Below are 62,810 nucleotides of genomic sequence, written 5' to 3'. Positions count from 1 at the left end.
GATACAACATTGATAGGAGAGTGCTAATGGTGCAAAGAAGTGTTCAACCTACAATTATATAGTCCATGACTATATAGTATGGAATAAAAAAAAGAAGGCTTTATGTTAGACAGAAGACATGTTATTTTCAGGGCATAGCAGGAAAAAGCCTTTTTCTTTAATTTAGGGGCTTTTTGTGTGAATTCACCTCAGGTGAACAGATGTAGTATGTTAATGATTCAGAACTGGACACAGAACTTGCGGTGGGGTCTTGCAAGAGTGGAGTAGAGAGGACGAATCACCTCCCTTGTCCTGCTTGCCACACTTCTTTTGATGCAGCCCAGGGTATTGGTGGCTTTCTGGACTGGAAATGCACATACTCGAGGCCTCTGATATAGTTCTTACTGCTTGCTGTGTAAACTCTTCCTTTAGCATTTGGTTTTTCCCTTGTCTTTTCGGAAAGTCTGATTTGATTCATCACAGGATGAGTTACTTTTTTTCTTCTGTCCATATGTGTTGTTTTTTGTTTTGCAAACTGCAGAAGGGCATTTCAAGAACTTTTCCCGATCTATGGAATACTACAGGGACCACACCAAGGCCTCACTCTGGCAGCAATTCATCTTCCATACTGGTGGTGCTAGTGCGGATCTGCTAACACGGAAGATTGCTTTGTCCAGGAAGCTTATGAAAGCCATATGCAAATTCAAAAGTCGAGAAGTCAGGATTCTGGAAAAAAACCCTCAAAAACCCAATTCCCAGCCCCTGCCAATAGCTTCATGCGTGATTTTAGCTAAATCTTAAAATCTCACTTCAAGTTCTCATGGAATGAATGAATTGCTGTGCAAAACATCACTTGTGTACCTCTGCAGAAGCCTGAACTGTGCAAAAACCCAGATGTGTGCTTTGAAGTTTGCAGGGAGCTTGGAGTCCATAATGGAAACTTTCAAGGATACAGTTTAACTTGTAACTTACTTACAGGGAAAAAGACACATTCCATATTCTAATAACTGCAAAGGAAAGGATTGGATTTAACTTCAGATTGCAGCATTTGCAATTCTAAATTAATTTTCCTCTGTCTTAAGCCTACACAGTAATACAAATGTTATTTTATTAGTAGGTGAAAAAAACCCTTTCAAATACACTTCCTCAGTAGCAGATCAGTTCATCAGAGAGCTGCTGGTCTTTGACTTGATGAATAACGGAATCAGAGAACTTGTAAATTCAGGAAGCTTCCAACCCGAGGGAGTGAAAAAGCACTCCTGGCAGCTGCAATGAAGCAGCAAAACAGTATAGGCTAGGTACTCCAGTCTAAATTTTACAGTTATGTACTATTTTGGTGTTTGTTTATTTGATTAGGGTTTTTTAAAATTGAAATAGTGAACATATTTTTATGTTCTGGTGATGTTTTTGTTCTGGTCTATCCAAGACACTTTTTTATTATTTGTTCTCTTTTTCTGTTCCCTCTGACTAGGCCTCCCCTGTCCCACCATATAATACACAATCTTGCTTCTGTTCACCTGCCATTTCTTTTGATCTATCTCTTCCTCTGTAAAAACAGTACTATCAGTTAAATAATTCAGATGGTTAAAGCATGGACTTGTGACTTTCTATTATCCTTTTGTACTTCTGTCCACTCTGTCCCATCTATTTGTACATCAAGAACAAAATTTTGTGCACACTTTGCCAGGCTTGGGAACGATCCAAGTACTTTGCGATATTATATTCCTTCTAATGTGCCTTCACTCTTGTAGTATTGAGTCCTCTTTGGCTACACTACTTGCAGCAACAGATGTGGGATATGACACCTTGAGCTACTGTTTATTGAAGATGGGGTTGTTTATCCGTCCTTAGTAGGACAGGCAAGTCAGGGGCTGCACTAAGGGTTCTCAGTCATAGAATCATTACAGTTGGAAAAGACCTTTAAGATCAAGTCCAACCACAAAAAGAGATCATTACCTTTAGCATACCCATGTTCCTCAGAAACTTCCCATCAAAATACTATTTCAATTTCAAGCTTTGTGCTTGAAAGATTCAGAGTGTAAAGATGCCAATAGCTCGCGGAATAGCCTTTTAAAAAAGCCCTATACTGTAGCAAAGAGGTTGTATATAAAGCATAGATAAACCCTTTCTTTATGCTATATTGAGTGCAGCTATTTGGAAGGATGGCTAACGGAAAGCAGTTAGGAATTCTACCAGATCGAAAGAGTTCTTCACTTCAGTAGTGATTACCTGGGTTCTGTTGTGTGGGACTTAATAAAGAATAGTAACAGGAAAGGTATCAAACAGGCATGATGGACAAGCCTCCACTTTTCATTGATTTCAATTCCCTTAACAAATAAATCCAGCTGAGTTGGGATAAACAGCATTCCACCTGCACAGAAGAGACAGGCCTTTTAAAGACATGGTCTTAGGACATCACAGCTCATGACGTGGCAGAGCTGTATGAAACCAGACCAGTCCTTTGGATATTATTTTTCTCAGTTTTGATTTTCAATTAGTGTGTATTAATTCTGTAATATCAGCTATAAGACTAACCTCATCTCCCTTTTGAGCTTTTTTTTTTCTTTTAAGGTTCTTACACGTTAATATTTACCATGAAAATTAGTCGCCATAAAGAGTACTTCTAGCACTGACAGAAATAACGAGAAAAGCTCGTTATGCTTTTGTAAATCATGCATCTGAAAAATAACGTGTGATCTCCCATCGAATCTAAGCAACTGTTACACTTATGCCTCTGACATCTGCCCTTTAGGAAGCGGTGCTCTCACGTTCTCAAGTCCCGCCTCGGAATTGGCTTCAGCAACTCAGAAATCCTCCGAGGTTCTGGCAGGCCTGTCGAACACTCCGCAAACGGCTAATTATCTCCAAGCCGTACTGCTGAAATCGCGCACTGTTACAGCGCTTGATTTCCCCAGGCTTACGGGCTCTTTAGTGCCGCTCCCAACTCCGGTCGCACGGGCTGCCCCTGCCCCGCGTGGAAGCGCAGCAGCCGCAGGGGGTCCCGCGGGGCTCCCCGCCCCCACCGCCTCGGAACGTACCAACGGCTGCGGAGCGGGGGACGGGGATGTTTGTGTGTGTATGTGTGCGCGCACACACCACTTCCCGCCCGGCCACCGTCGCTTCTCCCTCATCGCCCGCTTCCGCCTGTGCGCTCCCCGCCCCGGCACCGCCCCTTTCGGCCAATCACATGAGCGAGCGCGGGGGCCGCCGGGAGCGGGCGCTACCCGAGGGGCTCGGCTGAGGTGCAATATGGCGGCGCTGGCTTGGTGCTGAGCAGTCGGCGGCCGCGGCGTCGGAGCAGGCGGCCGGAGCAGGAGCCACGGGGAGGCGGCGGCAGCGGGCGGACAAGGGCACGGGGAGCCGGCGGGGTCGGGTAGAGGGGAGCGGAAGAAGGTGGCGGGGCCGGTTGGGGCCCCCGGGCGACGGCGGCGATGGCCCAGTGCGTGCAGTCGGTGCAGGAGTTCATCCAGGACTCATTCGTACCCTTGGTGGCCACGCTGTGCAGTGAGGAGGCGGAGAGGCTCACCCGCAAGAACAACCTGAGCTTCGCCGAGCTGGTGAAGCCCTTCTGCCGCCTTACCTCGGAAGGTGGGTGCCGGCAGCGGGGCGGGACGCGCGGTTTGTTGACACGGTGTGGGGAAGGCGGCGCCACTCGTTTCCATCCGGCGGCCTCTCGGTGTCGAGGGGTCCTGTCCGGCCAGACGGAGCAGCGCTGCCCGGCGAGCTCGAGCGAGCCGGAGACGGGAGGCGAGACTCCTTCCCCGGGGTCGTGTCTACGGTCGGCTGGCCGGGAGTTAGGAGCTGTGCCGTGCTTTGCGAGGGCACGCGCTTGCCCGGATTACCCCGGGTGCTGCTATTGAATCCATTGAATTTCTTTCGAACCAGTCTTTTCTGTGGATCCTTGGAAATTAGACTTCTCCTGGAGATATCACAGAGCACTCTGCCACTGCTGAAGGTAAAGGTGTCTGTCAATCTAGCTCTCCCAAACGGACTCTTTATTTCTTTAAAATGACTGTACTGTTATCTGGCTATTACTTGTAGCTGACTCTTGCTGTAGAGTTTGCATGTCACATTTGTGATGAGGTTAGTAAAGTGGCCAGTTGTTGAAAGTATGGTCAGTCTTTCACAAACATTAGTTCTAATTTCAGTTGCATGTCTTTGCTTTCTGTCACCTGTAGTCTTAACATATACACTTTTTTATTGATATTTTTGTAAGATCTGTGCAAAGAGAAGGTGGAAATTGATCTGCTAATGTGCCATAAGTGAAGTGACTCTGTAAAATATCATCAAAACTAGAAACTGACCACTTAAGAAATACAATAGGATTTTTTACTGTAATGCTTTAACTCACCTTTTTTGTAGATTTTTTTTTGTTTGTTTTTATGTTTTACTAAGCTATGCTTTTCAAGCTGTTGCTTGTCAGAATAGTGTGCAGGACAGTAACTGGACTAGAACTGTTCATCAGAATAGCAATGCAGTGGTATTTGTCAGATTTGGTTTCTGACAGATACTTAGCTCATGCTTCAGTCACATCATGTTATATGTTGAGGAAACAGTGCAAGAAATGAAGCTTGCACTGTTGCTTGAGATTTTTTTTCATTGCTATTTAAAGTAATGATACCAGATTAAAAGCTAGCATGTGTTAAAAGTCAGACTTAATTCTGTAGCAAATCTGAATAACTTAACTGTAACTTGTTTATAAATGTTTTTCCCTTTGTTTTGAAACACTTATTAACTGTGTGACAATGCAGCAAAGATAGGAATAAGTGCAGATGTTCACATCCTTAGAGTTCTCAAGTTAATTAAATATCTCTTCAGATTTTTTGGTGACTGACTTTTTTAAGTAGATCCAACAAACAAAACCAAGTAGACTATTCAAAATGAAGCGTTCACTCTGAAGAATAGTTAATTCTGGTTTTGTTTAGTTGTAAACTTTTTTTCTTCCAGCTATTGTAACAGTTCAGGAACTTGCAAACCTGAACTATCCTCAGTGTTCCCTGTGTAATGCAGACCTCAATAGTATGTCAATGCTTAAAAAACAAACTAGTCTCCACTCCTTTTTTATCAAGTTAGTTGTTGCTAAAGATTAGACTCCCTCCCTTGATGTAAAATTTTGAGCTTATTACTTGAGAGACTGATACTTGTTTTTTGTATTCTTTTAAAAACTCTTGAAGGAAAACTCCACTGATTGATATGTATAACTTCATAGTAATTTTGTAAATGGTCTTCTGCAAGCCTCATTATGTATATATACATAGTATAAATGAACACTTTTCATAAACTGCGTCTAAATCCTTGTGATACAGTTTTCATATCCTAATTTTGCAGCTCTGGTCACTGTGAGAAATCTTTGAGAAGGAATATCCTTCCTGTTGGGTGTAAGCTGCCTAACTTCAACAGTCTGAACCACTGTGTTCAAAACCTGACCCAAAGGTCAAGGAACCAAGAAACCAAAGCTTGGTACAGTGGATTTTGTTGTCGTACTACTGTATATGTTCTGATTCAACAGGCTGCGAGCCTGTGTGACTTCCTTTTCTAGCCACATGGAAATAAAAACATTACTGTTTGCTATATGTAATTTTTTAAGGGGCAAGCAAGCATGCCTGAGGGTTAGGAAAGCAGTACTAGGCATTTTATTCAGGCAGAAGAATAGTTCAGTGCAACAAATTTTTTCATGAGTTTGTATAGCAGAGAGCAATTTCTCCAGCTCCAGAGTTTGTGGAGCTCTGTGACAGGAAAACATGCTTACTGGAGTCTGCACAAGTGCTGTTGTATAGTCCTGCTGTTAACTGTATCCTGTGCACAAGACCTGGAGACATGGGATGAGTTTTTAAATTGGTCTACTGTTACAGATTTGACCAAAATTTGTAACAAAAGTAAATTTTTCAATGGTGCTTTTCATCTCTGGTTAAGATAGAAGTGTGACTAATGATCTGATTGTGCTGCAGCACCATGTCTGTATATGCACATGCCTGCACAACTGTATGTTTCATTGCTTAATATTGTTTTGATGTCTTAGCTTTCAAGCAGGTTTTCTTAAGGGAGCATGAATTGCTGTCCTTTCTTTTTAATTATTACTTGGATCTTATTGGCCATTTCATTGAGTTTGTAATGTAAAATTGAGTTGATTAGCATTTTTTCTATTCAGAAATAAGCTGTCCCTTGTATTTTTGAAAACTTTGAAGTATGTGTGTGGCTTCTGAAACTCTTCCATAATTTGAAGACCTCGGTCACTGATTGGCTGCTACATTTTTAGTACAGTTACAATACAGATTTTTTCTCTGTATCTTAGGATTTACATAGCTTATAAGTCTACTGAAGGCTACAAGTTCATCAGTGTTCCTGCTTGGAGAAGCAGTGCAGTTATGAAATGAATCTCCTGATTTATATACAGACCAGTTCTGATGCACAGAAACTAAGCTGAGCTTTCCACTGTGCGTGTATCAATTGCTCTGCATATGTTAAGAGATGTGAAGGCCTGGAACCACTGCTTGATTCTTCATGTAGTGTTAAACCACATCGTGCTTGTGCTTTCTCAGTTTGAGGAGACAGGATTATATCTAATTTCAATTAGAACCTCACAAATATACATATTGTAGATGGGGGAGGGAGACGCTCTGCATTAATCAGTATTAATCTACTACTGCATAGCAGTAACTTGCTTATGTTGGTGTAGCCAAAAACACCCTTGCAATATAGCAAATTGTGATGGTAGGAAATCCTGAGCACAGGTTCAAAGTGCTCCATGCTGTAATATTTCACTTCTTGACTTTCACAAGTCACTTTTTGTTGAAAGAGAAAGGGTTACAGGGGGATGATACTATCACAGTAAGCCTTGACTGTAGAGGAAAACAAAATGAAAACCTTTCCCAAACTTCTGTTTTTCTTTAATAAAGGAAATCAAAAGTATATTGTGCATATTATACCTTCACATTTATTCTCAAAGGGGCAGTCATTTTGAGCTATTGTGTTGGATAGTAATAATTGATGCCTAATTTAACAAATTAAGTATTATATGGGTGGGTTTACTTTAAAATAGCATCGCATTTTTAAGAATCTTTAAAAATGCTGTCTGTACTAATACTGTCTTGGTACAAGGGAGAATTACAGTGTAGACTTCAATGTGTGTCACTTTAAGATAGCCTTGGTTACTCTTAGACCAAATTATTTTATACCTTAAAAAAAAGTGGAAGAGCTCCTGATAATCTTATTACAATGTGCCAGAAGTGAGGAGATAGAATGAGAACACTGCGTTTATTTGATGAGCTTAGTTTGTTATTAAGAATTTCTTGTTCATGAGTATTGTAGTTCATATCTAAATATTTTCAACTTCTGATAAGAAAGATCTTGTGCTGTTACATGTTACTAGTCCCACTTCTTGCAAAATACTTCCTGAAATGATCTTGGGACACTTGAAGGAAACTTACAGCATTAGAATTTTTTTTATTAGGAATTAAGGCAAGAGCTTTGTGGGGTTCCAAGTATGTCCTTTGTGTCAGTCCTTAGCATTGCACATATACCAGAAATGTCATCTATGTCCTGTATGGAAATATGTTTGTTCTTCATTATAATCACTATTATATTTTATCAGGGACAACAAGGATGTGTTTTAGTGTTTTGGATGTACCGGTAAAGGCAAACTGGTTTCTTAGTTGATAGTCCTTCCTGCTTGCTTTAAATCTGATCTTTTCAATAATGATGTGGCAGTAAGGTTGACAATTTACCTAACAAATAAGTTTTCTTTTAAAAAAATTCCTCCTCTTCAGCTTTCCGATAGAAATACTGAACTGTTTTGACAGCAGAACAGCCCTCTTTGTTGTTACAGCCTTATGATGAACCAGTTCAATCTGAACTGTACAGCTGAAGAAAACCAACAAGTTTTTAGATTGTTTTGGACAGGGTCAGGTCTCTAAACTGCTTCACTGTGTTTTTCTGTGAGCCTCTGGGCTGACTAAAGGTTGGGAGTGAGTGTATGACCAAGGGTAGAACTATGCTTGTCCAGACTTTAGCTGTGATAGAAATCTGCTTTAACAACCAAGAGGGACTGTAAATGCAGTAGTATAACCTGTCTCTGTCTGCGTAGTTTTTACTTGTCAGAGGACTTATGGAAAAGGTGTGGAGTGCTCTCCAGACCCAAAGGGACTCAAGGCTCAGTTTCAAACCTTCACAATGTGAGTTTTCTGGTTCATTGCAAGACAAGGAGAAGAAAATTATTTTCCTTTGTCCTGGTCTCTGTGTGCTATACAGTGATTTGTGAAAATAAAATGTGCCAGTGCCAGATGACTTGCTGGTACTTGTGGTTTGAAATAGAGAAAATTACATGAAAAGTTAGAGCATACCCAGAGTTGTAGTATCTGTTAAAAATTTTACGAATGCTTTTGTAAAAACAGATGGCTTGAGGGAGCAAGTTTCACAAAGATTCTACAGAGTATTGCATTTGAGTCATTTGAGGCTCAAATTATTGGTTATAGTAAAATGTAACTTTGTAAGATACAAAGGAGATTGCACAGAATCACAAGATCTTGAGGGTTCAAAGGAACTTTGAAAGATCATCTAGTCCAACCCCCTTACCAGAGCAGGACCTCCTAGAGTAGATCACACAGGAACTCATCCAGGTGGGTTTTGAATGTCTCCAGAGAAGGAGACTCCACAACCCACCTGGGCAGCCTGTGCCAGTGCTCTGTCACCCTCACAGTGAAGAAGTTTTTCCTTGTGTTTCTTTGGAACCTCTTATGTTCCAGCTTATACCCATTGCCCCTTATCCTATCATTGGACATCACTGAGAAGAGCCTGGCTCCATCCTCCTGACACTCACCCATTACATATTTCTCAACATTAATGAGATCACCCCCCAGTCTCCTCCTCCTCCATGCTAAAGAGCCTCAGCTCCCCCAGTCTGTCATCATAAGGAGGATGCATCACTCTATCATCTGTGGCCCTGTGCTGAACTCTCTCCAGTAGCTATGTGTACTTCTTGAACTGAGGGGCCCAGAACTGGACACACTATTCCAGATGCAGTTTCATGAGGACGGAGTAGAGGGAGAGGAGAACCTCTCTCAACCCACCAAGACCCTCAGGTCCCTTTCCCCTATACTACTCTTAGAGTAACAGTTTATTCTCCATCCTTTATGTGGGGTAGATGGGGTTATTCTTTCCCAGATGTAATACTCTACACTTGTCCTTGTTGAATTTTACTAGATTTCTCACGACTCAACTCTCCAGCCTGTCCAGGGCACAGCCTTCTGGTATGTCAGCCACTCCCTCCAGTTTGATATCATCAGCAAACTTTCTGACAGTGCCCTCTGCTCCCTCATCAAGGTCATTAGTGAACAGATTGAACAGTACCAGTCCCAGCACTGACCCCCAGGGACTCCACTAGATACAGGCCTCCAACTAGACTCTTCGTCATTGATCATGACTCTGCCTTCTTCCCTTCAACCAGCTAACAATCCACCTTGCTAACTGGTCATCTAGCCTACACCTTCTCAGTTTTGCCATAAGGATGCTGTGGGAGATGGTGTCAAATACTTTACTGAAATGAAAATAAACCACATCCACTGCACTACCACCATCTATCCACCTGGTTACATCTACATAAAAGATGTAGATGTCAGATATCAGGTTGGTAAAACATTACTTCCCTTTGGTAAAACCATGTTGACTGCTCCTAGTGACTGTCTTGTCCTTTAAATGCCTGGAGACAGCCCCCAGGATGAGTCGTTTCATCACCTTTCCAGGGATGAAAGTGAGACTGACTGGTCTGTAGTTACCCAACTCTTCCTGCTTGCCCTTTTTGAAGACTGGAGTGACATTTGCTTTCTTCCAGTCCTCAGGCACCTCTCCTGTTCTCCATGACTTACTGAAGATGATGGAGAGTGATTTAGCAATGACTTCCACCAGCTCCCTCAGCACCTGTGGGTGCATCCCATCGGGGCCTATGGATTTATGTACATCCACATTGCTCAATTGATCCTTAACCGAGTCCTCACCAACCAAACAAAACTCCTCCTTTAACCTGACTTCCTCTGAAGTCTGGGGCTCCTGAGGACAGTCTCCAGCAGTATAGACAGAGGCAAAGAAGGCATTTAGTAACTCTGCCTTCTCTGTAACCTCTGTCAGCAGGGCACTCACCTCATTCAACAGTGGGCCTACATTGCCTCTAGTGTTAGTTTTGTCTGCGATGTATTTGAAGAAGGCTTTCTTGTTATCCTTGACCTCCCTTGCAAGGCACAACTCCAGTGAGGTTTCAGCTTTCCTAGTTGCCTCCCTGCATTCTCTGACAACTATCTTATATTCATCCCAAGTGGCTGTCCCTTCTTTCTGTGAACTATAGACTCTCTTTTTCCACTTGAGTTTGCCCAACAGTTCCCTGTTTAACCATGCAGGTCTCCTGACTCCCTTTCTTGATTTCTTACTCACTGGATCTTTGAATACAGACCAACTATCTTAGGCCCCTTTGCCTTCTGGTACCCTGTCTCCTGTAGAAATTGCTTGAAACGGCGAAAGTTGGCCCTGTTAAAGTGCAGACCAATCAGACTTCAATGAAAACATAGCAGAGCTAGACCTAAAGTAGGAAGGTGAGCCAGTACACCTGTGCAGGGGGGCAAAAAACTAAAACCCTCCAAAACCCAACCAAACAAAAAATCCCCAATCCTAAAACCACCAAACAAAATAATGAAAAATCCATGTAGGGTTTTTTTTTTGTTATGAATTATTTTTTGCCTTTTAGGAGACTGAAACTTTTTTGTTTCAGTATGTGGATGTTTTTTGGTGGGTTTTTTTTTTTTTTAGCAAAACAGGGACATGGAGAAGAAAAGCAATCATGGATCATTAAAGAAAGTTAAATTTTCCTTTTGTTTTTTTTAACATACAGAAAATGAAGGCATTCTACATATGGCTGTCACAGTCATATCGAATTTTGAATTTGGCTTTCAGTTAAATACTGTTTTTTGTTAATCATCTTACTGATCTTTGCTTCTGCCTTGTCCTTTGGGCATGGTATTGATCCCTTTGCATGGGCTTGGGACTCTTTGGTTGTATTTTCTGTCTGACAGCTTTCTTGGAGAAGTTGGCCTTAATGAGAGGAAAATATTTTGTTGGATAAGCAACACAAAGCCAAAACAGTGTAAGTTACTATGTGCTAGTAACATAAGGCTGATTTTGCCCTTTTAAATGCTCATCTTAATAACAAATGTGTTGGGGTTTTTTTTGTTTTTGTTTTTTGGGGTTTTTTTTGAATGTTGTTTTCTTTGGTAACAATCTACTTCACTTATTCTAAATAAGCAACCTCTCTACACCAATAACTTATATGCCAGCTGTTTGGAATGCTGTCATAAGCACTAGATCTGTGGACACTTTCACTGCATTCTTTGGATTTTTTTGTTTGTTTTTGAGGTTGTATGCAATGATCCATTGTTTGTCAGCCAAAACCCTGAAATTCTGAAATAAATTTTGAAATAAATATTTAGTATTCATAAGACTTTTCCTAGCTTTTAAACAGTCACTTCTTTTAAAAGTGACTCAGGAATTCTGGTGTTACTAACATTGACTTTATTTTAGTTGATTAATTTTAACCATAAGTTTGTCGCTCAAGAAATGTAATTTCAATAACATTGTATTAAGATAAATCAGTTGTGTGATGCCATTTGGAGACTAAGGGAGTTGTAAAACCATTTATTTAAAGAAAACTCAAACCCACACCGAACAAACTTAAGATAATCACACTACAGTATTAAAAATAAAGGGTATTTTAATTAATTTTGGATGCGTTAATGCTGTGCTATCCCTGTCAAGTTTCTTGAATTCTAGTATTGTATCTTGAGGTTTTCATGGAAACTGGTGGTTTCTTGGAACATAAGATATTACCTGAAATCCGTATGTGGTCTCTATAGGCTTTCTAAACAAGTTATGTTCTGTAAGGATGGGAGTGCGGTGGTGTAGGGCATGGATTTTGAGGACTTTGTTATTCAAAATGAATATCCTTATAAGATAAGATGCTGTGCTGTGTTTAGGCTCATCTAGGCAGACTGATGAGATGTTGAATATTAAGTAATTTTTTGGTTTTGCCTTCCCCCCACTCCATTATTGGTACTTGGGTATTATGGACTGTGATCTAAACTTGATGGTGGAAAGAAAGGTTTAGTGAAGAAATAATCTTTAAATAAAAATATGTTGGAGAAATACTAATTTATGGTAACTACATTAACTCTGTTATATTCCTGAAAAAAGCCTATTTTTTTCTTTTTTCTTTTTTTTTTAGTTCACATGAGAGATCCTAATAATCAGCTTCACATAATAAAAAATTTGAAGATTGCTGTCAACAACATTATTACTCACCCCCCTCAGCCTGGTGCCATTCGAAAGCTTTTGAATGATGTTGTATCTGTCAGTCAGCCTGCTGAAGGACTAGTAGCTAATGTCATCACAGCTGGAGACTATGATCTCAACATTAGTGGTATGTAATGATACTGTATTTTTTGTAACTGAAACTGGAATTTAAAGTTTCTAACCTTGACTTCAATCTCATGGCATGTATTGAAGTTACTCAGAGTTGATTAGTTTTGAGTCATTGCTTTTATGAAATTTCATATTTATAAAATAATTATAGTTTTATACAATGCTGTAAGAGTGGGTGAGCTTAATTAATAATTCTTAATGTTTCCTTATGTTGCAGTTTTCCTGAACTTGTGTTAAGTCACCATATTATGTTAATATAGAAAATACTCATGCTTTGGTTGTGTTAATAGCTCATCAGATGAGAGATTTTCTTGTTACAAAACTAATACACTGCCTTCTTACACTTGGTTGAACAAATATCAGAACTTATTTATAATGTTGGTACTGAAGTGCAATTTTATGTTGAAGTTAGTCCTCACTGACTTTTGTTTTTAATTTTACTTATTGCTTAATGTATAGAGTTTATAAAGTTGTCATAATTTTTTTAAGGAAAAAAGGTTTTGAGGAAATGTGCATGATTCCGTGTCTCTCTTTTTTCTATGAAATGGAATGCTTCATATTTCACTGTAAAAAATGGCTAGAATTTTCTAAAAATGCCTTTTACAGCTCTCTAAGGGATAGGGCATGGTGAACAATAAAAAATGAGACCTGATCTTGAGAGCTAAGAAGATTAAACTCCTCCCAATTAAGACCCTAATCCATTAAAGCCTTTGAGTACATACTTGAATTCAAAGCATGTATGCATTGCCCTATTTGAGCATGAGTAATTATTGAATCTGAAGTTCAGTGTGCAGTGGGGAATTGGTCTCTGCTATAGCAAAAGACTGACAAAACTTCATGAGGATTAGTAACTGATGCTATAGTATGTTGATTTTTTTTTAATGTTAGTAAAGAAAACCTACATCTTTCTACATCTTTGGTACCTAATTTACAAGCTGTATCTTCAACTTGATGTGAAAAATTGATACAAGTGAAAAAAGGCTTGAGCATGGAAAAGCTATTTTTTGAGAGCTGTTGGAAACTGTACCCTTTTTCAGTCTCCATGCCCTTGTTTATTTGAAATTGGTGAATTACTGTTAGTGATTTTTTTTTTCTTTTTTTTTCTTTTTTTTTTTTCTTTGAGGGGAAAGTCTGCTTCAGTTGTAGAGACTGAAATCATTCTGCTTTCTTAGGATCTTCCAGTGAAGGGAGTTTTCTGTAATATTTCTAATGATCTCAGTTTTTAAGTGAGATATTGGAAGAAGGGAAGAAAAATAGTTACTTTATCAAGCCACGCTTTGTAGTTGTGGAGGGAAATAACTTCTTTGTTTTCCTTATTTGATACTTGAGTCTCAAATGTATAAATGGTTCCACTTGACTATCGCTATTTCTCAATGTTTAGATTCTTACTTCAGTTCAGATTGGGTGTTTGACAAGACGGAGAGATGTATAAGCTGTATATGACCATGCGGAAGGACAAAGTCATATAACAACTTTGTAGTTTTGTGGTATCTCATTTTAGGGCTTCAGTACAAAACACTGGCAGTGTTCTTTATGAAAGTTGGAACTTGTTACTTTGTAGGAGGATGTGAAGAAGTCCCTAGCTTGTCAGATAGAGTTTCTTTTGTGCTTAGAAAACCATGATCTTTTACCAAGAAATGTATTTTTTTCAACTTTAGTAGAGCATTTTATTGGAAACCAATGGAAACATTAATTCTTGACAATAAAACATAGTCTTTTGTCATAGAATGTCAAACTGAAGTAATCTAATCTGTTCTTTAACTTGTTTTTTCTTTTGATGAATTAGTTTTCTAGGATAGCAATATTAAAACATATCTCCTTAATCTTTAATGATAATCAAGTGTAGCTTACTTGGAAGGAAGACACAAACTTTGAGAAAGTCATGTATGAGTGTTTCTGGTGCTGGGATCATACTCCTTCCTGCTCTTGGTTTAGAAAAGTTTTGGAGCTGCAGTGGTGAATTGGTTTAATTGTTTATAATCTTCCTTTGTTTTACTTGTTGTTTAGTAGTATCATAGTTCCATAATCTTGCAATGAGAGACCTGGTCAATTTCTGAAGGGGTGCTTTTGTTCATCCCTGCGTGCTTCTCCCATGTACTGATATATGTGGAGAATGAGGAAAAGTGAACCTGCCAAAGGCTTACATTTTTTTTTCTTCTCTCAAGTAAGTTTTCAGCTGGATCACTTCCCTCACTATGTTTGTTCAAGGCTACATGATATTAATGCTGGCATATAGCAATGCAGGAATATGACAGATAAGGGAGAGTGTTAGGGCAACCACTTTCAGCAGCTAACATCTGTTTTTTTAGCTGTAGTACTATGCACGGAGAAATCTCAGAAATTAATGTCTTACATTTATATTAAAAAATATAGAAAAATATCAATGATGTCTAAATATAACTTAATATAACTTAATTATTTAGTATTTTACAGTAGTTTACTACTTTTATTCAAGCCCAGAGTTTGGTCTGAACCAGACATTAATATTGGTATCTATTGAGTTACACTGTCAAATGTTGAAGAGCCTGAAATGTTCATGATTAAGTTAGTTGGAATAAAATGTCTTCAGTCCCTGATGGACCTGTATGGTATAGATTTCCTACTTCATGCTACCAGAGCATAAAAGCCAATAGTGTGTTTGCACCTGACCCTTTTTAGTATAATGATATCATGTTTTTTCTATCAGATCGCTCAGTTAAAGCTAGTGTTCCTTGGTACAGTAATTGGAAAGAGACTCTGATGGAACTGAACACATCCACGTTTTATTCAGGTATTTTTTTTTTGTGGTTGGTGCCAATTTGCCAAATTGCCCTTTATTCCTTTTCCATGTGCCCCATCCACCTTTCCTTACCATCTGCTACAACTGTTTAGCACTTTTTGGCGTAGATGTGTGTTCCTCCATTTTTTTTTTTTCTCCCCTAAATGAAAAATTGTTGGTGATGGTTGTTTAATTTTTCTTTTAGTCACATTTCTGCTCTTGTTAATCTAAATCATTTGGTCTTTACTTGCAGTCAGTAAGTGCAGAGTGGTGGTGGGAAATGACCTGATGCTGTAAAAGTACTGTCTTGTTTGATCCTATGGAACTGTATACCGTCACTGTGTACTGCACATGTAAATTCTTTCTACTTCTCTATAGAACTTCCTTCTTGGGGGGATGGTAGTGCTTTTCATACTGGAACTGTAGTGCTGCCTATACTTAGAACACAAATACCTCTGCTGTCTTGACATTCTTACTTCTGTATGTCTCTCTTCAAAAATACAGATGCTTTCTAATACTCTTTTACCTAGTTTATAAGACCAATTATTACCAAAATGAAGTGATTATTGACCTCTCAGCTTACAGAAGCTCTGTGGTATGGTATGCAAGAGAAAAATTTTGATGGTTATCAGTTTTAGATTTTGACTAAGTTTATACCTTCAGTTACTAACGGCAGTCCTTCAATAGTGACTGTTGAGATGCTGCTAAATGCCTACTTCTCTGAATGTTCTAGAGTACTGTTATCTGAAATTCATCTTTGTCAGGTAGCTAAAATCATCATGAAGTGGACTTCTCATTCTTAAGATATTATCTATGAGTATTACTTACCAGTACTTTTATCACAAGTTTGCCTAAACTTCAGTTCTGCTTGTTTAGTATACTGGTAACATTACCAGTATACTGGTAACTGAAAAAATGCAAAATATACCCGTCTGTGTACCTAAATGACAAGTGTTGCTATGTACTGCTGTATTGTGTTGTGAGATGTTACAACCATGACAATTTTTTCAAATATTGTTTTTGAACATAGTACATGTTTATTATTTTATGTATCTATTACAAATGAGTACAGCACTGTAAATGCCCTTGAATTAATACTGTTAATGTGTGTTGTAGTTGTGTAGAGAGAGTCCAGTTTGTAGCCACTTTCAAGGTACTTAATAGTCTGAATGAGAAAGGGGAAGGGGGGAAAAAAGCCCCACCCCACAAAACAAACTAGTACTTCCCTGTATATAATTGTGTCAGATATTTTAAAACTTTTTTTGTGATGATTCAGTTGTAAAACAAACAGAAAACAGAGCTTCAAACTAAAACATGGTTGAAGTTTTTGCCTTGAATAGATTAGCGTTTTGGTTTGAGTTGGAGTTACTACTTGTGAAAAATATCCTAATGAGTCACTTTCTCATGGCTTGTTTTCAAAAACAAGCTGTATTTACCGTAGTAGTTGACATATTTACATATAGGACTTTAAAGCCACAAATTTGTTATACCCTAGATGAGTGCTTAGAGAGCAGTTGCTAGAACTTTTGCTGCTGTTGACCTTTTTTGTGATATGTGCTAGACTGAGTTCAGTTATGAAGTGTGACTATCTGACTTTGACCAAAGCTGATGTAAGATGGCCTGACAATGTAGGATTAAACAAAATGCATTAACTTAATGCAGAAGATAATTTCAACATAAAAATGAAACGAAATTTCCTAAAGTCAACTAAGAAATCAAGTTGGGGTTTTTTTTTTGGTGATATTTGTTTTGGTTTGTTTTTTTGTGGGGGAGAAAGGCAGTGGGAGAGGTTTACAAAGGATTAGAAATTCTTATATGAGTTAATGGACTGTATTTTCTTGTGGCCATATATAGAAAATAAATACCTTAAGGATCTTTTTATTAATGCATTTTTTTCTGTACTAGTTACTGTTTTCTAGTTTGCAGGCGAGTTTACACTGGATTCCAGCTAACTTCAGACTGATTTTAGTCTTAAAGCTTTTCTTTTTTTTCCCCCCCTCACTCAAGGGAAGTAGTTGTATAATTGAGATGGTGTAAAACAGGCTTGGAGGAAGAGGTAATATTTTTATTGCTTGACTGATAGTTGGAGTGGAAAGAAACAGACAAGATTTTTAAGTTTATATGTTCTTTGAATGTCCCTGACATACTTGATAACCCTTGATTTATTAGTCTTTGAAAAATAAAGAGCTTTTGAACATGACAGCTTAACATTATAAGGCATTAACAGCACAGATCATATCTGAGCTTCTAGCTTTTAGGATCTCTGCTTTGCAATCTGACAAAGGAACTGTTTATTTTAGCATGGCAGAGGAAGGGGATGACTGTTCAAGTTAAGTCACAACACTTGCAAAAAGCTTTAGAGAAACAGCCTGGTTTGTTTGTCTAAATTCTCAATAATTAATTTCGCTTCTTGGTCTGTTCTTACATCCCTAGCTAAGGCAAATTCTGTGACTGTTAGAGGAAATCTTATTTGTTTGTCATTCCTGAATGTGTGTGGTTAAAGGACTGGTAAAGAGTAGTTACTCCTAACAAGGTCTGAATGCATGTGAGCCTATAGTACTGAGGAAGCTGATGCTTAAGATATTATTCAGTTTCACTGGATTTGATTCAAAGTGTTACTGTTTCTCCCACTTGTATGTATTTTAGATGCTTTCCCTTAGACTGTTCCTCCTTTCCCCTGCCATGCAAACCTTGTCAAGAGTTTGCAAGCTTCACTTTCCTTTTCATAAATGAGTATTTATATTTCACTTGACTATTCTAATGAATCCCATCTTATTGTGTATTCCAGCTACTACTCCTTGGTTTGAGTCTTACAGAGAGTGCTTTCTTCAGTCCATGCCTGCATCAGATCATGAATTCTTAAACCACTATGTTGCATGTATCCTTTTGAAAGTTACAGACCTTTCTAGTGAAGGCTGTTACAGCTGGCTGCAGAAGGATAATGTGGGAGACTTTTAAATTTTGCAATAATGCTCTTTGCCATTATGATTTGAAATATGTCTTATCAATATGTCTTATTATACAGAATAATTTGATGAGAGAGGTAGGATTTTCCTTGTGGTTTCTTTGAATTTCTTTTTAAAAAATTTGTGTCAAACTGAACTCTAAGTTACTATCTGTAAACAAAACTTCCTCATCTGTAATTGCTTTCTACTGCAGCTCTTTAGGTATCTGTTGTGTACAACAGGACTGTCTGTTGTGTACAACAGGCCTGAGTGTTTGGGATATACATCCTGTTTTTTGAAGTTTTTTTCTAGCAGATATGGGGGGAGGTTGAAGGAGAGCCTTCTGGAAAATTGGTAAACCTTGAGCTCTTTTGGACAAAAAGAAGCCTGGAAAGTTGCTTAAATGCTTTCTAGCTCTTTTTTTTAAATGCATTGTAAAAATATGCATAATTTGCTTTTTTTTTTTAATGCATATTGTAAAAAAATGCATGTGAAAATATGCATTGTTTCATGATGTAGCTGGTATTTTACTTTGCAATAATTCTAATGCTGCCAGTTTCATAACACTCTGTCCCTAACTCTTTACTATATTTTACAAGTTCAATATGGAGAAGCAAGTATGATAGTAGCCATCAGAGAGAATCATTTGTGCAGAATTAACTAAGCAAAAACATTGATTCTGGCTTTTGACTCCTGAATTTTTGTAACATTTAAAATAATACCTTGCTTTCTGATTTCTCTGAATGAACCTCTTTGGCTTGCGGAATAGATGTGGCAGAGCAAGATGTTCCTTCTTAATAGCTGTGTAGCTCCATTGAAATAAAAATCTGAATGCTTCTGCTTTTTACTCAGATATTGCTGTGTTCATGAATACTGGCCATTATTGTTGGTCAGGTGATAACTTAAAAGTCTCTTCTTCTTGGAAGTTGAAAACTGAAGTAGTCTGGGAACGAATTTCAGTTATATTTCATATCTGAACAGTTAGTCTGTATCTGAAATCTTAAAAGAACTGTTAGCTATCATGGATTGACTTAAACTTAGATTCAATGTCCGAATTAATGCAAAATATTGTTTTATCTCAGGTTACAAGTATTAGTTAATTGACTATTTAAATGGTGTTTATCAAGACTAAGGTCAGATTCTTATTGCACATATTTTTGGGTAATGTGTTTTACAGGTTTAAACTTGGATTCATCTGATTTATTTTACACTCTGTTTTATTTGATGGCGGTTTCTGGATTCTTTTGGTAAATGTCCTTAACACAAATTTAGGTATGCTTGTAGTTTCTTCTGGTGAACCAGAGCCTCTGGAGCAATTTCTGAAGCTGTCTCAAGAGCAACATCGAATTCAGCATAGTAATGAATACCTATATCCCAAGTGGTTTATACCAAACACACTCAAATACTATGTGTTACTGCATGACGTAGGCACAGGAGAAGAGCAAAGGTGGGTCTTCTGCATTCAATGAACTTAAACATTTCAGTCAGCGTTCATCTCTGTGTTTATAAATTTGGCTATTAGACCCACTAGGATCCACCAACTAGTATGCTGGCTGTTATCAAGAGAGATTTCCTGTAGTATTATTTTTATATCTACTTCTTGTGTTCATATAAAATTAAAAGAACCAGCTTTAGTTTCTTGACATAGCAAAGAAAGCATCTGTCTCACTGAACTAATTCTCAAAGATTCTCAGTTTCACTCAGCGTCAAAAACTGCTTTAAAAACAGGAGATTTTTAATACCTATGGATAATAGTGTAAAACAGCATGTTGCAGTACACAGAATAAAAGTGGTTTAATATCAAGACAGGGTAAATGTGGGGTGTTTTTCGCTTTTTTTTTTTTCTTTTGTTTTTCCAGAGCTGACTCTATTTATGAAGAGATGAAACAGAGGTATGGAACTCAGGGTTGCTATTTGCTGAAAATAAATTCTCGGATGTCAAATAGAGGAATAGATGAACAGATACCAGATCCTTGGAGCCAGTACCTTCAGAAATACACTATCCAGAACCAGGTATTACAGTATTCCAAGAATATTTTGTAAGGTCCATATGAAAGCCCACTTTAATGATGATAAATTTGCCTTAGTATTATATATTTTTTTCTGTACAGTTGGTTAGTAGTCAAGGCAGTTCTAACATAGCTCTGACTTTTTGTGAGGGCATAAGATAAGTCCTCTGTCGAAGAACTATCCTCTGTGCTATTTAAATTGACAGTAAGGAGCACTGAAATACTAGATGGTCTGAAATAAACTGACGGGAGCACTGAAGTTATGAACTTGTGCTTAATGCAGTGACACAAGTAAGTAACATCAAAAGTGTCCTATTCATACTAACTTTTTACCTTATTTTGATTAACATTCTTCACTCTTTAAAGTTGAATTTTTTTCCCCATGCTTCTGTGCTTCACTGAACAGTGTGGGTGTATTGTTTTGTGAGGTTATATGTGGGTTTTTTGGTAACTTCTTGCAGCCCAGTCTGGTCTATCATCTGCTAAAATGGCAAATGATAGTGTGTGCGAGCTCAGACTCTTGAGTGCAACTTGCCATAAATGTCTGTATTTTTGGCTTCAGGATCAAAAATATTCCTTTAGTTTGGCTGACCTGCAGTGTTAACTGATAAAAGGTTTGTTTGTGTCATGGTAGTGTTTATCAAATCTGGCTCACAGAAAATATTACCAAAATATCTCATATTTGGTAAGCTAAGAGGACCAGTAAGCAATGTTCCACCATAAACTTAATTGACCTTTTTTTCTGTCACACATCAACTGTCCAACATAGATTATTTTTTTTATATGAACTTGCTCGGAAATTTCTTTAAGGGGCATATTTTCACTGCTGTAGGTATTGCTGTGTAAGAGTTGGAGTTGTTTTGTTTAATTGACAGTGGAGATATTTGAGCAGGCCAGAAGATACAGTTAACTGTTATTAAAGTGAACTAATGTTGACTGACTTTTGTTGTGGTGCTCCAATATTCTTACAAGTTTTCTGTTTTCTTTTTTTCTAGCAGGATTGCTATGAAGATTGTCCTTATACTGTCACTTCAAACAAGACTGCTGATCACTTGATAGCAGATGGCTTAGACAATGAAATTAAAGGTATTTTGATAACTTTTATCAAAACATTAATGTGATAGCATTTATTGTGGTATCTGTAAAGAAAAATGTTGTGGTGCCCATCTACTGGATTGGTGGCAATTCAAAGATACAGCTTTAATCAGATGACTATTGATGTATTGTGATCATCTTTTCCAAGATAAAGCATATAGTCTGCAAACTCATACAATTACTAAAAAATAATGTAGGATTAAGTGGTTAATTGTCATCATAATAAAAGTTCTGGTTTTCATGCTCTGATGCACCCTGGAAGCTTAGGACTTTTTGTCTTCGTTTTTTGTTTTAAATCTGGAAATGATAAGAGTAGTGGCTTACAAAATAAGTTCACTGGAAGAAGTTGCCTTGCAATTGATCTCATGGATGGTAGAGGACAGTAAATAAAATTGAATGTAAGTTAATGCATGACCTTAATTCTTTTTTAAGGCAGCTGTGTAGAATTTAGATGAGAAGGATCAGCAAACAGGGAAGAAGTGAAAGTACTCCACACTGTTTGGCATGACTCAGCCCAAATCTTTCATACCTGACTGGAAGGATGTGGGGAGACCTAGAGTATGTAGAGGAGCCTGTGGTTGCCTAAAAAAGTGACTTTTTCTAGGGCTTTACAGCCTGGATGTAGTCTGCAGGTTGCAGATTGAACTTTACACCCCCAGCTTTACATTTCAAGAGTAAAATCCATTAAGGATTTTTTTTTTCACAGCCCAACTTTGCTTAGTGTTAGCTAGAGGCAGATAAAGCAATCTGATTTTGTTATCCAGAAAGGAAATAATAAATGAGAGCTATTTAAGTCTTAGCAAACAGTGTCTCAGCCTAGTTTGGATAGTGAGGTAAAATAGTAGTCAGCAGCCTTTCTCAGTGAACTAAAAGGACTTTGGAAGTTGTTTTACATCATGATTGCTCAAAAAGTGTGCAAAATGAGGTGGCTTTTTTTTAACCTTAAAACAGAAAAGAGTGAATGGATCCAATGGAGCTGTTGTAGCAATTGCCACATTTCTGACTTTTTATAAATATTTGACTTTTCTTCAGTGTTGTTGATACTAGTCAGCACGCTTGGGGCTTCTTTGCACTGTAGTGAAGAACCAAATCCATACATTTTTACATACATATTTACCTACGTTTTTAGTTCCTGTGCTTTTTGGTAAATTTTGGCAGTGATATAATGCTTCAGTAGTGCTTTGCGGCTCTTTGCTCAGCATTGGGCTGTAGTGAAGAAAAATTGGTGCATAGATTTGCTTAACAGAGTACTGAGTAAGGAAAACGGTAAACTAGGTTGATAAATATTTTGGAGTTTATGTAATTTCTAAGTAACTTTGTACTTACTAAAGTTTTTATTCTGATCTTTTAATAGATGGCCTGTCAAATAACCTGAAGGCTCACCCCCTTCAACTGGATCATCCCAGTGGCAGTTTGGATAGCACTGACTACATAAAGGCTGCTTCATCATCACAAGACTCAAAGAAATCAAATTCTGGAATGCCTCATGGTGCTTGTTTAACGCTCACAGACCACGATAGAATTAGACAGTTCATACAGGAATTCACATTTAGGGGACTTTTGCCACATATAGAGAAGACAATTCGACAACTTAATGATCAGGTCAGTTTACTCTTTAACACAATTTGTGTTGTAGTGAGAAAAAATAGTTGAGGTACAAATCCAGTTATCCAACAATCTCTTTTGAAATTGTTTCCTTCTGCATCTAATGATTCAATGTTCTTATTGATAACTGTAAGTAAATTTTACAGAAATAATCAAAGTTATATTTTTTTTATTCTGAATTTGTCTTTTGAAACCAACCCCAATTCATATCAATAGAGCTTTAGTGTAAGGTGACTTCTTAGTGAAAGCCTGTCTGAACTACTATCAGGGTTATCTACCTTTACTCATAAAATCTTCATATTTTATGTTTCTGGACAGTTCTGGCACAGGGAGCAAAATGTACCTTTTGTGTTGCAACATTGAAATGCACAACTGAAGCTGAGAAATGTGTTTTCATCAATAATTGTCTGGAAAAAAAAAAAAGCTCCATGCTTCAATTCCTACTTCATGACAGTGGGAGAAATGCATGGATACCTTAAATCATGCAATTCTGTTTTGATATCTGCAATTTTTCCAACGGAATATGCTTCTCTCAAAGTAGGATTTTTGGAAGTGTGGTAGTTAACATCATATGTATGTTAACTTTAATGCATGACCTTGACTTATTTCTGTCACAGTAAGGTCCTTTCTAAGTGTTTCACTTTTATATGGTATTAAACAGCTGGAGTAGGGGATTGACTTGGCATTAGTACATTCAAAAAATTGTATTTAGTGTTAGACTTGGACCCAAATATCAATCTATTATCTGGATTCTATATTTTGATTAAATTGTCAAGTTACATTTCTAAGTATGAGGTGTTTTGCTACTAAGTATCATGTTCTGTAAGGAACAGTCTCTCCTGAATTGACTTGTGGGAGTACCATGTTCAGAGGTGGAAAAAAGTACATACACAAAATGTAGCGACCAGCCTTACCATTACAAATCTATCTTTTACGATTATATTTAAAAAGAAATGTAGTTCACTGGAGATCTTGGGAATGGTGAGTCCCTGAGGAAGTTTCTTTGTTAGTGGAAATTATCTAAAAGAATAAAGTTATGTAGCCTTGCTTGCAGGCATGACTAGGACCCTTTACACGTGAAATCGGTATTCAGAATGTGGTAATGCTTTATATAGGTGGTGACGAGAAAAATGTTCACTCTTGAAGTATGTACTTAGTCTAGATTTTAGGTTAGACTAGTACCAGAAATTAGATATTCTGTTAGATTTCAAACAGATATGTTGACTATTTCAGTTCTTAGCATTTAGATGTTTACAGTTTACAGCAACAATGGGGAACCTCATTTGTCTGAAATAGAAGTTGCAATTCATATATTTATTCTCAGTGTCAGCGATTCATTTCAAAGGCATGTGCTTTTAGTTCTCTCACTGTTTCTATTTACTTCTGATTTATGGAAAAAACAGCATTTGGGAAGACTTAAAGCTTGGATTTTTATATTAGTTTAACATGTATTAATATGTCTCTTGCAATGTTGTGTTCTAATTTAGTGGTTTTTTGCAGTTAATATCCCGGAAGGGCTTGAGTCGATCACTGTTTTCTGCTACTAAAAAATGGTTTAGTGGTAGCAAAGTTCCAGAGAAAAGTATGAATGAACTGAAGAATACTTCTGGTTTGCTGTAAGTAATTTATCTTTACATCTAAACTAATGTACCTCTCTTTTTGGGAGGGAAAGTCTGTATGTGTTTGGTGTTCTGCAGAGTGAGCTAAATCAACAATATTGTAAAAGACCTTAATTGGAGAAATCACGAAAATTACTATGCCCAAATGTGTACAATAAAGGCGTAGCAGAGGTTAAAGGAAATAGAATGAAAGAAGCTACTTAGAGCTATCTTCCTGCTACATTTATGGTGAAGATTTCTAAGTTACAAAGAACATACATTTTAAAGAGCAATAGTAATAAAAATAAGCTATAGTCTGCCATAATATTTTAAATTGGTACAAGCCTTTTTTTATTTAAGCCAAACACCATGTATAGGTATTTGTTTATATAGCTATGTAACTTACTGCAGTTGAATATTAAGTGTATTACTTTTGCAGGTGTGTTTTGTATCATACTTTTTGCACCTGTGTTTTACACTAAAACCGGATGTTAAATTTTTCCAGAATATTCATTCTGTACTTTACAATTTCTCACTATGAATGAGGATGTATAATCATGGGAAGCACTCTTTTAATCTTAACTACAGAAGTCTAAATAGGTCTTTGGAATTACTTGGTCGAAGTTTGTCCCTGACACAGAGTTAAATTCATATATTGAGTGTCTTTTTGGATTCATAATGAAAATGTCATTAATTTCAGCTTTCTGTATATAACTTGTAAGCATGGCTTGCTTCCTACAAAGTCTCCTCAAAACAAGTGTTTGTGAAAATGTATTTGATCTTCTCTGAAATGATTCATATATATTTGACAAGTCAAAGGTTAGATTGCTTGCAGAGGACAGGAACTTGCCTAGTGCTTTTGCATAAGGCATGTTCTTTTTAGTGGATTTTTTCTTTCAATAGGGAGAAATAACTACAGCTAAGTGACCAAAGTCTTTTTTTTCACTCTCATACAGCTGTTTAACAGCTCACCTTACTGAGCAGTTTGAGATAGCTGCGTACTTTTTCAGTATTTCTTGGCTAAAAGAAATCTTTGCTTTGAATGTTAGTGGCACAGGGAATCTTGTTAATTGGCAAGCAGGGCGTTGGGACCAAAAGAAAGGAGAGAGTTTCAGTTTTCTTAGATGTTTTTTGAGTAAAGCTGAAGTAATGTGGTTTTTATTCTTACTTTGTGAATAGAAATTAAGATGAGTAGATGACTTTATAGAGCATGTCTTGCTCTATTTATTAAAATTATGACTTTGAATTTAAATATTTGTATTTATAGGTATCCACCAGAAGCACCAGAGCTTCAAATCCGGAAAATGGCAGACTTGTGCTTTTTGGTGCAACACTATGAACTTGCATATAGCTGTTACCATACAGCAAAGAAAGACTTCTTAAATGATCAGGCAATGCTTTATGCAGCTGGAGCACTGGTTGGTACTTCATATAGCATAAACATTCTGTGAACTTTCCATAGTAATCTCTAATATTTGTCTGAAGGTAACAAAAATACAAACTCTTCCCTCCAAATCTATAAGGGACTACTGCATATCTTTAGTGATTCCTATAGTGTTCTCATTTCTATTGGCTGTTGTTCTGTGAAGGGAATAGGAGTGTGAATAAAAATGGAAGAATTATTAAAATGTGAAATATGGAAAGAAGAATACATAGAATGCAACCTCCAGCAAAATGGATCTTTAGACTTGTAGCATAAAGTTTCTATTTGTTGGTGGAAATATGGTACTGTGCATTTTTTTTTTATAAGGCTTGAGGGTTATAGTTTGAGTATGACACTGCTAAACTTCACTGTAAACATATGCTTGTTCATTAATTTCTCTTATGATTGAAGGTATGTGTGACTAACAATTTTCAACAAGATAAATGGGGAAACTGGGGAAAAGTAAGAAGCTTGTCTTAACAATTTTTAGAAGCTGTATTTTGTAGACTTTAGCCTAGTTAACATGATAAAGTTTTGAACTTTTACTTTATAGAGCTGTGGAAGCATAGTTTTATTTGATGTAAAACTTTTACATAAATGTGTATTTTTGCAGTGCAGACAGTAGCTCTGCATTTGGATAATCTGAAAAGTTACCTGAACTTCTTAATGAATGGTTTGTAGAGGTCTTAATTACAATTTTTGCAACCCACAAGTCTTAGCCTTTACTTAGGTTAGAGAAGTTGTTCTGTACTATCTTCACCCAGTAAGGAAAGAAGTAAAATTTTTGGAGTGCATGTTTTCTCAGCTTCCAAGGAAATTCTAGTATGTAAATTAACTTAAAAGAGAAAACTGTCCTCATCTTAAAATAGACGGTTGTGCTACTTAATCAGAAAGATTGTTGCTGCAATAGGAAATTCTCTTGGACTTGCATTGATTCAGTACTTCTTTGCTTCTGAATAGTGTTGGGAGTATCATCAACTGAATACACTTCTGTGAGTGTGAATTTGATTACAAGCAGAGCCATAAATAAGCTATTATATGAGACCTTTTATCTGTTACAATATGTTGGGTACAGTTATATGCCAGTAACTGATTTGGTGAAGATCTTGAACTAGTAGCTGTTGAAACATGTTCATTGAGGTTTAAAATTTGTGGAAAAAAACTACAGTGGCAGTACTGAATTTCTTTTGCAGGAAATGGCAGCAGTATCAGCTTTTCTTCAGCCTGGAGCTCCTAGACCATATCCTGCTCATTATATGGAAACAGCAATTCAGACCTATAGAGATATCTGCAAGTATGTTGTTTACTTTCACATTGACCTCATGAAAGTTGAAAGACTCGGTGGCTTAACTTTTTCTTCCTCTGCGCAGTGATAGTGCCAGGTGACTAAGATCAAAGAGTAATGGTAACTTTTAAGAATAAAATATCTTAGTTAATCTATGAAAACATGGACATCTATGCCATTCTTAACAGAGTATTTAATAAACTTCTGTATTGGATTTATGTGGTAAGATTTTGGTAGTAGGGTAGCTGCAGATGTGGCTTCTGTGAGAAGACAGCAGGAGCTGCCACTGTCAGACAGAGCCATTTTTCACCCAGCTCTAGAATGGACTTGCTGCTGCTCAAATCTGAGCCTGTCAGCAATGCTGGTGGTGCCTCTGAGATAACATACTTAAACAGTAAAAATTTCTGTGCAGCAACTGTGAGAGAAGTGAGAAAAAACAGTTCCGCATATACCAAGGTCAGTGAGGAAGAAGGGTGGAGGTGTTCCCCTGCAGCCAGGTGTGAAGCAGGCTGCCTCCTGCAGCCTGTGGAAGACCCACTGCCAGAGCACACAGGAGCGCCCTGAAGGAAGCTGCAGCCTGTGGAGAGCCTATGCCAGAGTAGGTTCCTGGCAGGAGTTCTGACCCATGGGGAACCCCCACTAGAATGGTCATTTTCTCAAGGTCCCTTGGAAAGAGCCTGTGCTGAAGCCGTTTTTGAAGACCTCTGTGTCTTTGAAGATCCTTATGCCAAAGCAGAGGAAGAGCTTGGGAAGGAAGGAGCGGCAGAGATGGAGTGTTACAAACTGACTGCAACTCCTTTTCCCTGTCCCTCTGCCCTCCTTAAGTTAGGAGAAGGTAGAAGGGTTGAGCCTGAGAAGGAGGAAGAGTTGGGAGAAGTTTAGTTTTTTGTCACTATCTTATTCTGTTATTACTTCACAATAAATTAATTTTGTCTTCCCCAAACAAAGTCTGTTTTGCCTGTGACTAATTGATGAATGATATCCCCGTCCTTGTCTCAGTCTGTGGGCTTTTGAATCTGATTTTCTTTCCAGCTTACTGAAAAGGGGATGTGGCAGATCATCTTGGTGGACATCTGGTACCCATCAAGGTCAACCAAGCACAACGTGGCTGTTGAACTTTTTGGTTACCAGATTGTTTTTGTTGGTACCGTTGTGAATACAATACTGTCCTCCAAAATGCTCTCTAGCTTTAACTTTTGAAAAGCTGCTATTATAGTAGGATAGGACACTTAATGTGTCAAACTGTATATGGTAGTTTTGCAGGGAATGAACTTTCATTTTGCTGTGGGAGGAATAAAAAACAGAACATCAGTCTGTGATATGGAAGACATTTATTAGATTTGAGGTGAAAATTTTTTGCATGGTTTATTTTGATAAGTATTTATTAATACATTGTTTTTACTTTAGGAACATGGTTCTGGCTGAACGCTGTGTGCTGCTTAGTGCTGAAATCTTAAAAAGTCAAAGTAAATACTCAGAGGCAGCTGCGCTTCTGATTCGTTTAACCAGTGAGGTAAAACACTTAGTAGCTTTTTCCACTCTTGTCTCCCCTCTGTTTGTTTACTTATTCAAGCTCTTCTAGTCTACCTTTGAATTTTTGTCCTATGATATTGTCTAGCCAAAGGTAGATAATTATAAAGCACAAAGTGAAGAAAACTGTTTACACTGCAAGTGAAGAAACTAGTACTGTTGTTCTTTTTTTTCCCAGTCAAGTGACTTGCTTGACTTCAAGTGTGCTAAATATGCATTTGTTATCTTTTGACTTTATAACTAATTTTCTTTGACATCTGTTTAGCTCTTGTATGACACACCTTCAGTTAAAAACGCATGAGATAAACATATTATTGTGGCTTGGCAATAGCCAACGGATACTATCCTACATAAAATCAGAAATTCTCCATAGTTTTTACAGTCTTATGTAAGTGAAAGCTAGTCTGAATGCTTCTGTAATATTAATTGGTGGAAATTAAACATGGAATTGGCCTTTAACGGTTGGGAAGTGGTCTTGCTTGAAAAGGAGTGAAACAAATGTAATACCAATAATAGTATAGCATCTCCTATGTAGTTTGGGGAAAAGTCTAAGTGGTACTTAGTTCTATTTTTGTGGCCACCTGTGCCAAATGTGATGCTTCTGAGACCTTTTCTGAGGTAGATTAAGCATGGAATAAATTTGCATAGTTCTTAGTTTCTCTTGCCAGTGTTTTTTGTAGCTTCACTCTTGCTGTTTTAACTTGCTACCAAATATTGCAGTTGAGTTATTTGAGCAAGGAATTTAAATACTTTTGTCTCTGCATGATCATTTTGTGACTTAAAATTGTACGTAGTGTGCTTGTGCTGCCATTTGGCAATAGCAAGGAAAATCTTCACAGGATATTATAGAGGTGTCTCAGAGCATATCTGTAGTCCAGACACATTCTTAGACATCACTGGTAGCATTGAATTTAGTTGTGGTAAAATCAAGTAAATTCTATTCTGCTTGGTTGAAGTAATGTAGCTATGTCTTGGCGTGAGAAGAAAAGATGGTAAAAAGAAATCATACATTGTTAAGAAATCTTGGTTCTTGTGGTACAAATTCACTGAGTTCCATTTCTCTCTCTTTTTCCTTTAAAACTCTTATTTTTTTTGTTTCTAGCTTTAATATCTGCAGGGGGAGGGAGGGGAAATAGTAGCAGAGTGCTTCAGAAATAATAGTAAGTGTTAGAAACTATAGCCTGAGTAAATAAAAGAGCAGAAAATATCTCTCTTGTCACTCATACTGAAACAGGTTGATACATAAAAGTCTCCACTGGAAAAGAATGTGTTTCATATTAAACTTCATATAACAAAGTGAAAAATACTTTTAGTATTAATTTTTATATGCACACACATATAATGTTTGTATATAAAAGAGACTTCAGCTTTATGGGACTGTTACACCTTACTTGTCCCTGTTAGCATTAAAACAGGGCTACTGTTATCTTTGCTTGTATTCAACTTTGAGGCTAATTCTCCTTTTTACTTTTTCACAGGATTCAGATCTTCGCAGTGCACTTCTGTTGGAACAGGCAGCCCACTGCTTTATAAACATGAAAAGTCCCATGGTTAGAAAGTTCGCATTTCATATGATATTGGCTGGCCATAGGTTTAGTAAAGCAGGCCAGGTAAGTATTATCTTTCCAAATGGAAAATATTTTTTCTTTTAATAATTAATCTGAAAAATCTTAAATGTGTTAGTCTCAAAAAAGATGCTTCTGACACTTTTGGTTTAGAAGTGTTCAGCTCTGTGATCTTTTGGAAAATGACTTCTGTATTGATCAACTTAGTCCTTCTGTATCTGAAGTAATGCTGAGGGTCATGGACTTGAAAATGATGTGTTTCATTTTTGGGTCTCAGTCTTATACATAGCGAAATACAAGACTTTAATTGGGTAAAGGAGAATTTTAATTTTTGATATAAGAGTGAGCTCTGGAGTTAGGGATTTTTTTTAAACTTTTAATTTAGTAATAGTGAAGTTTAAATATGTTTTTCCTGGTGGTTTAGCCAAATGCTTTTTAATGGAGGTGCCAGTGTGTGAACAGTTCATAGAATCGTGGAATGACAGGGTTTGGAAGGGACCTTTAGAGATCATCTAGTCCAACACCTCTGTAGAAGCAGATCCACAGGAACGGATCCATGTGGGTTTTGAAGACCTCCAGAAAAGTAGATTTCTCAATGACCCTGGGCAGCCTGTGCCAGGGCTCCATTCCACTCACAGTAAGATAGGTTTTTTTCTTATGTTTAAGAGGAGCTTAAATGTTCCAGCTTCTTCCCATTACCCCTGTCCTGTTGCTAGATACAATAGAAAAAAAGAGATGTCCCAACCTCCTCATATCCACCATTCAGATATTTGTAAATATTGATGAGAACCCCTCAGTCTCCTCTTCTCTAGACTGAACAGCCGCAGTTCCTGCAGCCTTTGCTCATAAGGAAGATGTTCCAGACCTCTGATCATCTAAATACCTTAAAATGTTCTGAAATCATCTAAATATGTTTATATGAGATGAAGTAAAGCATATATTTGTCTGCTTAGACTTAAGTAGCAATTAAATCAGTACAAATCAGATTGCACATGAATGTGAATGGAAGTAAAACCAGACAGCTCTAAATTGTGGAAAATGAACTCAAAGTTTTTTGTACGATTCTTTGTGTAATTTTTGTGCTTTATTTCTGCCTCATTTATGGGATAGACTCTCTAAAAGATAGCTTGTGCTTGATGCCTGATAAGATTAGCCACCAAAATTTACTTATGGGTCTGTCTTTGAATACAGTCACTTTAGTTTACTGATAAAATGTGAACCTGTGATAAAGAGAAATTTGTATTGCAAATTAATAATAAGGAAAAACCCAGGCATCAGAATCCTGTTTGAAACAAAGCTCTGTTGTCCCTGTGTGTTCTCACATCCTGCCCAATCTCTATTATCCTGGTAAGGAGTGAAGAAAGTGTTGGTATAATTATCATAATTGGGAAAATCACAGAAATGAAAAATTCTTCAAGCAATTGTTTGTTGTTATGACAATACAGTACTGGCAGAAATCTATTCATCAAGACTTTTAAAAATCTTGGTCTTTTATATCTCACTTCTTTGCCTGGGAGATGGCACGTGTTTTGTAAAGCTTTGACTTTGTCTTCATGTAACAGCTCTCTTGTTTGTGTGTAATTCTTGTAGGGGTGGTGGTTTCCAAAGAATGCTTTTTCAATGTTATAGTAAATGTAGGTTTGAGTGTTTTTTCATATTCCTAGAAGCACCAAAATACTAAATGCTGGTGATAAGTCAGCCAGGCTGCTCAACTGCATAGTGTAATGCCTTGTTTTTAAAGTGTCAGTAATACCTACCAATGTTAAGGATTTACTGCTTATACTCTGCTGTTATCACCATACCAATTACAAGGTATCTTAGGTTTTTCCCATTACTGCTGTAAGTAAGGGAATGCTGTTCCCTTTTTTTAGAAGCTCAGACTTGTCTGTACAGTGAATATCTATGCAGATGTTCAATACCTAGACTTGAGATTGAATGCCCGGGCCCAGATCTATGTACAGGCAAGATGCCACAGGGCTGAGAAAGGCCAATGTCACTCCAGTCTTCAAAAAGGGCAGGACGGACAACCTGGGAAACTACGGGCTGGTCAGCCTCACCTCCATCCCTGGAAAGGTGATGGAACAACTCATACTCAATGTAGTTGCTAAAGATAGGAAAGAAAAGATGGCAATCAGAGGTAGTGAACATGAATTCACCAAGGGGAAGTTCTGTCTGACCAACCTGATGGCCTTCAACAATGGCATAACTCGTTGGCTAGATGATGGGAAAGCAGTGGATGTCATCTACCCTGACTTCAGCAAGGCTTTTGACACTATCTTTCCCACAACATCCTCATTAGAAAGCTCAGACAGTATGACTTGGATTAATGGAAAGTGAAGTGGATCAAGACCTGGCTGAATGACAGAACCCAGAGGGTGGTGATCAGTGGCACAGAATCAAGTTGGAGGCCTGTGGCCAATGGAGTTCCAAAGGGATCGATTCTGGGGCCAATCTTGTTCAACATCTTCATCAGTGACCTGGATGAGGTGACAGAGTGTACCCTCAGTAAGTTCGCTGATGACACCAGACTATGCAGAGGGGAACCTCATGAGGTTCAACAAGGACAAGTGCAGAGTCCTGCACCTGGGAAGGAACAACCTCCTGCACCAGTACAGGCTGGGGGTCGAACTGCTGAAGAGCAGCTCTGCAGAGAGAGACCTGGGAGTCGTGGTTGATAAGCAACTAACCATGAGCCAGCAATGTGCCCTTGTGGCCCAGAAGGCCAAAGACATCCTGGGATGCATTAAGAATGTGGCCAGCAGGTCGAGGGAGGTTCTGCTCTCCCTCTACTCTGCCCTGGTGAGGCCTCATCTGGAATCCTGTGTCCAGTTCTGGGCTCCCCAGTTCAAGAGGGACAGGGAAGTGCTGAAGAGAGTCCAGCACAGGACCGCTAAGATAATCAGGGGGCTGGAGCATCTTCCTTGTGAAGAAAGACTGTAGGAACTGGGACTGTTTAGTCTAGAGAAGAGGAGACTGAGGGGGATCTCATTAGTATTTACAACTATCTAAATGTTGGATGTAAGGAAGTTATGACATCCCTTTTTTCTTTTGTATCTAGCAACAGGACAAGGGGTAATGGGATGAAGCTGGAACATAAGAAGTTCCACTTAAACATAAGAAAAAAACATTTTACAGTGAGGATGAGGGATCCCTGGCACAGGCGGCCCAGGGGAGTTGTGGAGTCTCCTTCCTTGGAGGTCTTCAAGACCCGCCTGGACACATTCCTTTGTGACCTGATCTAGGTGGACCTGCTTCTGCATGGAGCCTGGATTAGATGATCTCTAAAGGTCCCTTCCAACCCTTACAATTCTGTGAAAGGAACTGTGGAGCTGATTTGGGGCAGAGCATCTATCTCCCAGTGACTGGTGCGAGTGGACTTTTTATCTTGTGTGTACTGTAGGACTCTGTCTTATTGGTTTGCTTGGAATGGATTTTGTATCAAGTGTGTTTGCTGAACAACAATTGACTAGAAGTTCAGTTACAGCAGTGAAATGAAATGTGTTAAATCTAGCTTACATCCTGAGGCTTGGCTATGGAGCTCTGTGGACCTCAGCAGTCAGTCCTAAAGCAACATAGAATACTATTCTAAAAGAAGTCTTCTCTTGTTATTTGTGTGTTTATCTTAGTACCTTAATTAAAGACTGGTTAACTTAGAAACCAACAAATTTGTGCTTAGATTAGTGTTGACCAGCTGGATGCCACGAGATATAGTTCTGCAAACTAATGTTTAGCATATGGGGGATGGTAGTAAAAACTTCATTAGCTTTTCTGAGTGACTGTTCAGTCTTTCTATATTACAATTACAGTGAATGGCTAATGGCATTATTTGATAAATTAACCTGGTGGTTCTTTTTTTCTTGCAGAAAAAACATGCCTTGCGTTGCTACTGTCAAGCCATGCAGGTCTACAAAGGCAAAGGTTGGTCTCTTGCAGAAGACCATATTAACTTCACTATTGGTCGCCAGTCCTTTACTCTTCGTCAGCTTGACAATGCTGTGTCTGCCTTCAGGCATATTTTGATCAATGACAGTAAACAACCTCCAGCTCAGCAAGGAGCTTTTTTAAGAGAATATCTTTATGTTTATAAGGTAAATGACTTTTCATTGTCTTTATTCCTTGAGTAATCAGTAATTTTATTACTGATTTTATTTCTATTACATTGTTAAATGATTTTTGTCATACTGACTTTGTTCCAGGGTTGTGTTTTATATGGTTGATGTATTCATTTTTTTACTTTTAGCTTCAAAAAACCCAAATATACTGCATTTTGTGTATTAAGTGTACTTCCGCGGATGAGTATTAGTGTGACTCTGCATGTGTGTTTATTAGAGTAAAATGAACTCTTTGTTTTGAGGGTCATGGCTGAATTGCAGCTTGTAATAGCTCAATTTGTTTTAGAGAAAGTGAATCTATTGATTATTTTATGATTATTTTTGAAGTACTTTATGGTGATAGGAAAGACTAGGTAGCTCTGTCACCCTGTCTAGTACTATAAAGGACTCCTCATTCTTCTGAATTTTGTTCTGTAATATGGGTTTTTATAGCTCAAGCAACTCATCAAGGTGTCTGTAAGTTTGAGAGTGATTCTGAATTGTAGTACAGTGTGTGCATTATTTAGTACTGAAATTCTTACACACCTTGTGGCTGTGTAGTTACTTACTGTCTTTTAAGTTTGTAAACAGAATTTCTGTGATGTTTGTGGAGTTACAGTAGACTTTACTCGACACTGATATTTGAGTGGACAGCTCAGCTGATATGAGGATTGTGTGTAATGGTGGTAGCATAGTGAACATAGCTTAACAAATTCTTAGAGTCAAACTTTGCATCAAATAAAGTTTATAACAGTAATGTGTCCACAACAGTAATTAAAGTTAAGGATTAAAAGAATTATTCTCCTTTTTCCATAAGTGCTTCACAAACTTTTAACTCTTATTGGAGAAAAAAGTACTACTTTAGACTGTCAAAGCAGAACAAACTATCAAAACAGTTATTTGAAATTATTCATTCCATCTTAAAAACATTATCTGTTCAAACATCGAGTGTTTATAGCTTGACTTTCTTATTGTTCAGTCATAGGCGATGTACAGCATGAACATCATGTATTTCCACAATGGCATGACATTCTACTTTCCTCTTTTGCTCTAGAATGTAACCCAGCTGTCACCTGATGGTCCCTTACCACAGCTTCCTTTACCATATATTAACAGCTCAGCAACCCGTGTATTCTTTGGGCATGATAGAAGACCAGCAGAAGGTTAGAAAATTTTATGTAAACAGATTGAAGTCCCTTGTTTATGGAACCAAAATATATACAAGAGTTGATGTAATTTAAAAGAAAAATCTTTGTACAAAACTAATGTCACAAGATAACTTCTTAAATAAGTTTTAAAAGAAAAACTTAGGCTTCATATCTGCTTGCTAGATGTTTTCAGACGTTGCATATGTGGATGTGCTGAATTCCACTATTTTTCATAGCTGGAAAGCTTCAATGCAAGTCTGTAATGAACTTCTTCAACAGATTATTAATGCTTTAGCAAATGCTATATGCGAGTGCTAACGTTAGGAATTTACTTTCACTTTCTCTTGGATTAAATGTTTGAAACACTTAATTCCTGAATGTAAAGTAAGCTGAGTGGAAATCCTTATGTAAACCTGGGGATGTATTCTGAGGCTGTAGTTTGTCATAATGTGAACATAATCTGTAAGCTGAGTATACCATGTTACATGCCAAAATTTTGGAATGCCACAATTTGCAAATAGGAGCATACCCAAAGTATCCTTGATATTATGTTCTGTGTATTTCAAAATGTCTCACAATTCACTGACTGAAATAAACTGTCGTGTAAATATGACAGTGACTGAACTTAAAATATTTTAATAATACTTACCAAATGGCCAGTGCAGCCTTCTGTTGAAACTGTTGAATGCCACTGTTCTTATCTTCTAAGATTACCTTACTTGTGCTAGGTGAAAAGCAGGCAGCTACGCATGTGAGTCTGGATCAGGAGTATGACTCGGAATCATCACAACAGTGGAAGGAACTCGAGGAGCAGATTGTTTCTGTGATAAATAAAGGAATGATACCTTCGACCTTTCAACCGACGCAGTTCTGTTTAAATCGCTACTCAGATAACTCTAGATTTCCACTTGCTGTGATAGAAGGTAAAGCTAAGACTTATAGACTTCAGTTAGAAAGTGAGTTAGATAAATTTGTACAGTACTTCCTGTATTACTGTAGATTTAAAATAATGTTGTTGTGCAAGTTGTTTGCACAAGAATGCCTTGAGTTAGGTGAATCATTTTATTGTGGTGGAGATAACCTGTTGTCATTGCCTTCTTGCCCTTTTTAATAGAACCAATAACTGTAGAAGTGTCCTTCCGAAACCCTCTGAAAGTTCCACTTCTTTTGACTGACCTTTCATTGCTGTGGAAGTTTCAACCTAAAGAGTTCAATGCAAAGCGTGATGGAGAAACAAAAGAGCCGGTAAGGAAAACTTCATCTTTCAATTGAAACCAAACAGATACAGTTATCGAGTATATAGTTGTCTTCAAAGTTTTGTAGTATGAAAACAGCCAATTTAAATGTAAATTAATAAATAGAAACAACAAAGCAGTTGCTGAATTTCTTTATGCATTGTTTAGATTTTCCTAGATCCATGGGGCACAAAACAGACAAATTAACAAATATACTGTAACAAGTGTTGTAAAGCTTAATGCTAAGCTTTACTTCCACCATTTCATTGTATGTGTATCTATTTTGAGGCGTAGTGGCCTTGACCAGTGGAAATCACTTTGCAATGTCAATAGGTATATTATCAAATACATTTTTCTTACTCAAGCTACTGAAGCTACAGTATGTAGTAAAAGTTATGTTCTGAAAAACTGTTTTGTGACACAGGAACATCTTGACATCTTGATTAAAAGAAAAATGGAAATTTATTGTATTAAAAATTAATGTCTTTAATACTTCAGATGATCTACTTACTACTGTTTAATTTAACACCTCAACTAATACTGCCAAAACTTCCCTCTGAAGGGCTGTTCTCACATTCGTATTTTTAAGGTTTTAATATGTTCTAATACTGATTGTTATATTGAGTTCTTCAATAATTTGGTTTCGTGGCCACAAGCATTTGGAATATAGTGATCTCTAAAAGTGCTGTAAGTGTTTGCCAGGGTTATAAGTAAGTCTCAGGGATTACTATAGACTTTCTCTTATGTTCTGAACTGCTGCTGTAATGAAATAAATACTTCTGTGAGTGCTGCTGAAATTGGCTGGGAATGATTCTAATCTATAGTGATAAGTATTAAATTTCTTTCAAGTAAATGTTTACTGAGCTTCTCTAGTTGTTTCTTCAATTCAGGAAGCCTGAGAAGCTGAGGATACAGCAACTGCTGGTGCTGTGTAGTTTGAAGTTAGTATACTTTCTTGAACACTTTAGGAGAGGTGTGAGAAGTAATATTTATGGCGCTTTTTTCTGCCTAGGAGTAATGGTATCTGAAAAACTTTCTTTTCAGGGAACGCATGATGACGATATGATAGGAACTGAAGCAATAGCAGAATTTCTAATTAATAGTGAGGAGACAAAAGTGGTAAGTACTATACTTTGTTTTTAAAGGTAGTCTTTTCAGTGTTGAACTTTAGACTTGTTATAATCTGAAATTAATGCTAAACTTCCAGTATCGGCAACATCTTCTGTAAGTACTGTAGCTTCTAAATCTTGTCAGTGTGTATAAATATTTGAAGGGAGGATGTGGCAGGGCAAGAAGCAGTAGGCACAAATGGAGGAGGCTCCATTTGAACATCAGGAAATCCTTTTTCTTTTTAGTGGGATGTGACTGGGCATAAGCTGCCTGGAGAGATTGTGGAGTCCCCATCCATGGAGATATTAAAAGCTGTGATCCTGGACAGCTGGATTTAGGTGGCCCTACTTGAGCAGGCGAGGTAGACAAGATGACGTCTAGAGGTCCTTTCCGACATAAACCTCTCTGTGATTCTGCCTCACTTAAAGTTCAGTTTTGTTACAATTTAGGACTCTTTCCTGATGTAATGGGCATCTGTCAGCTATGGACTGGTTTGGTAAATTCTGTGTATGTGGCATTTTTAATACAGTAAATGACCTGTAGTTGTGTGCAGTTACATCTGACACAACTATAAAGTAAATGTAGCTGTGAATATCTTTGACAATTGGACATTTAAATGTAATAAAACTTTTTTTTTCTAATAGCAACAACAACAAAAATTTAACATATTTCCACAGGCGAGACTAAAGCTCTTTCCCCATCAAACAGGGGAGCTACATATTCTGGGAGTCGTTTATAATCTTGGCACTGTTCAGGGTGCTGTGACATTAGATGGAATGGATCCCTCTGTTGGATTACAGGCAGGTAAGTGTGTTCTTTCCTTAAGTTATGTGTCTCTGGAAAGGGAAGATATGGCTTCTGCCAAGTTGAACTAAATAATAGTGTTTGATGTGTGACTATCATGATGCAAGGACTTCCTTAAGGTAATGATGTAGAAACAATGGAAATTACTGGAACATGAAGAAAATAAATTGGTGTCTGTAGGAATTCTGTAAAAAATGAAACAACCTCTTCCAAACCTGTATTTATTGTTACTTTTGAATATCTGGAAATTATGAAACAATTAAAAAAATTAAATATTCCATCCATGCCACGTTGAACCTAACAACTTTCATTAACTCCGTGGCCATTTGTTTTTCTTTTAGGTCTTTATGCTTCATTAGCTTTCAGCTTTTGTCTAAATGTTGCACTGAAATTCTTTCTATAGATTCTTAAATTTAAATTTGACTGGGGTTTTTTTTGTTTTTTTTTTTTAGCTTCTTGATTTAATTTTGGTTCCCTTTCCTTTATATTAACATATAAATGGCTTATTAATTGCATGTTACTTGATCTGGTTTTAGTCATTCATCTGACACACTCACAGGGAAAACAGTTTATGGAGGGAATGGGAATTAAACCACATGTTTGAAAGTGTCTGAAAGAAGTAGTGAAGCTTAGCTATCTATGAAGTGGAAACCTTTGGAATAAAAAGCATTTGGGGAGTAGTTGCCTGTCTTTGAAGTAAATAAAAATGTTTTGAGTGCCTTTTCCAGTATGACAGAAGTTAGGAAATGAAATAAATACATCACATTCCTGCTCTGTGACGCGCCTCTCCCTGTCCTAAAGCCATTAAAGGGCATAGTAAGTTCACAACAATAGCTATCCAACTGCCTGAACTTGAAATAGGAATGAATTGTGTGGCAGTGAGCTCTGAATAGTTCTTTGTCAGTCATGCTGCTTAATCAATGAACACTGTATGTGCCTAATAATAAAAGATCAAAATTATTTTTGAGTTTGGACAGGGAGTTTTGGATCACTCCTCAGAAAAAGGTTAAGAATTAATTTAAAGAAATATAATCGAACTGTAAAAAATGGTTTCAGGAAAGTTTGTTTCCAAACTTTAAAAAAATTGTTTCAGGAAAGTTTGTCTCCAATGGGTTATCTGTACGAGGGCGACAAGATTTAGAAATCCAAGGGCCTCGACTTAATAACACAAAGGAAGAGAAAACATCTATTAAATATGGACCTGATCGACGTTTAGATCCCATTATTACAGAAGAAATGCCTTTGCTGGAGGTATGTAACTGCTTTCTACTGGCAGTTTTGAGCAAATAGCTGAATCTGGTGATTATAAATGTAATTCTAGGGACTGAAGTCTTAGACTTTGAATTTTTCCAGTTAATTTCTGTCAGTGCCAAACATTTTTGTGTATTGTTGGGTTTTTTTTCTTCCAAGTGAAACTTGAAGCCTCCAAGCTAATATATTTCTGAAATTGCTATATTTCCATTAGATTTTTAGTTGGCAACAGGTTTTGTAGCCAAATTTCAAGGTGAGGGAGGACAGGTAAAGGTTTTTTCTGATGTCTTGCTATTCATCTAGAGTAGCAGTTGCACTTGTTTAATTAAAACATAATGGTTTTCCTTACTAGAGTTGTTAAAATGGTTTAACTGGTTAATGACAGCACTCTGTCCGATAGAGAATTTCAGTTGGAAGGGGTCTACAGCAATCATCTAGTCCCAACTACCTGACAGCTTAGGCCCAATCAAAAGTTAAAGTGTGTTATTAAGAGCATTTTTCCAAATGCCTGTTAAACACTGACAAGCTTGGGACATTGACCTCTTCTCTAGGAGCCTGTTCCAGTGTTTGACTGCCCTCTTAGCACAGAAATGCTTCATGATGTCCAGTCTGAATCTCGTCTGGTCCAGCATTGAACCATTCCCATGTGTCCAAACACTGGAGATTTGGGAGAAGAGATCAGTACCTGCCTCTCTACTTTTCCTTCTCAGGAAGCTGTAGTGAGCAATATAGTTTAAATATGAATGGGCGTAAAACCAACATAACTTGACTTCATGGGGTTTTTTTTCCCTTTTCTCCTCCTCTCTCCCATACAGGTTTTCTTTATAAATTTTCCTACGGGGCTTCTCTGTGGAGAAATCAGAAAAGCATATGTAGAATTTGTGAATGTAAGCAAGTGTCCTCTTACTGCACTGAAGGTTGTGTCTAAGCATCCAGAGTTTTTTACTTTTGGTGGAAATACAGCTGTTCTGACACCACTAAGTCCTTCAGCTTCTGAAAACTGTAGTGCTTACAAAACTGTTGTGACAGATACTACCTCTGTGCGTACAGCACTGCTATCTTCAGCTTCTTCTGTAGACTTTGGGATTGGCACAGGAGGGCAGCCTGAAGTAATACATGTCCCACTTCCTGATGCTGTTCTTCTTCCTGGGGCTTCAGTGCAACTGCCAATGTGGTTACGGGGACCAGATGAAGAAGGTGTCCATGAAATTAACTTTTTGTTTTACTATGAAAGTATTAAAAGACACTCAAAGATGTGGTAAGTCTGTCTCCTCTTAATGTAAAAGTAGCCTGTTGACTGATATTGGAAGTGATAATTATTTTCTCCTATATGACCTAATATTTATCTGAAATTATGTTGCCTACACTGCTTCCATCAATGTGGCAATTATTGTAATAAATTAATAGAAGGACAGATAATGGAATAATGTTAATACAGATTGTTCTTGTTTAGTCTTTCTTGAAGCATATCCTTTTGAGGCACAGGGGAAAAAAACATGACTTCATTTCTGCATATTATAACCCGATCTTACCTACTTTGAACAAAAGATTTTGTTCATTGCTAAAAAGTGAAATGAAAATTACCCTCTTTGGAAAGTTTAAATACCAAATTTGCCTTCCATGCTGTTGTATGGTTCCTTTTTGGACCATCTTGAGACAGTGGACAATTAAGTTTGAACACCACAAGCTAATACGTGGTAATTTCTTTGAACTTCACTTGAAAGGTAGCAAGTTGACTTTGTGTTGCTTATTCCCAAGTCCCACCTGAACAGAACTTACCTTCTGAGTTCATAATGTTCTGAAAGTGAGGTGTTTCAGAAATGGAAGATGATTGTTTGGAAAAGGTATTTGTTCTCTACTGTATTGAAGTTTCCATGGGAACTCAAGTGTTCTTGGTTAACAATATTCTTCGCTGACTGAGCATAGCTTTTACGTTTTCAAAAAATGATTTAATTTGTGCCACTTCAAAAGTATACAGACATCTGTTTATCTGTCTGAAGATTAACTGAAAAACTGATACATCACAATGTACAGAATAAACGTTAAAGGAAGTAGAAGCCATCTATTTATTTATTTATTTTCCCCTCCTCAAACAAGATTGCATTTTTAGGAGGTAGCACAAATAGAAATTTTACATGCTTCTAAGGTTCCCAAGTGGAAGTTATGGTAACACAAAGCTTTTCTATTAGAAACTTGTATGTTTTGAGAGTGCCTAAGAAGGGAAGTTTACTGATCTTTAGAAAAACAGGAAAATAACCTTAACAAAGAGCTTACTGTTCTGGAGGTTGATTGTGTCTGGAAAAAGGCAGACTAGTGGTGATTCTAGAAGTAAACTTCCAATATTTTCAGTTCAGGAGGATTTGTTGAAGGTAGTGGTGTTAGCACTAAATGATTTTCAGTAAATGGGACATGTGAGCAGGAGAGGTGCTTTCAGGAGATGTGACTAACTAATGGGCCTTTTATGGTTTATTTACTCAAATGCTATTTTCCAAAGCACATGGTAGCATTAAATAGCTTAATGATAACCCAGTGCCAGTACATGTGTCTCTGTTTTCACTGTGCCAGTTGTTTCATATTTGAAATATTTCATGGTTATATGTGAACCTTTTTCTCAAGTATTTAAACTGGTTAAGAGACTGCATGTTTGAACAGCACCTACCCATGCAGCATGATTGTTCAAAATAACATAGTTTTGATTGGAAGCTTAAAAGAGAAGTTTATCTTAAGTTGTTGAAAGAAATTAATTGTCTAATGTCAAACTGAATGACATCAGTTAAATATTTTTTGAGAGATTCTGGACAGCAGTCCACTTGTTCAGAATGTGTTTTTGGTTTTTCCTAGTCATAGAGTATTAAGACACACTGCAGTTATTTGTACTAGCCGGTCTCTGCATATTCGAGCTACTGTTTGCAGAAGTAATGCACTTGAAGATGAAGAAGGCAGAGGGGACAATATGTTGGTGTTTGTGGATGTAGAAAATATCAATACTGTAAGTTATTTTTAATAATAATAGTGTTCTGAAGCTTGGTGGATGTGTGTCACCAGTAGAAAGGACGTGGATAATGGGTCTTTTTAAAACTACTTTGCAAACGCTAAAGAAACCTTGCATATTTAATCATTCCTGTTAATTTTAGTACTCTTTCCAACTGTAAGTTAGATCTAATCTCTGTGGAAGCCTGCTATAACTGTCTCTATTCAAAGCAAATTATAGTACTGTAATTCTGAGTCTTTTTTAGAAAAATTTATTCCAAATTCTTGAATGTTGTTGATGATGACAACTTTCAAAAGGATTCTGAATGAGACAACGTTTGCTCCTCTACAAACTTTCAGTGAAAACACTGGTAGAATTGGTGCTAATGTGGAGTCAAAATTTAAGCTCTAATTTGGAAGAAGCTTCTACTTTTACATTTATTACCAAACTCTGAAAGACAGTTTTGCAACTATAATCTAAATACAGATGTGTCTGTGATCTATTGGCTTAGCAAAGAAGCTGGAAATATTCCAGATTTTCATACCACCAATTTACTTTTTAAGTTTTTTCCTTTTTTTTTTTTTTTTTTTTTTTGTCAACCACAAAGCATGGTGATCGCATCCTCTGTATATAGAATTCCTAGACCCTTAGCTGGTAGTGGAATTGCTGAACAGATTTGTCATTTTGCTTTAAAAATGTGCACACTGTTTTAACTTGAACTACTAAAGTGAATAATGTCCACTACTTCCTCGAGGAGGAAGAAATGTTTTATAAAGTTCAAACCAGATTAACCTTGTGTGAGAACGAATTTTTCACTACCACCTCACACTTACCAGGAAAGGAAACCAACCCCAAAAGTTACTTTTAACTTCTTGGATTTCTGGAATTTATAACCTAGTGATGTTCCTGAAGTAATCTTAGATACTAAGTGGCCTTGTGTACAGTATTAAAAGCCTAGGTTTTTATTACAGCTATCTTAATCTAAAATACTAGCTTGTGGGTATTTTTCTGAGACATCTCTATTTCCTCTTAGTGTGACTTTATCTATTAGAATTGGAAGTTTCTGTGAGCTGGGAGTGTTGTTTAACATTACAATGGGTTCTTAAATCTGTTCTTACCTCTCCTTAGTACTGTATTATGGATGGTGCAGATAATGAGTTGAGATTCTACCTGTGTCACTTTGCAGTGAATCTTCACCTTGTGATGTAAAACATCACAACTGTGATTGACCTTATTTCTCGTAATATTTGTTTCCTTCTTAGAGTGAGTCTGGTGTTAAAGAATTTCATATAGTGCAAGTTTCAAGTAATAGCAAGCACTGGAAGCTTCAAAAATCTATTAACATCACTGAAGATAAAGGTCTGTATCTATATCACCCAAGACATGGCAAGTCTAGCTCTGCCTCACAAGAACAATTAGTCTTACAATGAGTTGAATCTGACTCTCGGAATAATTAATTTCTAGAAACTCTGTTACTTTTAAGACTACTATAGCCTCTCTTTTGTTGAGTGTTTTTAAGAAACGTATATTGACTTTATATATGACTTTCAGACTTCGTTAATTTTAAAACTGGGCTTAACTTATGGGTCAGTTATTTTTGTGATGTAGATCCATGTCTGTGATGAACCTCTGGGTTGCCTCACAAGAAATGTGTATCAGTGTTCCTTTACTTTCAGTTGTTTATATCAGGGTTAAATTTGACCGATCAACAGAATATTTGACAATTGCTAGCTAGTGATGTGTCTTGCTTGGCTAATACAAGCTGCTAATTTTTGAAAAAGCTAACTGTCCCAGGCAAAAGAAAAGTGCTGTTACTGTGTCTTAATGAATATTATTTTTACTTATATGCTGATATTTTATGTACTTAATTAGTACATAATTTCTCCTGTCTCCTTTTTATATGATGGCTCACTTCTTACATTAGACATAGATGGAGAGTCTGCAGAAGATGTCATCTTTACTGTGCAATTGCTCTGCTTGATTAGTTATGCTTCTTGGGTATCATCAGTGTGTTTCTTAGTTGTAAAGTTTAAAGGCTGACAGTGAATGAGGAAGGATTTTGATAACATTGAGGGAGAAAAAAATCTTTCTACCTTTTTCTTTCAGATACTAAACTTGCTAGCAGAGAGAGAGCGAAGTTATGCTTTAAAGCAGTAAGATGCAAAAACTCAGAAGGTAGGTTCTTTCCTGAATGTGGTACCTTCTTGAAGAAAACACACTTTGGATGCTGTATGATGAAATTGTGACTTCTCATGATGCTGAAACAATGCCTTCTCTTTTTATTCCTTAGAAAATTACACATTTGCAGACATTGTCTTTGGAAATGAACAGGTAGGTCAAGTAGTACAACTGCATATTCTGCCTTGTGCAAGGTGTCCCTGTCCTGTGCAAGTATCATAGTGAAAGCTTTTTTTAAAAATTAAAAATGGGAACAGTGCTTTCATAGTTGGGAAGTTGAGTTTTACATATCAAAACCAGTGGTCCTCTAGGATAACTTTATTTTGTATAAAGAGAAACACAACCTAGTGGATAGTCAGGAATTTTAAGTTCCCAACTCCACAACTGAGCTGCTTTGGGAGCACTTTGCTATGCTAACTTTTTTTGCTATGTTCTTTTTTCCTTTACATCTCCTTAGATCTTTTGAATATTTCCTAGCCCTCTGGTTTTCTAGTAGAGATCTGTGGATTTCAGATTCTTTTTTTCTGTTGTTTTTCTACATAGAAAATGTATCAGTTTTACCTTACATTAATAAAAATATATTTACAGCTTACCCAAAAAATAATCTGGAAACCTCTAATGAATATAGGTACTAGAATTTCAAAACTACTATAGTAGGTTTCAGTAAATTTGAAGAGTCTGTTTCTTTTCTTAATTTACGATTCTAGACTACTGTGCTCTCCAACTTGTTAAGCGTTTACGTATTGTGAAAAGTCCTTTTAGCAAATGATCTTGGTACAGCAAATGCTTTTCCAGTACCTGAGTAAAGTGAGGCACTTGCACCAGATCAGAAACATTAGCATAGAGAGTTTAGTTAGCTGGACGTGAGATTGCTGATTTTGTTCTGGTTTTACACTTTCCATGTAAGTATCCAGCTTTTAAAAGCCAAAGAAAACTTACTGCCTTGTCATTTTATAGGCATGTAAATTGAAGTAATGCACTAACCCTAACCCTACACTTGATATATCACAGGGGGCTGTCTGGTGGTAATAATCAAAGCCTCTGTTTCCAAGGTTGTAGTTTTAGCTTTATTCCAATAATCTATAGCTCTATTTCTCTGTTAGCTTAGCTCATGAGGTAGGAGCACTCTTGAACAGGGCAAGCATGGAAATGAAGACGTGTGGCATCCTGTAGGTTTGCAAAAGGAAGCAAAGCAAGATAACGGAAGTGATATACTGCAACGATGAGCTCTGTTACACTTAACTTGTGTCATTGCTTATCCTTTTCTAAGAGGTTTTTTTTTTTTTTCTTGCAGATAATAAGTTCAGCCAGTCCCTGTGCAGACTTTTTCTTCCAAAGCTTGTCCTCCGAATTTAAAAGAACATATGTGCAATCTCATACTCATGCATCTCAAAGGCCTGCAAAACTATCACCTGATGAGACAGTCAGATTGATACAAAGATGCAGTGAAGTCGATCTGAACATCGTTGTATTGTGGAAGGTATGTATGATAGTGGCCGTTGTGGAAATTTGCCCACAGAATATGACCACTGGAAAGTAATTAATATGGCAACCTGAACTTTCAGGTATACTCATATAAAGTTTGTGAATGAACTGTTTTCTAAAAAGAGACAAATGAATTTAAATGGTGTCAAGCAGCAAAGACAGTCTTAATAGCTATTCTTACAGTACACTTAAGTGGTTTTACATCACTTTGCATGCATCCAGTTCTTTTAATTTGGACTACTAAAACAGAAATTTCTGAAATACTAGACCAAGAGATTTGTTAATGTTTGTTTTTGTCATGGAACTGTAACATTGACCCAGTGTACTTTGAAGGAGAGAGTCTAATTTACCAGAATGCAAATATGAAGTAGTGGAAATTGGCAGTCTAAACTTCAGCAGCTGGCTACATTTTCAAAATTAAAAGCATACATATAAAGTAAAGGTTAGCATGACATATATATTTAGGTTTTGAACAGTACAACATCTTCCACTTATGGAGAAAATAATTCTGTATTGCGAAGATTATGATAGTTTCTGGTCTACAGATATCTTTATATTATATTCTGTAGGCATACGTTGTGGAAGACAACAAGCAGCTTATTTTGGAGGGCCAGCATCATGTTGCACTTACTGCAGTTGGGAAGGAGGCTTTCTCATTTCCTCAAAAGCAGGTAATTGAGTGTGAAATTTTCCTTTACAATTGCTTCTTTCTCAAAATAGACTTGATATGTTTTCTTGTAAGTTAAGTGGAATGACTTTGAATGCTTTTTGTAGTCTTAGCATCAGATAGATTTTACTGCTAACTAATTCAAACTGACTGACTTCAACATTGATTAGTCATCTATGTTGTAATAGCTAGGCTTAAGGAAGAGAAGAGCAGTATACAAGTATTTCAGGGTAAAACTAGGATCATACTTATGGTATAAAGTCCAAGTTGTTAGTTATTGCATAAAAAAGTTAATAATTCCACTATTTAACTATAACTTTGAGTGTTATATAAATAATTCAATAAACTCTATTACTATGCACAACTTTAAAGTGAAGATATTTAGTGTAAGATGTTAGAACAGCGGTGACATTGAAGCAGTTAAAAAGACATTGAAAGCTCCACTGGAATTGATCAAGGTGAAATAATATGCTATTAATTGAAGTTTTTTAGCTTGTGTGATTTTTTTTTTTTCCAAAGAAAATAGCTTGTCTGTAACAAACTGGTGGATATCTCCTGCAAGATTTGTCTATGTAAAGAAGACTAATCTGCAAAATAAAGAACAGAAAAGTCTTATACTTGTTTAGTTTTCTGCTGAGCAGTACATTGCCATTCCTTCCTGCTTTGGTGCTGTTCTTCTCAGGTTTTTACAAGTGTTGCAAACATCACATGTAACTTTTAGTGAGCTCTTACTCAAAGTTGCGTCTTAGTCAAAGTTCTAGCAAATAGTACCATACATTAATTTTGTCAAGGAAGTCTAATAGGACAAACATGTGTTTCTATAAGTATCATGCTATAGCACAAGTAGTGAATTACTCTGAAGTTGTGCACTTGACTTTGTTTTGTAATTATTTTTACATCATTAAGATGACTTTTCCATTTAGTTCTTTGTGCAATGAAATAGATGGGAATAGATGGAAAGGGGCATATAGTGTCAGCTAATAAACTGGCTGGTGTTTGTTGGTACTGAAAAACAGAAAAAATTAAGTTAAAATGTGTGAGAATTTTTTCACTCAACATACCCTCATCCCCAAAGCCCCCTTGGCATGTGTGGGCTCAAACAGAAGAAATATTAGTAATGAATCACATCTGCATCTGAAAATAAACAGACATACTAGGAGCAGAAATTTACATTTGTTGAGGACACTGGAACTCCAGTTGTCTGCATCAAGTTCAGTTTCAAATCAAAAATGAATCCCATCACCAGCAGGAACGAGGATCCAGATATACTTTCAGTTTGTTTTGAGGAATACATGCTACTATACTAGCATCCTTTGTAGTCTTTCTCATCAGTTACTATAACCACAGCTACATTCAAATAGATGATCATTTATTTTCTTCAGCATAAGGAACATACTTCCTTTGAAGTGTTCTGCACCTTGCTTGAAAACAAAAATTCATCTGTTTGGTGATGCAGTTGAAATCTAGTAGAAGAGTAATGGTGGTTGTTTTTAAGAGGTGTCTATGTTCTCTGTTCTCATTATAATGAAAGCCCAGATTTAAGTTGGATTTTAAGAGCCTATAATCTTGGGACTACTAAGGAGTCAAAAATTTCATATGGTCATACATACTTTTTTTTTAATTGGCACTTAATACTAGGAGGAAAGTAGACAAACCTCTCTGAGATTTGAGGTAAGGTATTACAAATTAAATATTTGAGACTTTTCAGCAGTTGATATCATTCACTCCACATTTAAGTATTAAAAAAGTTCCCCAAAACAGGATTAAATGAGTCTAGGTAGAGAAAATATTATACTTAATCTATTGAGGATTGCATATTGTCTTTCTATTACATTGTTCTTACAGAAAGTTACTCAAGCAGTGAAAAGCTGAGGGGGCAGTAGGAGGTGTTTGTGCACAAAAATCGCAAATGTGAACTTCTAACTTAACACTTTCAGTATACAGTTTTAAGACTTGTAACATTCCAATAGTTTCTCCTGTAAATCCACATTTATTCTCCAAGTCATAAGCAAGGTTGTGACCTGTAGACTATTCATGAGTGTCTTGTGCTGACAGTATAAAGATAATTGTTTTCTGTGGTCTAGACAGCAGAGGGAGATGGAGATACATGCTTTTACCAAGTCATGTTGGTTACAAGTTCTTGAGTGATAAAGGGCTGTTCAGATCTAAAAAAAATAGGTTTATTTGCAGATTCTGAACAGGATGCCACGTAGGATGTGAAAGGCTGCTCTCTGTGTTTCTTGCTGTGTTATATTTGCTGCTCTTTGGTGACTTTCTTGACTTTGAACAGCCTCTGCTTCATGCTCTTACAACCATCAAAGGAATTCTTGTGACTTGCAACATGGCCATCTCCAGCCAAGAACAGTCTCACAGACATGAAAAAAACATAAGCAAGTTTGCTCTCTGCACTGCCTCTCCACCCCTTCCCAGAGAAAGGACTCAAATCTTAGCTGAATTAATCAAAATAAATATGTTGAAGAAATCAAGATAGCTTACTTTACATTTTGGTGAAGTTCTGTCTATTGATTGGCTTCTGCTTCTTTGTCAATTTTAGTGACTTAAATTCAGAAGGATTCAAATGAAATCTTTGCCAGCTTGTAAGGGTTTAGTTTGGATTTATGGAACTGTCCAGGGAATCAAAGCTTCAGTAAGAGCACTGTAGTAGAAGAGTAGTAGCTCTGTAGTCACTGGCACTGTTAAGTTTTTCAGCAGTTGTTGGTAGATTGATAGTTGAGTGACCTGATAAAAAGTCGTTGTTATCTTGTGTCTAAGCTAAGCTGTTAGATGGCTGAGTGAGACACAGGGACGGGGTGGTTGCTTCTGTTTGGTTCCTTGTGGAAGATGTAATACATCCAACAGGGATATGGAACACACAGCAGGAAGCAATTGTTCTGGTAGCATAACTTGCCATTGTATTTGATAAAATCAGAGTAAAACTTTGGGATTCTGTAAAACATGAGATAGTGAGTCTTGTGAGAGGCTTAAAATCTTTTTTTTTTTTTTCTGGGTAAAATTTCTGCATGTTCCCACATTAAAAGTAAGAAAGTAACAGTAAAACTGTGCGAGTTAATTGGATGCTCAAAGGCATTTCTGTCCTTTTCTTCCCATGTCTGTTCAAATCAGAATTATGAACTATTTTCATCCATGCCAATGGTAACTATGCCTTTGAAGCCTACTGGTTTTCTGCATTGAATACAGTTTTTTGTTAGTTTGATTGTTTACAGGATTTTTTTTTTCAATCAACTGAATAGCACTGGTTTTGAGCATAGGTTACTGGACGCAGTGCACTTACCAGGTGATGTGATTATTTACATCTTTATGTTGTAGAAGTTTGGAATCATAATACATAGTATGCTGAAGGAACACTTAAAGAATATTGACTCTCTTGAAACATTTGTTTATTTCTTATAGAAAGCTCTCTGAATACCAGCAAAAACATTTCTCTTTCTATCCTTTCTTCCATTTGTATTTTTGACAAAATGGCCTTTTGTCAAAGGTAGATGGAAAAGCTAAATGTAGTTCATTTCCTTGAAAGAGAAACAAAAATGGTTCCACAAAATGATAGGTAATACCAATAATATGTAAGTAACATATCACATAAGATATTAAATTGAATAGGTTTAAACAGATGTGTTAGCAGTAGCTGAGTCCAAGTAGCAGGAGCTGCACTAATAAAAATTAGCTGGAATGTCTTTTTTGATGATTATACTGCTATGTGTTCTGTTTCTCTTCTGAAACTTACTTGCAGGAATCAGATTGTCTTAACTTAAAGTCAACTCACAATTGCATCTGAAATACACCTATTCTGACTTGTCTTCTCTACTGTAACTTAAGAATCAAAACTCCAAATACTTCACCCATCCATTCACAGTCAGGGCTGTTGATCAACATTATTGCTGTCTCTAATATTTTTCTGATCTGTTGAATTCAATAAAAAAGATTCCAAAGGATAAGCACGATGTAATTATGGTGCTATGGAAGTAGTAGCACAGGGCTGGGGCGTTTGCCACGCTTCTGGTAGGTGAAGACTTCACGCTGATGGAAGGTGAGAAGCAGTCTTGGAGAAGCTTGTCACTTGGCATGTTGGGAGTAGTGCATGCATACTTCTGAAACACATTAGTATGCGAGTGTAAACTTAGTTTTGAGTGAAGTCTAGATGAGATAAAGTGTCCTGAGTGTGTTTCAGGCCAAGCATACTTTTTTTTTTAGACACCCCTGTGCATTCCAGGCAGAATTAATCCAGATGTGCTTCAGGAATGCACAAAATGTGCTGCTCATTCTGTCACGTGGATGGGACTAGTGTTACCTCGAAGTAAAATCCATTAAATGCAATGTAGCATGGATACAAGCTTTTTGGCAGCTTCAATGCAGAGATGATAATTTGTTTTGGTAATACAGCTTCTTAATGTGGGTGATGAGTGAGGCAGCAATATTTTGGTTGGAAGTAGGAATTTTTGGGAGATAGGAGACAGTAGGGTTTAAATAACTTTATTTTTCCTAACAGTGAGTTACTGGAAGTGACTTCTGCTTGTTCAGAATTTTTTTTACAGAATACATGGGAAGGGATACTTGAATAAAACACAAATTGCTGGATGGATTTAAGACTTTATTTAAACCAAATTGATAAAGGGAAAGCAAAATTCTTAAGGGAAAGAAACTATTAAGAGCTGAAGTGTACAATTTTCACTCTGTTTTGTGATGAATTAATGTACCAATTACTTTACCAATTTTACAGGACTGGCTTATGTTATTGTCTTGAATGAAGTATTCCAAATAGCTGAAAAGTTATCTGCTGTTTTTACTATTGAGGGACTGCAAAGCTGATGATAGTGTTTGTGCTTTCAAATGCATTATTACTGGCGTATCAGTAAAATACTCTTGAATCAGTAAAATGACTCTCGTCATTTCTATAATTAGGAGTTGGAGTGAATATGGATGAGTTGCATGGTGAAGGCAACCAACTTCAGTTTTAAGTTTCAAAATGTGAATTCTCATCTCCAAAATGGAAAAGGGAGGAAGACACGCCACTTGGGATCTCTCATTGTCCCACTCTTGTTCTTTACATTTTTGTATATTCTGCCTTTATATGTGTGTAGTGTTGTTCCAGAGTTTTCCACTTAGATTTTCATCAGTGCTGTGCATATTGGTCCTTTGTACTTGACTGAATATGTTGTTAATCCTCTTGGCTATGTGTAACTTGTGATTTATGGGGCGAATGTGCTCAATTTCCATACGACTTGGAAATCGAATTGAGGTTTACCACTTTATGGAGTGTTTAAGAGCACATTGACCCAGTCATTGAGAAGATTGGTTTTGAAATTGAAAACTTAAGGTTGTCTAATAGCATGTAGAAAAATCCTTTAAATGACTGCGTGTGAAGAGATCATCACTTCCACCCATCTGACAGAAGGGAAGAACTTTCCAATTTGAAAGTGCGTTTTGAGAAATTAAGGAATGTATTATAGGAAGACCTGTCTATTGCATCTATTGGATAATGCATCTTTCAATGGTGTAAATTTTGACTTCTCCAACTTTTAGCTTAGCACAGTTACAGGAGGTACCTAAAATGTGTGACTGACTGATAGCCAATTTCTGAAGTATAAGTAGGGATAGTATGTAAGTTGGTTCATAATAGTAGCAAAACAAGGTCCCATCTGTTTTATAACTCCTGAATAAGTGGAGAATGTTCCTCTTAAAACTAGATACAAGCATACTGTAAGTATATTCCTTTGAAGCTGGCCTTTATAGTTGGCTTTAGGCAGCAAAAAGCTTTCTAAAAATAGAAATAACTTCCCTCGTGCCAGTTGTGCAGTTTGTGGTTCTTGGAAAGTAGCGGTTTGAACAGTGTAGTTCTGGTGCTACTGCCTGTTACGTGTTTCTAGTTAAAAATCAAAAAGCCTAAAAATGCATCTCTAGGATCCAAAAGAATAACACTAACCACCCCCACCCCTCCTCCTGGTGCAGGTCTTCCAAACTCCTCTCATGATGAAGTCTCTTCCAGTCAAGCTTATCTATACCTACCAGTATGTATGGATGAGACCGTCAAATTACTCCCTTTAAAAAATGGTTAAGGTGTCACTTAACCATTCTTGTGACCTTGTATGCGATACAAGGTGTTTGTTGTCTACCAGGGCCTGTGGCATTTCTGGAGGCTTTGTGGAGAACCGTAATCAGTTAACAAGCAGAGTTGAGCTGTCCAGAAATTTTTGAAGTTTTTGAGGCAGTACTCTATTTGAGCTGGTATTCTAGGAGTTCAGCAATAAAATACAATACCTCCTGTTTAATTCTTGGTTTTATTTTACTTTGCTTCTAGGTGTAAATAACCAAAAGTCTTTGAGGCTATTATCTGCTTGGTGCGTATATTTTTGGAGGGAGAGTGCAGGTGTGCAGGTAGATACAGGCACCTTTTTCTGTTGCCTTGATCCAATTTCCCGAGCTCTGGAGTAGGGCAGGAGTTCAATACATCCTTAAACTTAAAATTTCTTGTTAGCTGACTCTAGCTAGCTCCCTGATTTGTATGCATATCTTGATTACCACTCAGGAGTGCTTAGTTCTCTTCTGAAGCATTACATAAGAGAATAATGTCCTATGTGTCATGTCTTAGCCTTTGTTATAAGTACACAATTACAAAACCCCTACACTTTGAAAAGTTAAATTTGAAAAGACACCTAGAGGCTGTCTGGAATTAAGATTTAGCTCTGTGGCAGTAAATGATTCATCTTACTGCCTTCCAGTCCTTCAATAGAGGTGTAATATTAGAGCTATAAAGTTTTGAAATGTTAACACCACTCTGCGTTTTCAACAGTAAACATTCCTGCTGCATTTCATGATGTTCTTGACTGTAGAGATAAACCTTCATATTTATCTTTTGTAGGGTTTAAAAAAAATACTCGGGAATTCTGATTGGGAGGACTTGGAACAGGTAACTGACTCTAGGGCAAACTACAGTGTGTAGGATATTGGTATGTGCTTGAAGAGGGCCATGAGTAATTGGCTAGACTGTGATTTGAGGAGAAAGAAATTTAAATGGAAATCTGTAATCTCATTTCTGGAGGCAGTGTGTTTCACATTTTTAATCTTCATCAAGTTATATACAGATAGGATAGGGCAGAAATACCAAATTCATTCATTGCTTAAAATACGTTTCATTGCTGCTGTGAAAAATCTGGAATTTTTTTCTTCTCAAATTACATAACATAAACCCCACAACCCTACTCTCAAGAAGAAAGAATTACAAGCCTGGTAAATGTTTGATGTCTTTCTGGTATTGCTAGCACAGGCAAACATTGACAGAGATGTTCATACAAATTGCCGAATGTCTAGTGTGTCTTATTTTTGAGTCAGATTCTGTTGCCTGTAGTATTTCTTTTCAACTTGGAGGGTACAATCCATCACCCTTAAATAGTATTACTTTGTTACACTTGTGCTGACTGACTTATTGGTGACTTTTTAAATTCGTCTTTCACTTGCTTTTAGTCACTTGCTCTTATTGCTGAATATTCTTTTTTTTTTTCCTTCTAAAGACACACTTTTTGCAGAATAGATTCTTAAGGGAATAATGTAAGGCAGCCCCACCCCAAATCAATACTATTTACAAAACAGATGATGTTGGGTAGAGTTACGGTAGTGCTGGATCAAATTACCTTGTTTCGTGTCGCATCTTTCTGTATAATCTCATTTGTTCTGCTTGAGAGATTGATTCTGGCTCACAGGGTTAGGATGAGACCCAAATATTGTCAATATTTGACTTGGGCTTTCAGCTGGAGACAAAAGTAACTTGTATTTGCAAGAGCTTGGTCTCTGACTTTTAAGATAGTCTGCATTATTAAATCATTCTGTCATTGTTCACACATTCCTATGAACTTCAACTTCCTTTGCTTTGCATCTCTTTTGGGAAACTTGGCTATTTGCTTTCCTGATGTGAGCTTCCTGGGCCAGGTGATGGAACTTTTTTTTTTTTTGTATGAATAGGGAACTGTGTAAATGAAATAAAACCTCACACTGACAAACCACTATAATAATAGCATGATGTTGTGAAACTTGCACAGATAGCATTTTCACAAACAGCTGTGAAAACTGTCTCAAAAGATGATAAGAGAGAAATCATGTCAGTTCCTCCTCTAGTGTGCTTAAATACAAAACACATTGGAAAAAACTTCATGGTGCTGTAGACTTATTTCCCTGGAGTTATAGTTCACAATGGAAAATTGTAGCTTCTAGGATGTGTTTCATGTGTTGCACAGTACCTTATGTTAATATTTTCATTCAGAATTCAGTCCTTCTGAATTTGTGTTTCAGGAATTATCAGAAATGGTTCTCTTAAAGTTTTTTCGACCAGAAAACACACCGGTACCAGCAAGACCAACACCAGAACAGCTTTCTAATCTTATCAAGACAAGTCTTCATTATCCAGAGTCTTTCAATCATTCTTTTAATCAAAAAAGGTTCGTGCAACATTTTCTTTAGGAACTTTTGAAATATTTTTAGTTTGGCATAAATCCTGTTGAGAGATGCTATGCAAGATAGGACGCAAAAGGTAAGTCTGTTGTATCAGGGTGAAATAGTGTTCAATTCCTAAACTCACTGCTTCAGAATTGTATAGGTAAAATGAAAATTTCATGAAGAGAAGATGGCTGTAAAATCACTAACAGTTTTAATGTTAACTAGTAAGATTGTCAAACTTACTGAAAGAAATACTCTGCCTCTGTGTTTTATTTTTATGTCAGAATAAACAGTGTGACTACTTTGAGGAGCTAGACAGAAAGTGCTACTTTTCAAGGCAATAGAACTGCAATTGTCTACAGCATCTGACTTGCCAAGATCAGCAGCCTGTGTTTCTGATTTATGTCAGAAAGAAAGGTGGTAACAGATTAGATTACTGCAGCTTGTCTCCTGGAAGAGTATGAAAATTAACCTCTGTCAAAAAGCAGACTGCTAAAGTAAATTAGCTTGAGCCTGTAAAATCTGTGAGTTTTTCAAAACTAAAATGGTCCGAACAAAACCTTCTGGATTCATTTCCAGGTATGAAATGAATTTCCAGGTATGAAATAAATTGTATTTGAAACAGAAAGGTGCCTTTTAAGGTTGAGATAAAAACAACTCAAACCTTTTAAGGTTTGAGTTGTTTTTATCAGAGAACTCTACTGTGTTATGCTTCCTAAAATTTCAGTTAATGTATGTAAGTTGCAAAAAAAAGAAAAAAAAATTTCTTTGTAAGATCTGTAATTTTAACATTTTATAAGGTAGTATATTTTAGTGATAGTTACAAAGTGTGCATTATCCCAGTGTCAAATTCATAATTGACTCATTACCGTTGCTAATTGTTCTTTTCTTGTTACTCAAGTTTAGAATATTTAAACAGCTAAGCAATGGCAAGGAATTCCAGCAACACAAATCACTTGTTGCATTCATAGAGCTGTTTCAGCTACAGTAGTTTCTGTAGCTGCCTGCGAACATCTTCATCTTTCATGCTGCAGCATTATTTATACAACCAATCATATTAATTGTCAACATTGAAGAATATCAGCTAACTGTATTAGGCTTACACATTCACTGTTAAATGTATGTGCTGTCTGTTCTGTTTGGGCACTTTCTGACTAAAACTTTAGGCTAAGTGCCAGCAATTCCCCTACAGGAGACAGTTCAGAAGAAGGGTACCTAGACAAAATGTGTTAAACAGTGGTTCAGAGAGCAGTATAGTGGACTGTGGAACCTCTTTTGGCATAATTGATCCGATGCGATTTGCCTTAATAGCTTTTACTACAGGAAATTCTAGACAATGTAAGTGATGATTATATTGCTGTGTACACTGACTGTTGCGTAGTAGATGACTGACTACACGTTAATTTTATATTACTTGTAATTAATTTTAACCATTGAAGTATAATTAAGACTATCCAGAGTAAGACTTCTTTTGCTTTACTATGGAACTGTTTCTCTTTGCAGCCTCTGTCTGGTACCTGTCACTCTCCTGCTTTCCAATTGTTCCCAGGCTGTTGTAGATGTAATGATAGATTTGCGGCATAAAACAACAAGGTAATGTGTCAATGGTAATAAAAAAATATTTTCTGAGAATACTTCCCAGTTATGGGCAGCCTTGTAACATTTCAACTGTACTGAATATCTAGAATAGGATCTTTTCAGTACTGTTTTTCTTTGAAAGAATGGGAAGTGATAAAGGCGTCATACAAACCAATGGGAGTCAAATGAGACTCTTCAGTCAGTGCTCAATTTTACTTTGCTTCTGACTACTGCTAAGACAAGACCTTGAATTGTGACTTTCAAATGGTTAAACTGCAGATCTTTTCTATGAATGTAGAAATCTGCCACAAGGCAGAAGAGCAAATGGCCTGAAGTTGTACCAGGGGAGGTTCAGACTGGATATGAGGAGGAATTTCTTTACTGAAAGGGCTGTCAGGCACTGGAATGGGCTGCCCAGGGAGGTGGTGGAGTCACTGTCCCTAGAGGTGGTTGAGGAGCAGTTGGATGTTGCACTTGGTGAAATGGTCTAGTGGTTGATAGGGCTGGGACAAAGGCTCGACTTAATGATCTTAAAGGTCTCTTCCAGCCAAAATTATTCTATGATTTTATGATATTGAGGTAGGCTTAGTCATGGGGAACATTTGCCTCTTTCCAAAAGTCTGTCCAGGCGAGGACAAAATTAAAAGCCCAGGGCCTAATATATGTTCAGAAATAGAGGACAGAAGACTTAAGTTGGTTTTACTTCATAGCTCACCATTCTTAACTGATCAGTGATCAGATATGTTTTCACAAGATGATCATGTTTCATAACAGTGTTAAGACATGTCTTTGAAAGGATAGTGTAATCGTGTGCCTTGAAATGTACTGAAAACCAACAAAACCCCAAACACCTCCCACTCCCAAGCCAGCATGTTACACTGCTTTAGAGACACTGCTGTATACCCATGTTGAGTAGTTGTGACATGCACTCTGATTTAAACTCCCTTTTATTGGACAGACTCAAGACTGCCTTCTGTAGGGATTCAAAACTCTGACAACTTCAATCTTATTGCTTGTCTGTTGTTAACATTACATGGCAGTTATATAAAAAACTGGGAATTTATTGGACTTCATCATTATACATACATATATATAATAAATGTTCTGTTTATAGTGTACAGTTTATTGAGAACCAAAAAAATGTTAGAAAGTTTTGTACTGCATCATCTGAGCTAATGGGAGAGCTGCTGTTAAGAGTGTGTTAAGTGTGAGTCAAAGAATACTAAAAAGTGTTTGTCAAAAAGTAAGGACCCAGAGTTAAATGGAGCTGATGAGTAGATATGAAGATTCATAAGGTACGAAGGTACCTTAAGTACTCTGTCACACTGTGTACTTGTTTGTGGAGATGGGATTGTGTGTGTGTGGATATAGATGTAGCAGGAAAGAGGACATATAGACATGCCATGTTTTGAAGCTGTTTAGTTTCTTGGTAAAATTAGAAGCACAGTTCTCTCTATACTTATCATTGCATCTGTTGTGCTTTCAAAGCCTAACTTTGTCTTGCTAGAAAAACCTTAATCCCTTAAAGATAAGGGGACTGGTGCTGGTATAGGAAAACAAGCATGATGCATGTGGGTAAAACAATGACTTAAGGGAAATTATTGTAGCAGTAAAAAACTCTTCAGCTTCCAAGTCATCAGAGACAACTGGTGGTGGGCACCAGGGCATCCAAAGACTGACAGAGTAATAAGTTAAGTTTCTGATTCCTGCCTTTTGAAAAGAAGTTTTTGGAAAGCATAAACAAGCATCTCATTGTAAGGAGCTAGCAACCAACACACAGTGCATTCTGAAAGCTTGGGAAAACTTGAGGTTCAGGGCATCCTGTAAACTGGTATGCTTCAAATGCAGAAAAGTAACTTTGTAACCTTCTTTTTCAGCCCAGAAGCACTAGAAATCCATGGATCCTTTACATGGCTTGGACAAACACAATACAAGCTTCAACTTAAAAGCCAGGAGGTCTATAGCTTGCAGCTAAAAGCTTGCTTCGTTCATACAGGTGTCTATAATCTTGGAACCCCCAGAGTATTTGCCAAGCTAGCGGACCAAGTTACGCTGTATGAAACAAATCAACAGAACTCCATGCCTGCACTGATTATTATCAATAATATCTGACCACTTCCAGGGGAAAAAAAAAATCACACTAAAAGACAAAATAAATGGGATTCTTTTCTTATATCGCTGGTTGACATTTTGCTGCAGTTTTTGGAAATAGCACCTCAAACATCTAACTTGTTACTAAAGATTGTGTAGGAAAGAAATTAGTAAAATATTCAGACTACTTGTCAATTTGTTTCTCAATGCAACGCACGTTGGACTGAAAATATGTTTATCCTTTTATAATGTATTTCTTCTCTGGTAATTAAGATATTAATAACACAAAATACTCTGACTCCAAATCTGAACATATTTATATGTCTGACGCCCTGTCAAAAATGCAGCTTGACTGCTGTTAGAACTTCCAGCATGGTGTGTTAATATTTGTTGGCTGTGTTAGGGTATGGTACAGGAAGAAATCCTTATTGACTTTTTCCTGTCTGAAGCCATTAGTTACGATAAATCCCAACCTTACTGTGAAGTTCAAGAAGATCTCAAATCTGTTTCTGTTTCTCTCTTAATTTAATATTTTGAGTTTTCATGGTTATGGAAACGATGACCTTTCAAGGTTTACATACAAGTCCCACCTAAGGTGTTTCAAAAGCAATTTCTTTGACCAGTTTGAGTATTTTCTCATTCATCTCAACACGGAACGCACTATTTCACACCCATGAGATTGTCACTTGCTTTATTATGTAATTATAACAATTGATCTGTTTTAGAAAAAAGCTACTCAAGATTTTCAAGAAATGTATTATATTTATAACAAATGTAATGTAAATAGAATAAAACATACACCATATTCACTGTATGGACTTTGGGCCTGTTTTCCTTGATTTTATGCAGCTATAGCAATCTGCAATTTCTGATACTGTATCTATATTCTGTACTGCCTTCCTTCGAGCCCTTTTTTTTTGGGGTGAAGTTCCTGGCTTGTTTGCAACCTGTGGCAAATGCTGGAAATTGTAGTGACTGCCGTATTTGATTTTTGAGTCCTTATCCCATGTTCCCAGGTTCAAACCCCAGAGCTCAGCTGTCTGGGAAATCTCAATTCCTTGCTGTGTCCTGGGGATTTTTACTTCTGACTGTCTGCTGTGTCTTGTGGCTGAAGGCAATTACTTCATAAGACAACACTGAGCTATGAAACAATCATTTGCTTTCAGATGCATGTTTTTCTTTTTAGACAAGGTTTCCAGTTTTACTGGTATTCAGTACAATGGTGTGACTGGCTCCAGGCCTTAAAACTTCCTGGGAAGTTGTAGAACCCTTTCGTAGTCGTATTAAACGTGACCATGTATCATACTGGGCAGATTTGGAAGACTTCTTTCTAAGTGGTTCCTTTTGCATTATCACCTGTCCTCTTTCCTCTGTTTTGCCACTCCTAGGGAATGGAAGTTGTTATTGATGCTCTTCAGCTATCCATCGGTGGACTACGGTGTTCTAAGTGTTTTTAAGACTTCTTCAAGTAGTTGAGTGGCACAAGTTACAGTATTCTAATAGAGAATGTTTCCACAAGAGTTTTGTGAGATTATGAGTCAGAAGTTTTAACTGCTGTTTTTCAGCCTGTCAGAGATTGGTAAGAAGTTATATCTCCTGAGATTTGGAATTTGCACTCTTGTGAAGTACAGGCTTGACTTGAGTACAAAACCACCAGGCCGTACTGTCCTGGTGACTGGTGTGTTACTTGTCACTGATTGTAACTTTCAAATTAAGTAAGCCAGTGCTTGCCACTTCCAGTAGAGGTAATCTAGATCAAAAACCGTGAGAAGACACATTATGTAGTTTATCTTGAAGGAAATACCGCAAGACCTCTCCATGTTTTGGGGAATTTTTATAGAGCTACGGTGAGTTAATGATGCAGAAAGAAGCTAAAAGAGCTGGTGTAGTGCTTTATTCAACATGAGTGAAATTATCGGCCTCTTCAATAAGCAGTTTTGAGATGTGTCTGTGTGTACAGACATGACTTTTTTGTATGTTTACCAAGTATTCCCAGAGAATTCTTGACAGTGCAATGTTCAGCAGAATAGACTGTCAGCCCTGTAAATGTCAGACTTTGATTTTGCTGTAGACACAACGTCATGTAGCTAAAAGAATATACCCCAATCAACTCACACTTTTGCTTTCTCTTCACACTCTAATCTCCCTTTTACCCTTTTTCCTTATGTGGTGTTTACAAAAACACTGAAGTTTTTAACTTGTCATATTCCAAGACAATTTACTGAGAAGTAGTATCTGTGATTCTAGCTGCTAATGGTTGGTACATTGTTAGAGCAGACTGCTGTCATGCCATGTGCAAGGGGTGACTCTTTTGTAATGATTAGAATGCTTTCTTTCCAGTTTGACGCTGATCCTTTGTGATGCGTTGCTGGTGATGTACATTATGCTGTGCAAAAAGCACAAAGCTGTTCAAAGTAGAGTTGGAAATGTAGCCATTGATGTGCCAGAACAGAGTTTGTGATGGTTAAGGTGAGGAGCTAGTGTGGAGATAGCTCAACTTTTCTCCCTAACAAGTTCTCACATTGAAAAGTATGTGTGCCCATGTGTGGACACAGAGATGATGAAAAGCAGTTGTTGAAATAAAAATTATCTGGTCTTGTTATTGTACAAATAAGTATCACTGCAAGGGCTGAAACTCTGCTACCTACAGAACAATACTCCTTTAGAGGAATTCTGTGAGCCTGCTGTAAAGTGCAAGAGCATCCTAATGAGTCTGTCACCTCTTACTTTGAAATAACTAGAAAAAGCCTTAAAAAATAACTAGATTCAGGGGAATTGTTGGGAAGTTTTGCGGCTCTTAGCCTAGGGTTCGATCCTCAACTGGATGGGAAGAAATCCAGTCCTACTCAATGTGAGTGATAGCAGAAATCTTCACTTTATTGAAAGCAGGCTCTAACTTATATACACAGCAAGCTTCAAAGCTAGCTCAGCAACAGCAACTGATAGATTACATTTTCATGTTCATCCTACTTGCGGTTTCTGCGATAAGCAAGCTCCCTTATTTTTCACATCTTGTTTTTCCTCAAAGTTGTTTACCACCTTTAGCCAAGAACAGTCCAACCTTGACGGAATAGAAAGCGGCCTGCTGTCTACGTGACAGCAACTACTTTAACCATGGCTCTGACTCTGGTCTTGATTGTGCACCAAATCCATATAACTAGATCCCAGGCTGCCTTGACCCAACGGGCCTAGCATTATACCCCGGGATCCATGTCCATGCTCCCTCATTTTTTCTCCACAGGGAATCTTTACTGGTTTTAGGAAGCTAATGAATTTTCACTTGTTTTACTACTTCCATAACAAACCTGTGAAACTTGCCCAGCCAGGCCTTTTGGTGAAAAGCAAGATGCTTGGTTTCATTCTAGGCATGGTGGACAATTTGAGAATAATTTCGTCACGCATTACATAAACCACAAAAGTAATTCCATACATTAGTAGACTTTAAAACAATTTGACTTACTATTTGATCTGTGTCACCAACAAACTTCTTCCTGAAATGAGGTGAGTTCTG

The 62,810-nt window shown here is 37.2% G+C and overlaps 1 protein-coding gene across 9 annotated transcripts; it reads left to right on the top strand.

The window, feature by feature from the left end:
• Positions 1–3,209: 3,209 nt before the first annotated feature.
• Positions 3,210–60,113, top strand: TRAPPC8 (trafficking protein particle complex subunit 8). Of its 9 annotated transcripts, none has more exons than XR_009818604.1 (31): positions 3,210–3,567; positions 12,239–12,433; positions 15,122–15,205; positions 17,982–18,071; positions 19,411–19,585; positions 19,998–20,151; positions 21,143–21,233; positions 22,597–22,844; positions 24,348–24,463; positions 25,713–25,863; positions 27,062–27,162; positions 28,561–28,666; positions 30,162–30,293; positions 34,112–34,336; positions 35,394–35,502; positions 36,216–36,410; positions 36,602–36,732; positions 37,767–37,841; positions 38,510–38,636; positions 39,730–39,887; positions 40,703–41,145; positions 42,729–42,876; positions 44,121–44,217; positions 44,965–45,033; positions 45,149–45,189; positions 46,331–46,516; positions 47,091–47,192; positions 54,063–54,110; positions 55,487–55,632; positions 55,915–56,209; positions 57,134–57,210. XR_009818604.1 is itself a non-coding variant. In XM_061994980.1 (31 exons), exons 1-31 carry the CDS (start codon positions 3,411–3,413, stop codon positions 59,318–59,320), a joined length of 4,422 nt encoding a protein of 1,473 aa, XP_061850964.1. In that variant the 5' UTR covers positions 3,210–3,410; the 3' UTR covers positions 59,321–60,113. The 9 variants fall into 9 exon arrangements, 8 of the variants coding, with proteins under 8 accessions (XP_061850964.1, XP_061850963.1, XP_061850968.1 ...); XM_061994980.1 differs by lacking the exon at positions 55,915–56,209 and adding an exon at positions 59,086–60,113 and having other exon boundaries at positions 21,146–21,233; positions 57,134–57,223; XM_061994979.1 differs by lacking the exon at positions 55,915–56,209 and adding an exon at positions 59,086–60,113 and having other exon boundaries at positions 57,134–57,223.
• Positions 60,114–62,810: the final 2,697 nt, after the last annotated feature.

The sequence above is a fragment of the Colius striatus genome, chromosome 4 (assembly GCF_028858725.1).
Source record: "Colius striatus isolate bColStr4 chromosome 4, bColStr4.1.hap1, whole genome shotgun sequence".
In the NCBI taxonomy this organism is placed as follows: Eukaryota; Metazoa; Chordata; class Aves; order Coliiformes; family Coliidae; genus Colius; species Colius striatus.
Note: the sequence above shows the minus strand (reverse complement) of the source record. Positions and strands in the feature narration are given on the sequence as shown.

Excerpts from the sequence above, each read along its gene's own strand:
- TRAPPC8 (XM_061994979.1), top strand. The coding sequence starts at position 3,411 with ATGGCCCAGTGCGTGCAGTCGGTGCAGGAGTTCATCCAGGACTCATTC. Across the intron at positions 38,637-39,729 it reads CTCTGTTGGATTACAGGCAG|GAAAGTTTGTCTCCAATGGG; the intron begins GTAAGTGTGTTC and ends AAATTGTTTCAG. Across the intron at positions 41,146-42,728 it reads AAAAGACACTCAAAGATGTG|TCATAGAGTATTAAGACACA; the intron begins GTAAGTCTGTCT and ends GGTTTTTCCTAG.